The 67,567-nt window shown below is 40.0% G+C and overlaps 2 protein-coding genes across 5 annotated transcripts in view; one reads left to right on the top strand and one right to left on the bottom strand.

The window, feature by feature from the left end:
- Zdhhc15 (zDHHC palmitoyltransferase 15) overlaps nt 1-14,597 on the top strand; it is a 136,705-nt gene extending 122,108 nt beyond the window's left edge. The window contains exons 11-13 of one of the 2 annotated variants that reach the window (XR_015646288.1): nt 493-567; nt 11,219-11,606; nt 14,161-14,597. Coding sequence is in view for 1 of the 2 variants with exons in the window: in NM_001039101.1 (NP_001034190.1) it covers nt 493-539 (47 nt within the window). In the remaining variant the exon portion in view is untranslated. Of the gene's footprint in view, nt 1-492; nt 568-3,886; nt 5,526-11,218; nt 11,607-14,160 lie in introns of those variants that run through there. The other variant, NM_001039101.1, reaches the window with a different exon arrangement.
- Nucleotides 14,598-32,852: 18,255 nt separating this feature from the next.
- On the bottom strand, nt 32,853-62,960 carry Uprt (uracil phosphoribosyltransferase homolog). 3 transcript variants are annotated; one of them, NM_001432983.1, is made up of 8 exons: nt 62,934-62,960; nt 62,410-62,832; nt 50,395-50,437; nt 46,135-46,204; nt 45,029-45,091; nt 42,567-42,728; nt 40,431-40,529; nt 32,853-38,694 (listed from the first exon to the last, which is right to left on the bottom strand). In NM_001432983.1, the coding sequence occupies exons 2-8, from the start codon at nt 62,793-62,795 to the stop codon at nt 38,588-38,590; spliced, it is 930 nt and encodes a 309-aa protein (NP_001419912.1). In that variant the 5' UTR covers nt 62,796-62,832; nt 62,934-62,960; the 3' UTR covers nt 32,853-38,587. The 3 variants fall into 3 exon arrangements, with proteins under 3 accessions (NP_001419912.1, NP_001419914.1, NP_001419913.1); NM_001432985.1 differs by having other exon boundaries at nt 62,749-62,832; NM_001432984.1 differs by having other exon boundaries at nt 62,410-62,960.
- Nucleotides 62,961-67,567: the final 4,607 nt, after the last annotated feature.

Raw genomic sequence — 67,567 nt, 5'->3', positions numbered from 1 at the left:
ACACACTCAGAGAGAGAGCGAGACATACACACATGCACACACACATACACAGAGACACACACAGACACATACACACACACACTCAGAGAGAGAGCGAGACATACACACATGCACACACACATACACAGAGAGACACACACAGATACAGACACATACACACACACTCAGAGAGCGAGACATACACAGATGCACACACATATACACAGAGAGACACACAGATACACACACACACACACACACACACCTCTATTACAGCTTGGTGCATCATGAGAAAGAGAAATGGCTGCAGAAAAGGCTACAAGAATTCTCCTCAAATAAGTACTACACTGTTGCCTTCTGAAGCTAGAACTCCCATTGACTGAAGTACGTTCTACTAGACCCCATTTCTGAAAGTTTCTTCCACGACATGCTACCACACAGGAGACCAACATCACAAACCTCCGAGGGACACACTGAGTGCATAGCACTCACCTGTACTTTTCAATCTTACAGATTATCCAGAAGGCTTGTCGTCACTTGCTGTGGAGTCAGAAACATAGCAGGCTTCGCATTTTCTGTGTCTCACAGGTGAGTGTTAAAGAGGCACATTCAATGCCTCCTGGACTAAGAAGCAGTCTTGAGAGCCGAACTAGAAAAAGAGAATGTTCTCACTGTGGTGAGCAAGGTGTTAAATTCTTCACTCTCATTGCACACAGAAGGAGAAGCTCTATGCATAATTTCCCTGTGCAATGTACTGAGAAAAATGCCTTTATTCCTGACAAACTCACATGTACTTCACTTGTGCTAAAAGACCCCAGGGGATCCAAAAACAGCCAAATATCTCGTGCAGGTTATTTACTTTCATACTGTGAATTATAAACCTTGTCACAGTGCATTCCAGGTCCCTGAAATGATACAGATTACAAAGAAGTTCTTTTTGCCTGACTCCATTATGTCTGCCAATAATCTATTGTTACCTACTAACGGCAAAGACCAGCTTCCCTATACTCCAACCCTCCTAACATGCTACTAATTTGTTATCAGTGGCAGGCAGCTTTTTGCACAGGATTCTCCTTGACCTGTTGGAAAGCCTTCTCTTTGCAACACTTACAAGTAAATAAGACCAGTGTGATTCCATATTAGAAGGAGAGTTTTAGTTATAGAAATATCATGGCATTCAAAGCTCTGAACTACTAACACATCACTTCTTTTCCCGTGAAAATGCTAACAGTTACTCAGAAGCCTCTCAATCTGTGGGTTCTCCTGTCTTCAGTCATTTCCCTCTGCTTTGGACTGATACAAGTACCATACAAGACTTTGTATATGCGAGCTAGTTTGCTAAGTACTTCCGTCAGCTCTGCAAGGTGACTGTTATAATTCATATTTTCTTATGAGAAAACTGAAATACAGCAAAACCATTTAACTAAGGTTATACAGCTGTCAAACATCGAACCTAAAATTGCAACCCAGGGCTGTATGATTTCTGGTCATACATGTCCCGTATGATGCTGCATTTAAAGGCCTGATGGGCTCTTAGCTATGCAGTTTCACTTATAACAAAAGGTTAGAGTGCAGAACAGTTAAGTCTGTTTTCTTACTTAAAAACAGACTTAACTTTTGATGAAATGTTTGAAATTATGATAAGAGAGCTTATAATATCTATATTTCCATTATCTAGGATGCTTTGTCTCTATTTTACACATATATAACATAGTCTGAAATGCTAGTGATTTTTTATTTTTTTATAAAAACGTGTCAATAGAGGGTAACATGTAAGCATACTTAGTGTAGAAATTCTTGGGATTTTCAATATGCTAACAAGTTTGTGACTCACTAGGCAGCAGTTGTAGTCACTCTCTGAATTTATTTGACTATCATATCACTTCTTGTCATCTCCTATTCAAGTCATGGAACCTTGCCCTTGTAGCAGTAGATATTAGAATTTTTAATAGGCTAGGGGATATTGTGAACCCCCCAAAGTGGAGTAAGATATTTCTCAAACTTATATGACCATGCAATTCTCCGTTCTAACCTTTCATAAATATCTCAAATGGATATTCATCCATGAAATACATTTCTTCTACTTCCCAGGGAAGCATTATTGCCATTAAGGACACCTTTTCTAGGGAACACTACCCAAATTAGTTAGGCGATTGGTTTTACAGGAACAACAAAGTCATGTTCTCAGTATAATTAAAGATAGTTTGAGGGAACAATGAGAGAAATATTTGAAAACTTGTCAAGAAGCTGGGTATAACAGTGTACATCTTTAATCCAAGCACTCAGAAGGCTGAGGCAGGTGTATCTCTGAGTTTTATCTCTGGTATACATAGTAAATTCCAGGACACATAGAACTGTGAAGACTTTAAGTTATATATAGAGAGTGACTACAGTGATATTTGCAAAATATACAAACTGAGCTCAACCTAAATATCTATTCATAGAATAGTTGAATAATATATATACAAAATTATAGATTTATATATTTTTTCTTTATTTTAGTTTGAAGAGGTTTTTTTAATTAAAGAAAAAATAAGGACAAAATGAATACCCCATATTCGTACCTTAGAATTAACAAACACTAGGGATGGAGAGGGGGTTCAGTAATTAAGAGCAGTGGCTTCCTATCCAGAGGACCCAGATTTGGTTCCCAGGAATCATATCGTGGCTAATAAGCAACTCTTACTCCATTTCCAGGAGATCTAGCCTCTATTTGCACTGTATGCACACAGGGCACAGACATACCTGCAGGAAAAACACATACTCATGTGCCTAAAATAAAAGTAAAATCTCGAAAACAACTTAACAAACATGAACTTTTTATTTTGTTGCAATTTTTATAAATAAATTATTTTCATAATCTTTACACAAAGACTCACTGATTCCACATAATTCATTCAAACCAAAACCATTTGCAAAATATGCAGCATACAAAATTAACATCTTTAATTGAATTCTTTCTTGTAAACCATTAAGCAAAGAAAACCACAACAGTTAAAGATGAGCAAAAGATAATAAATAAGAATATCATTTTGCTGTAAAATCAAGTGTAAGTTAATATAATGTAATTATCAGGTTTTGTCTACTAAATCAGCTAGGCTTTACGAATTATATAGCATCTAATGTTGGCAAAGACAGTGAGACAAATATTCATACTCATTGCGGGTATGTTAAAATTCATAAACCGTCCATTTGTGTGAAGACAAGTTGGTGACACATATAAAAGCCTTGACATGTTCATAATACTTTATCTGATAACTAACTGCACCTTAGGGGTGTGTTTCAGTGAATTAGCCAGAGTTCTCTACAGTTATTTATCAATTTATTATAAAGTCAGAATTGTTAAAATAGAACTAAGTATCTAGAAATTGACTGATGAAACAGACTGCTCTTCCATTATAATAAAATATTCAGTTAATAAGATTATATGAAAATGCTATATGAAGTTATATGTCTGTGGTGTGTGTATGTGTATGTATGTGTGAATCTAACTTTAAGGTTTTATCCATCTTTTCATTATGAGGAATAAGTGTATGAATGCTGTCCTTGAAAAGAAAGCAATAGGAACCATGTCCGTAGAACAAAATCCAGAAGCAAACTTACTAATGCTGATATATTTTCTTTTTTAAATGTTTAATTACCACTTGTTTGTTTGGGGGTGGAGCTCACGTATGCCACAAGCAAAGAGGTGAGTGTCAGAGGAGTTGGTTTTCTCTGTTCACCATGTGGGTTCTGGGGGTTGAACTCACATCATTGGACTCAGTAGCAAGTGCCTTACCCTCTAAGCCCTCTTTTTCTTTTTTTCAACATATTTTCATAAAATGATTTTAATGTTTACAAATTATTATCAACTAAGTGTCACTTTTGTTGTTCAACTCACCTGTAAAATTCTGCTTTTTATCATCAGGAACTGTCATCTCCCACGAGGCTTACAGACTTCAATATTGAGAGCCACTCTAATCCTCAAACTAAGGCACCGCTTTGGATTGATAGCTGCACAGTCTGAGGGTTCCGTCGCACACCTGTTGTGCAGATCTTTCCGGACTTTGCAAATTCACTTTGCTGAATGAACTCAGATTGGAAACAGTTGCTGCAAGCCAGTTTTTCTTTTTTATCCTCCCCCAACCCGTGAAAGCCTAAGTGTAAAATATATATATAACTTTATATTCATCTAGTCTGGTACAAAGGGAATTCAGAAGCTTGCCTTGGAGTCTAATTCCCCCATGAAAGACTATTAATCACATCTCACTGCAGGCTCTCTCTGGTATTGAGGGAAGTCAGCATGTATTTACAGCTTATGGTCAGGGGCATATATAAACATGTGTATGTGCAATATACCAATACAGAATTCTGCCAAAAATTAAGGTTTAAAAAACTGGGGCTTGTATTTAATCGTGCTGTTCACCTAAATAGCAAGTTAAATATTTGATGGGCTCTAAACAAACCCCATATCATGTATCTGAAATTTAAGGAGATCGAATAGAGCGTGACCAAGGTCCTGTTGAGAATTGAACAAGACAAAGCCTGTCCTGTCACAGAAGTTTCTGAAAGCAGCACAAGTGATGCAGAGGAACAGATCAGACCTGCACTTTATGAGCATAACAGTTAGCATTTGAAGACCAGGCGTGAGAGTGCATGCCCATCATCCCAGCTCTTGGGAGGCAGAGGAGGGGGCTGCGGCAAGACCAGCCTGCTTGTTCTCCGTGTGAGTTCCAGGCCTGCTTGGATTACATTGGAAAACAAGAACAAAAAGGAATTCCTTTCTTAAAAACTTTTAATGCCAGGCTGTGGTCAAAATCTCTATTTTATTCATTTCTCTGTTATATAACTTGTTTTAGCCTTTGTAAATTACTTTTATAATGGTCGAAATATTATAAGCCTAGGTGATGAACCATCCATTTCGTAAAATGGATTTAAGGATGATTTTCAGGTATAATTAAAATTCCGTCAAAGAAGATAACATTTCAGATATGACACTAGCCTGAGGATTAGCTAAAGGTCTGTGTTTTCACAGCAGGAGTTAATGTACAGAGTTAACTGAACAGTGATATTCCGGTCCTCTTTCTTAAGCTTCGGTGGCAGCTCAGCCATTAAGAGAGTTTACATCCATTTCCCCACTTCTTTATAACCAGCCTTCCTTTCAGTCCTAGTGCCTGGATCAATGAGATGGACACTAATGCTGCTCCTTTATAATAATAGTACCTAAGAGTATTGATGGCTTTCATTTGTCAACCAGCACTCTAATGCACAGCTGCTGACGATAAAAGGCCAACTCTTACCAGAGATCAGTGGGAGTCACGGGCATCTGTTACCAAGGAATTGGACTCCTTAAGAGATGGTTGGGTTGACTAAATTATTCTCTGTAAAATGTCTCTGAGTGAAAAAGAGTTGCCTGGCACAAACAAATCTGCGTTGGGACTCCAGTGCAACCGAGAAGGAAAACAATCCAGCTATTGAAAGTTAACAACCAAATGGTTCCATTTGGTCCCCCTGAGTCATTTTAATGAAGGTGAGACAGTTAGCATCAAATAAAAAGATTGGAGTCAGCATTTCATTTGAGAGAATACAAGAAATGAATAAATCCATTAGAGCTAGGGCCTGGAGACTGCTTCTCAAACTCACAAATTGAGGAGTGACACAGGAGACTGTGCATGCTGGATTTCGTGATGAAAGTTTATACTTTCACATAGAAAGAACTTTGCCTTTCCGTTGCTCCTTCTGAAGCATTTCTCATGTCTAGGTTTGCCTTGGAAGCATATTTAGCCATCTATGTGGCTTTATGATCCACAGGCCTTCCTTCTAGTCCTGTACAAATGTACCTTTCTATAATGGGTGCAAGCAGTATTCACAAGAAATCCACAACAGAGCAACCTTCCCTGACCCCGCTGGTCTTCCGCTGACGTACAGTACAGAAGCTGCGCTCTGTGCTTTGAAGTCCGGAAAGCATCAGGAACTTCTTCTCTGTGGAGTATGTGAGCATTCAGCCCTGGTAGGCATCGTGTCACAAAAGACAGTGTTGGTAAAGTACAGGGAAGCAAGCTGATTGTTCAGTGTCTTAAGACTTAGGCTGTCTTCAAAAGGCCAAATAAACCAGGGTTTTCTCTGGCTGCTTGGAGAAAGAAGAAACCCAATTTTTGTTTTAGTATCTTGAGCTCATTAGTTGATACACGTTGATAGTACCCCTATGCATAGATTCTTTGTGTATTGATTACTGTATATAGACATCTAAGTGGTTAGTTCTTGATCAAGAAGACAGGTTTGTGCCATAATTAGCACACCCTGACCTCACTCATTTGCTTTCTTTTCCTTGGAACCCTGCCCAGTAACTTCTGTGGGATCTCATTCCCCAATCTTTGGGACTCTGCTTCCACAGTTGGAAAGTAGAACTACTTGCTGTTAAATATCCCACAGCTAAAAGGTGCTATGTAACGCTATAGTGCTCTTATGTACTTTTATTTGCAGGACTAGAATGAAAAGTTTAAACATTACAGTATTTCTGAGCAAACAAATGTGCTCCATTCTTCTCCTCCATGCTTAGTGCACAATGTTTCCTTGCAGAGCCTAGAGTACTTTGTTAATGTTCTTCCATTTGTTCCAACAATGTCCTTGGGAAAAGATAGAATGGAAATTATTTTTCCAAAAATTAAACATAAAGGAGATAAAGTGCCATCCAAAAGCACATAGATACTATTAGAGAGACTTTACTTTCTAGTGCCGGAATAACCATGGAGCAAAGAGAACAGAACCACATTCCAAGTGTCCCTCTTTCTCCGACATCTTGAAGTTTGCAATTTAGACAACTCTTTATTTTCTAATGCAATATGTGCCTCTTGCCCTCACTGAAACTTTAAGACATATGTATTTCGCACTACATGGCATCAGCCATTGCCATAGTCTCCTGTGGCACCTAGACAGCCCAATCTCAGGGTTTGTTTTTCCAGGGAAAAATAAATGTGCTTCCTCATGTTCCTGCCAAATTGCACAAAGTATAGGCATTTGTGTTAATGGGGCTTAAGCACAGTCGTAGAAGGCGTTTTAAGAATACTGTGTAGTATACATTATTGCAATATACACCTGAGATTTAACAAGGCCCCAAATGACAGGAATGTAATAATCATTCATAGTCTATCTCTTTCAACTCTCATCCTTGATATCTAGCTACATGTGTGCACATGGACATGAATGCACACCCTTCTTTAAAGGCAGATTGCTAGGTCATTAGAACAAATGTTTCACAGGGATGATTCTGTTCTTTAATGAAGTCCAAAATCAAAAGAAGTGAAGAACATTTCATTTATCTATTCTGAAATGTCTGCTGTCAGAGTGTCAGTTTGGCTGAAAGACATGTTCTGTGCAGAGGCACAGAGGACATCTAACAAGATCATCAGACCCTAATGCAAGTTCCATGTTCACAGAAAATTCATGCACTCTGTGCAAACAGGATGAAATGGCTGACAGTGTGTGCTACATTTGCATTTATTTAACCATACCTATAAAATACCATATTATACTGTAGCCTTTGCATGTAAGTATTATGTAATAAAGCAAGAAATGGGTGGCTTTTAACTAGCATGCAACCCTTAACTTGTTTATTACCCCCAAAAGGGCTAAGGCTTGTCCAGCACAGTATGTAAAATCATTAAATGTGTTCTTTGGAGAAACCTGGTTAATATCCATCAGCAGAATGAGTTAGAACACAATCTGTCTATTATGATGTTTGGGTTTGGTAGGGAATGGTTAAAAAGAAAAGAACAATAAAATAAAATGCATTCAAAGAGTAATTGCTTTCAGCCTGCTGTCTAAATCAGCAAAGGAACACAGCGGGAAAGAGAGGTCTGGGTCTAGGTAATATATGGAATGTATTGGAGAGCTAGAAAAGGAAAGACACTGGGGGACTTCAACAGTTAAGCTCAAGTTGCCAATTTGCTATAAATCCCTTTTGCCATCAGTCTGCTTACAGTGATAAATATAGTGTTCTTAAAACGATGTGCAGAAATACTGAAAAAAAAATGCCGGTCAGCTTTCTATCTTCCTATGTTCTTTATTAAAACTATATGCATAAATTTGTTGTGTCTTCTGTATCATAATTTTCAAAAACAATAGTGGTAAAGGCTGGAGCCTCATGCCACTGTGGTGGCAGGTTCTGCACATCTCATCTTCCTGGAAAACAATAGAGTTTACTCACTCCTGGCTGGCTTGGTAGGTGTGGCATATAGATCCCTGTGTAACATCTCATCTTGTGAACACCCCCCTCCTACTCGTTCAGTGTTTTTCTTTTACTTGAGTAGAGCTGAGAAATTAATGGTAATGGCTTTTTGATAGAACACTGACCAGGCTAATGGCACTTAATCGTGTTCAGTCTCTGCTTAGCCTCACACGCCTTCTGTCGTTTACTTTGCCATTATGATAAGTAAAAGAAAAAAGAAAAAAAAGTCTTGCTTTATGTGTCTAAGCATGCACTCAAGTCTGGTGTGCTCGTTCTCATACTGAGAACTGTGTTTAGTGATCTCCAGGAGTATATCACCGGAAGAAAGAGTGCAATTGTCCAGAGAGAAAAATGGAGTAGTAGCTCACTTGCTCCTAAACCACATATCGTACACTTAGAGGACTATTTGAAAACAGCATCAAGTGAGCGTCCAGAAATTTTTCCTTCAGGGCTGACAAGGTAAAGCTTCTTTCAGGGCTCACTTGCTACAGGGCCAAAAAGGAGGAGGAGCCGAGTTCAGATGCCCAGCACCCATACAGAAAGCCAGGTGGAGTGGTGGTGCGTGCCTATAATGCCAGCACTCGGGAAGGAGAGCCTTTCTGTCAGCCAGCCTGAGGGAAACATTGAACTCCAGTTTCAGCGAGAGATCCTGGAACTGGAGTTCTCTGATTTCCACACTCACACTTAAATAAGAGTTCCATTAATAGATGCATCATTTGCACAAAGTCCTTGACAGAAAAAAATTTCGGAAGCCCTCTCCCCTCCAATTAGCCAACAAAGAAGGCAGAAATCACGGAAATGGAGAGCGCAGCCAGCTGAAGTTTGGTGACTTTCTGACTAAATAATAACAGAGAACTGGAACCACTTGGGAATGGCCCAACCTGTATGGGTCAGGCTCAACAGAAAACCCCAAAATGAGTCTTGTATTTAGATTTAGTCTTTAAAAATGTAATTACTTCGTTCTAGGTAAAGACCTTAAATATCTTTGCTGAGAATGCCATTTGATATATTACAATGCAGCAGCTACAACAGCTTTAATTTGCATCACAATGTACTAGAAACAAAAGAAAACAAATTTCTTTGTAGATTACAAAAGAAGACGTAAAGGAAGCCTCTGTATAAGAATGTCATTTGAGTTAAGGTTGTTACCAAGGAAATTCAAGGCCTAGACATTCAAAAAGAAACTTTACAGATATAAATAAAGATGTAAATATATAGAATGCTTTATATAGGAACATGTAAACATCAGTATGCATTTTCTTCGTGATATAAGCAACAGAATTTTTCAAATCTAATTTTCTCGCCATATGCAGTGACATTGAAAAACTAGTCGGTTTCTCTTCGAATATTAAAATACTGATTCTTATACCATAGCATAATTTGGTGGTTACATTACCAACTCTAGGGGATTCGGAAATTTAACAACGACAACAGTACATCTTAAGCAAACGTTTTTGAAAATATTTGAATAGATTTATGGTTTGGAAAGGAATTTTTTCATAAATCTTCACAGAAATACTCAAGTCAACTTTAACAAGTAGTACAATCTTATACCCAAACGATGACAATGTTAGCAACCTCTAACAAAAACAACTATAGCATATAAAAATTTCTGTGATGATAAAACACAATTCAATATACAAGGAAAGCAAATTTTGCTGTTAGAACATCACAAAATGTAGATGACTAATTAGTCAAAATGTTATTAAATTATACTTAGCAATCCACCATGGTACTTTGCATGAAATGCTTTGAACAATTAGCACTTACTGGAGTAATGTGTTTCAGAGAGACCCAATAAATGCAAACCCGAAGTTGCTTTTGGATCACCAAGAGTCTGCATGTAGTGGGGCTACAGGAGAGTAGAGTATTCTATAAAATATAAAACCATTCAGATAAAACACAAGACAAGCCAAAATGAAATAGGACCAAATAGACAGAAATCATTGAAATGGACAATGCAACCCTCTGAAGTTTGGTGACTATCCATTTCATTTTTAACCCCTTTCTGCCAACTATTATTTCAAAGCTATTTCCTAGGTATATATGTTTTTCAAGAGGCTTGATGAACCAGAGTAGGGGATTTACGGGGAAGAGCTTCCCTCTCAGATGTGCAGGGGACAGGCAGGGGGAGGAACTCTGTGAGGAGGACCAGGGAGCAGCATTTGGGGTATTAATAAATAAGTAATGGTTTTATTCATGACAGTTTTTGAGTGGTGGTGGTGGAACACCCTTTTAATACCATCATTCGGGAAGCAGAAGTAGGTGGATCTCTGAGTTCGAGGCCAGCCTGGTCCAGGATAGCCAGGGCTACATAGAGAACCTCTGTCACCAAAAAGAAAACTAAATAACAGTTTTAAGGCAAGCTAGCGTTGCTCAAGCCTATAATCACGGGCTAAGCAATCGAGTGCAAGTACAAGGCCTGGCTGAACTAGAGAGTAAATTCACGGCTAGCTCATAATCTAGGCAGAAGAGCTCAAAAATAAATATAAGTAAATATGTGTGTAAAGAGCTAGGGATATAGTACAGTTGTAGAATGCCAAGATGCCCTAAGGTTAATCTCCAGCATAAAGAAGCAGGGCAAAATGGAAGATGAGTACAGTTGACTACAGTTCTTGCTGGTTTGGTGGTTCTGAGCACTCAAAAAGCTGAGGCAGGTAGGAGAATTGCCAGTTCAAGGCCAGCCTGGGCTACTTGGGGTGACTCTATGTCAAAACATGTTTAGAATTTTGGGAGGAAAAGGTTGCCACCAAGCCTGACCATCTGACTTCAATCTCCAGAACCTACATGGTGAAGAAAAAAAACTCACTTTCTAAAGTTGTCTTCTGAACTCCATATTTAACTGTGTGTATGTGTGCATGTGTGTGCATATGTGTGTATGTGAATAAATAAATAAAAGTTGTAAATAAATAAACCTTTAACAGAGTGACCTGGAGACAACTTCGGATTTGCAATCTGTAACTCTACGCCATGTTGGTGCAATTATCTTAACAGACGCACCTATCTCTTGTATTTCTGCATTTTGTCTTTCAGAAGGAGTCTTGGGGTCTCACTGTATTGCCCAAGCTGCTTTCTAACACCCGAGCTCAAGAGATCCTCCCATTTCAGAATGCTGCAGCTGAATATGGCACATGCCTTTAATACTAGTCAATTGTTTTTTAAAATATTTTATTGGTCACAAGCTTGTGAAGTTTTCTGCTTTTTATTTACCTAAGAGATTTAGACAGCTGGAACCATCTGAAACAAGTTCATTTCATGAGCCTTTTTAAAGATTACGTTTTTAAAAAGGTATTTATTCCATGGAGTCTTTCTACTGTGATCCAACATACTGAATCTATGTCTTCGGAATAATTTTCACTACCAAGAGTCATCATTTTTGGCTAAAACTGTTGACAAGATAAAAAAGGAGACTAAAAGAAAGGTAAAAGGGTGAAAGGATTGAAATCATATGAGGGTGTGTGTGTGTGTGTGTGTGTGTGTGTGTGTGTGTGTGTGTGTGTCCATACATAGCTTTTTATCATATGAATGAGTTCTGGGGGCAGAACTCAGGTATACATGCTTACACGACAAGCAGTTTATCGATAAAGCTATCTCCTCAGCTCAGTTATTTTTAAACCTTAGCATTGGTTATTTTAACGAATTGATGATATTATTTTAAACCTTAGCACTGTGGTGCACAGCATGAATTCAAGGTCATCCTTGGCAATATACAGAGTCCAGGATATATAACAACAAGTCTTAGAAATAAAAATAACCAAAATGCAATAACTAAGGTTGCACTGAAGAACTAAGGACAGTTAGTGAGTACTGGGGAGAGGTGTGATTTTCCTTAAAGGTATTGTGATTGATAAGTTGTCCATACTCCAGTACAGAGCCCCTCTACTCATGCAATCAATCATAATTAAACTTACTGGCTCAAAAAAGAAGATCAAAGTAGGAACAAACTTGCTGAGAAGAAGGTTTTCAATGGGAAGAAGTGAGAAAAACTCTTAGTTTGGTGATACACAATTTTTTGAATCTGGAAAAAGCTACCAAAACTCTTCACAAAATATATGTACATGAAAGTACACACAACTTTACAATTTTATAAGCTTCCAAATGACTCTGAAGTATATTTGTATGATAGTTTAAACTCCTACCTTGGGTCTGGGCGTCTTAGGTGTTGGATTACTAGTAAAACATGATCATCATGAGTAAAGTCCTGGGCTCCATCTCAGCAACACACACACACACACACACACACACACACACACACACACAATTTCTACATTAAACTGTGTTTTATCTTCACATAAGCATGAAATCAAGTAAGTGTTCTTAAATATGACTATACTATCGAACTGAGCCACCAGGTACCAATTAGTGTGAACCTAATGCTGATTTTACTCTATTTTTCCAAACTTGCTATTTCCATAATCCTGCACGCCCATTACCTGAGGCTCTGAAGCATTTGGATGAGTAGCAGCATGGTGGTTTCTAAGGATATCAGAGAGATGGGCTGTGCACACAGCAGGTACTATATACTGTCCTCTCTTCCAACAACAGGGGACCAAATGTTTCTCATCAAATTAAAGGAATCTTAAGATGACAGCTCTTGAAATACTTAGCACATGTCAGTGTTATTTTTAGTGACACTAACAATGGTTTTTAAATGTCAGAAATGCTTTCTTAAAGAAAAAGCTTTATAGACATTGTACTCATTTTTACTCAACAACTCCTTGTCACTTACTGGATTATGGAAGTCATAGACCAGAAATTTTCATGGCTTTTAAACTAGTACATGGATTAATGCTACATGATCATGATTTTTCAAACTAGAAACCCCAAACAAATGAAGCAGGGAAAACAATCTCTGGATCTGTGTTGGCCCAGAAACAATTCATTTCGCCACCAGTTAAAGTGGGAAAAAGTCTAACACACATAAAGTAAATAGGTGGAAATATGCATAAGGGTGCTCTGGATCTGCCTAGCAAACCTTAACAATTATTCATAAGAAATTTTATTTTCTCCCAGGACAAATTTCAAGATTATTAATGGTAATAAAAAACAACTAGCACCTTGCCTAGTTGAATTCACATCTGTCACATAAGAACAACTATTAGATCTTCAAAGGAGCCACAAAAATACACCTAATAAAGGAAAATTCATCTGTTTGTAGAAAAGCATTAATGTTATTATATATGCTGTAGATGGAAGAAGAAAATACAAGCATGTTAAGGAGAAACATGAAAAATTAAAAAAAAAACTGAACTTCCCAAGTTCAAACATCACAGAGATAAACCATGCTAGTTGAGTAGAGTTGCTTAAAGATGTTTAGTGACCTTTATTACCTAGGAAGTGCTAGTTTTAAACCCATACAATGAGGGCTAGAGAGATGGCTCGAGGATTAAGAGTACTGGCTGCTCTTCCAGAGGACCCAGGTTCAGTTCCCAGCATTCACATAGTGGCTCACATCTGTCTGTAGCTCCAGTTCCAGGGGATCTGACATCCTCACACAGGCAGGCAAAACACCAATGCACATAAAATAAACCCATACAATGTTAAAAAAAACTTAGCTATGTGATATCTTCAAGTTCCTTACTAGAATATACCATGTATTTAAGACACAGAGCTCAGAGGCTCCTCAGCTAGAATTGGCCCAAAAGGTACGATGCAAGTTTTCCAAGAAGGGAATGAACCAACAGTCCTACCCAATGATGATGTCTGTGAACTAACTATAACAACCAGTATGGTACCATAACCCCAAAGGTGAAATTGTGGCACAAATGTCTGGGTAATAACCAACAGCTCTATAATTGGACTTAAGATCTGTTCAACAAGAAGGAAATAATGCCTTCTTTCCTAGTACTAGAAATCTAGTCAAGAACTCAGAATGAATGAAGTCATGGATTGTGGAGGAGGGTATACAACTAGCATTTTACTAAGCCATCATGATCCCCTAACTATGTTCTAAATATTCACCCTTTAATCCATAGATAATTGTAGTCACCCCACATCAAGAAAACTTCTCTTTGCAACAGACAAGATCATTAAAGAAAATCACAACAAATCAAAATGCCAAGCTGTAATGTACAGTCCCACTGACAAATCTACAAAACAATTCCCACACCCAAGGCTCAGAAAACATTATGGAAGAGGGGTTGGAAAACTCTAAGAGCCAGAGGAGCAGGGAGTTTGCTGTGAAACTCTGTTTCGTGTAAAGTCTCACCATCATGGCTGCCTAAACATGAATTGAACAAGGAGGACACCAATAGACATATTTAACATGGAAGAGGGGAAAACTCATGAGGATTCAACCCTAGACAAAGAACTACAGGCAACTAAGAAATGCTGAGAATGGGAGAAATAAAATGAACTGTAGATCAGAGAAAAGTGGGGAAAGAAACAGTAAAGAAAACCCTTCCTGAGGTAGAAACAAAACAAAACCAAAAAAAAAAAAAGAATCCCATGGCTAAAAGTATAGCGCAGTAGTAGAGCATATGCATGATGCCCAGGGTTCAATCGCCAGCAATATCAACCATGCCACCAAGTGCACCAAAGACTCCTATTCCGAAATAACCAAATTGAATAAATAAGGTTTCAGCAATCAAGACACCAATTAGTAAAGGTTAAACTGCTGGATGTAATACAGAGTTAGAGACCTTAACAACGATATGAGGCAAAGTGACAGTAAAAAAGAGATCTGTTAAAAGTATATCATCCAGTGTGGACCGTGTGCATACCCAAGGCTGTATCCTTTGAAGAATGACATCATGTGTTTTAAATTGCATTAGAAATAGATTTCACTAAAATAGTTTAGCTGAGTTTTTAAACTACAAAATGAGTTTGTTTTCTGTTTGTTTTTTAAAAAAAATTCCCTAATGTAGGGAGTTGCCATAATATATTATATGAAATACCTAGTGTTCAACATAAAAATATTAAGCAGATAAGGATGCAGGAAAGTGTGAACAATCCAGGGCCAGGTAGGGTCAGGTAACAAAAATGGTCTGTGAACAGGACTAGAGGTCTGACCTTCCAGGCATCTGTAATAAATATATTTGAAAAATTAAACAAAACTATGCTTCAAGTAATGAGTGAGCATGATAAAATAAACCAATAGAAATCAGAAAGCAAAATCAATAGGAAATAGAAATAAAAACTAAAAAAATGAAAACCCATATTGAAAAGTATAAAAAATGAAATGAAAGCTTCCCAGAGAGTTTTCATCATCAGTCTGAGCCCAGAGATGAAAGACTCAACAGAGTTGCTGCCAGAGATTATGCAATTGAAAGATCAGAGAGGGGAACGAATGCGGGAACATGAGTATCCCCATGAGTGCAGGGATCATTGAGCACATTAACTTACACCAGGGGAGGAAAGAAGCAAAGCAGAAATACTGTGCAAACAATGGGTGCAAAGTCCCTAAATTTAACTCAAAGCTTGAAGCTACAAGCAGAACAATGCTTACTCACAATTAGACCATATACATCTGCTTTAACTTTTTCTGTAGGATTTCTAGAAGGTGGTCCAAGTTTCAGACAAACTAGACCTCAGGTAGGAAATGTGCTAGAGATTGTTATTGAATACCACAAGGAAGAGGAATAGGGCAAAACATAGTTTAGACAGCAAACTTCCGGAACCCTGGGCAGAAACTGGAGGAAATGGTTTGGAAAATTAAAATATCCAAAAGCCCTCATCAGAAATCTGTGTATGTCCATGACAAGATGAACACAACAGAAAAGATGCAAAAGGAACTAAACTTATATGTAGGCTTAGTGTAAGTCTGATAGATATTAAAGAGCTATCCTGACCCGTACCTAATGTGCAAAGACTAGAAGAGCTGTTAGAGTTAGTTTGAGTTTTGCTTGTAGGCTTCTTTTGTTTTCCATTTTGGGTTAAGTTCCTTACATTCAAGAAAATCTTTGTCAAAATGGACTAAAAAAAAAAAAAAACTCAATGACGTCACTCATCATAGGCAACAAGGAACATACAAAAAATAGTTCGTGAAAGTCACTAAATAAAAGGCCTTTAATCCCAGCATTTGGGAGGCCAAGACAGGTGAATCTTTGTGAATTTGAGGCCAGCCTAGTCTACAATGCTACTTCCAGGACAGCCAGGACTACACAAAGAAGCTCTTTCCTGAAAAACCAAAGAACAAAACCAACCAAGCAACCGTCCAAACAAAAGGGCTACCTCAAGACAGAAAAACTAATGTTATGAACTGAAACATGTTCTCTCCAATTCATATGCTGAAGAGCTAAACATTCAATGACACTATATTTAGAGATAATCCCTTTAAATAGTGAGTAAGGGGACTAAAGCATGACTCAGCACTTACCTACCATGAAGAAGGCAGTGTGTTTAGTCTCTAGAATTGTAAAAGAAAAAGAAAGTAATTAAGGTCAAATAGGGTCAGGAGAGTGGAGTCCTAATCCAATAGAACAATTGTGTTTGTGTACAATGGAAGATTGATATGTCTGTTGTTGCAGGCCTATAATCCCAACTACTTGAGAGACAAACAATGGGTCCAAGTTCAAGTCAGGCTGGGCTCCTTTGAGTATCTTAAAGGGCATCTTGAGGAATTTATGGAAAACAAATTTCAAAATAAAAACTTAAAAGGAGACTAGGGAGGAAGCTCACTGGCTGAGTACTTGCTTGCATGTGCAAGGCTCTGGCTCCAATCCCCAGTAGCAGGGTTGCTAGTGTGGGGTATGAGGTTTGGAAGTAGAAGACAAACCTCAACAAAAAACCAACCACTCCAGAACACAAGAAACTCAAGAAGGATGACCAAAATATGAATGCTTCACTCCTTCTTTAGAAGGGGAACAAGAATACCCTTGGCAGGGAATAGGGAGGCAAAGTTTAGAACAGAGGCAGAAGGAACACCCATTCAGAGCCTGCCCCACATGTGGCCCATACATATACAGCCACCAAACTAGATAAGATGGATGAAGCAAAGAAGTGCAGTCTGACAGGAACCAGATGTAGATCTCTCCTGAGAGACACAGCCAGAATACAGCAAATACATAGGCGAATGCCAGCAGCAAACCACTGAACTGAGATCAGGACCCCTGTTGAAGGAATCAGAAAAAGAACTGGAAGAGCTTGAAGGGGCTCGAGACCCCATATGAACCACAATGCCAACCAACCAGAGCTTCCAGGGACTAAGCCACTACCCAAAGACTATACATGGACTGACCCTGGGCTCCAACCTCATAGGTAGCAATGAATAGCCTAGTAAGAGCACCAGTGGAAGGGGAAGCCCTTGGTCCTGCCAAGACTGAACTCTCAGTGAACGTGATTGCTGTGGGGAGGTCGGTAATGGGGGAGGATGAGGAGGGAACACCCATAGAGAAGGGGAGGGGGAGGGATTAGGGGGATGTTGGTCTGGAAACCGGGAAAGGGAATAACAATCGAAATAAATAAGAAATACACAAGTTAATAAAGATGAAAAAAAAAAGCCCAACCACTCCATGGTATTCTGTCATGGTAACCCAGGAAATCTATTGAAGACACACCACAAATCAATAAGAAAAAGCCCAAAATTTATTAATTATTTGGGAATTATACATTATATTATTAAACAGAAATGGGCCAAACAAGAAATCATGAGGAAAATTAGATATTATTTTAACCATAATAGAAAATATGATAGAGAAGAAGTGAAACAATTTTTATTCACAGATAAGAGTCTCTGTATAGAAAACCCCAAAGAATACAAAAGAAAGCTAAAGATTAATATATGATTTCAGCAAAATTACAAGGGGGAACTATTTTTGTTTCTATAAATCAGAAATTAGCAATCTGAAAGGCAAATAACTAAATAATTCTGTTTACAATATCACCTAAAAGAATAAATATCTTGAAATTAATTTATCTAAGGAGGTGACTCACACACAGAAAAGTAGTATGCAAGGAAATCAACACAAATACCCAGTACTGGTAGATAGAGAGACTTAGCACTGCTAGGATGGTGTTAGCCCCCAGAGCACTCCACAGATGAAATTGATTCTATAAATATTCCAACACGCTTTTCTACAATTACTGGTAAACTGATGCTCAGATTCATCTGGGACTATAAAGGGACCAAGTGGCCAATATAATCATTTTTGTTTGAATGTCTGACAATCTATACTGAAAGAATAAAAAATGCAGCTAAGAAGTCAGAAGTTTAAAAAGGCCCCAAATACCTCAAATTCCAGACCTTGCCCTCTACCTGTACTAGCTGACCATAAAGTTAGATTAAAATCTTAGAGAATAATCTTGAGAAACAGGAAACTCCTCCCAGGAACTGATGGACCATAAAGTTTAACAATCTTGAGAAACAGGAAGCTCCTCCTTGTGATTTTTCATTAGTATTCTCGACACTTTCCAATGACACCATCCCTGCCCCCTCAGGTTGTGGTTTCTCCCTTTAAATACCCTTTCTCTCAGCCTTTCAGGGTCGAACTCCACTGCCCCTGCGTGGGATATGAGTCTCAACCCCAGTGCACTGGTTCCTATCAATAAACCTCATGTTTATTACAGCAAGGACGGTCTCACGTGAGTTCTTGGGGGGTCGCATCATCCCGAGACTTGAGTGAGGGTCTCCCCGCTCCCGGGGGTCTTTCATTTGGGGGCTCGTCCGGGATCAGCAACTACCCTCGTCTCCGAAGACCCACTTGGAGGTGAGATAGCATGTTTTGTACCGGCTAAACTCTGGGTCTGTATTTGCTACTCTGGGTCTGTATTTGCTACTCTGGGTCTATATTTGCTACTCTGGGTCTGTATTTGCTACTCTGGGTCTGTATTTGCTCGCGAGTTCTGGAGTTCTGGTTTTGCAGTCGCTCCCGTCTCGGGCTGAGGGGGGAGGCTCGTGTCTCAGGGGAGACTCGAGTGTGAGCGGTAGACGTGCCAAGGGCTCACCGATTGTGCTGCCCTGGGAGACGTCCCAGGAGGTCTGGGGGAACCCCAGGGACGCCTGGGAGATTCCCGTCTGGGTGCTGGTGAGGATTCGGTGATTCTCCTGGACTGGAGAAGAGACCCGTCCTCCCAGCTGTCTGTATTTCTAGAGTAGTCTTTGTCTGTGTGTTTTAGGTCTTTGTTTTGTGTTACTTGTGACTTTGATGATGGGACTCCTGAGTTTGACTTTAGACCACTGGACTGCTAGAGCACACAATTTGTACTGCGGCAGACTTTTTGCTCCTTGGAGTGGCCAGTGTTTGATATTGGCTGGCCTCCAGAAGTCACCTTTGACTTAACCATTATTTTTGATCTGCTGTCATTCATCTGTCTGTGGTTGAGAAGGAAGAGTGATATGGAATCCGCTCTCCTTCATCTGTTGTTTTAAGCTCCCTTCTAAATTAGTTCAGTTTTGTGGTGATCTCGCAGCTGCCGCTTGTTTTTTGTTTTTGTGCGCACTTCTTTTTTTTTTTTTTATTAACTTGAGTATTTCTTATATACATTTCGAGTGTTATTCCCTTTCCCGGTTTCCAGGCAAACATCCCCCTCCCCCCTCCCCTTCCTTATGGGTGTTCCCCTCCCAACCCTCCCCCCATTGCCGCCCTCCCCCCATAGACTAGTTCACTGGGGGTTCAGTCTTAGCAGGACCCAGGGCTTCCCCTTCCACTGGTGCTCTTACTAGGATATTCATTGCTACCTATGGGGTCAGAGTCCAGGGTCAGTCCATGTATAGTCTTTAGGTAGTGGCTTAGTCCCTGGAAGCTCTGGTTGCTTGGCATTGTTGTACTTTTGGGGTCTCGAGCCCCTTCAAGCTCTTCCAGTTCTTTCTCTGATTCCTTCAACAGGGGACCTATTCTCAGTTCAGTGGTTTGCTGCTGGCATTCGCCTCTGTATTTGCTGTATTCTGGCTGTGTCTCTCAGGAGCGATCTACATCCGGCTCCTGTCTGCCTGCACTTCTTTGCTTCATCCATCTTGTCTAATTGGGTGGCTGTATATGTATGGGCCACATGTGGGGCAGGCTCTGAATGGGTGTTCCTTCAGTCTCTGTTTTAATCTTTGCCTCTCCCTTCCCTGCCAAGGGTATTCTTTTTCCTCATTTAAAGAAGGAGTGAAGCATTCACATTTTGATCATCCGTCTTGAGTTTCGTTTGTTCTAGGGATCTAGGGTAATTCAAGCATTTGGGCTAATAGCCACTTATCAATGAGTGCATACCATGTATGTCTTTCTGTGATTGGGTTAGCTCACTCAGGATGATATTTTCCAGTTCCAACCATTTGCCTGAGGATCCAGCTATACCTCTCTTGGGCATATACCCAAAAGATGCCTCAACATATAAAAGAGACACGTGCTCCACTATGTTCATCGCAGCCTTATTTATAATAGCCAGAAGCTGGAAAGAAGCCAGATGCCCTTCAACAGAGGAATGGATACAGAAAATGTGGTACATCTACACAATGGAATATTACTCAGCTATCAAAAACAACGAGTTTATGAAATTCGTAGGCAAATGGTTGTGCGCACTTCTATTTTTTGTCTGTTAATCTTTTGATTGTCTTTCTGTGTGACTGAATGCTATTTGTCCTGTTTGGCGGACCTCTATTTTCTGGACTCTTGTTTTCTCGCCATCCCACTTGAGATGCTTGTTAGTAGCTGTTACAGGAAATACAGAATCCTACTAGAGGCCAGAAAAAATGTTCCAGACACGGATGGAAGGCCCTCACTTCTGCCTGTCGACTTCAATATGCCTGAAGGTAGGGAGTGCCAGGTCTACCGTCAGACTCCAATGGTGGGTCTCTGAGGGGCTGAAAAAATGCCCCACCAATTTGGCTAAAGTAAGGAAAAGATATGAAGAAAAAGTTGCAGAAACTTGAAGGGTTAAGCTAAGTCGCTGAAAGAGTTATTGTAAGTTGCAGAGAAAATAAGGTTGATGTGTGGTTCAGGGTCTGTGCACAAAAGTGGACAGCACCTAATAGCTGTAGAAGAAGATGCAGACAGAGACACTGAAAAAAGAAAGAAAGAAAGAAAGAAAGAAAGAAAGAAAGAAAGAAAGAAAGAAAGAAAAGAAAGAAAGAAAGAAAGAAAGAAAGGAAGGAAGGAAGAAAGAGAGAGAGAGAAAGAAAGAGAGAAAGAAAGAAAGAAAGAGGACAAAAAAGCAGAAAGTTAGGGAAGAAAAGAGACAAAAAGAAGAGGAAGCTAGAGAGCTAAAGAGAGATAAAAGACAAGAGAGGAACATATACTGGCCACCGTAGTTAGGGAACCTAGGAAGACAGTACCTGGCAACAGAAGAGAATTCCTGGCTAAAGATCAGTGTACGTAATGCAAAGAAAAAGGACACTGGGTCAGAGACTGCCCCAGAAAGAACAAGAGGGGCCACTGGAGAGCCTCTCAGTCCTAGAGTGCTGGCTATGCACAGAGATAGAAGGGAAGCCCGCCCAGTTATTTTGTGGATACAGGGACCCAACACTCTGTGCTCCTATGCCCCAGTGGGCCAGTATCCAAAGACCTTGGGTACAGGGGGCTACTGGCAACAAACAATACTTATGGACTACCCGAAGAACAGTGGACCTTGGCGTGGGACAGGTAACCCACTAGTTCATGGTCATCCCTGACTGCCCCTATCCCTTGCTCATGAGAAATTTGCTCTCCAAAATGGCTTGTGTGGGCTTAAATGGCTGGGTGAGGCCATGTGTATGCATATCTGCAGACTGTGTATGTGGAGCTTAAGACCTGTCTCAGTGCACCAGTACCTGATGCTGGGAGATGTATGGCTTAGTGCTGTTCTGCCTGGAACACATCACTCCTGCCAGCTGGGCACTAACAATTACCACCCAATCCAGGACTTAAACTGTGATAGAGTGGCTGATGTTTTGCCTTTGAATAGAACGTCCCAAAAGATGGGACCAATGGTCAGCTGCCATGGACTAGATTCTCCACCGTTTGGGGGCAATCTGGTCACCTTGCTGCCCAATCCTGACTTGGAGCCACCATAGCACGAGTGTCAAGTACTGGCAGAAGCCCACATGGGTGGAGGAAAGACCTCTGCGACTGGCTGATTGACCCCTGCTGAAAGTCAAGGTTACCTTGTCTACAGACGGGAACAGTTCTCTTCATGAAGGTCAGAGATAAGTGGGTGCTGCCATGGTGGACAACACAATGTCATCTGGAATGGCTGAATCCCAACCCCCCCAGCACATCAGTGCCGCAGATGTCTTTGCCATCTCTTGGATGCCCTGATGAAGCCAGCAACTGTGAGTATTATTCATTGCCCAGGACATCAGGAAGGAAGAGATTAAGTGGCATGGGGCAGATAAAGTGGCTCAGGAAATGGCTATGCAGGAGCCTATCCTGGTTACAGGCCTGCAAGAGACAGCCACTGGGAACTGGGATTGGACTAAGGGATGGCCTCACTTAGAATGTACAACAGGAGAAAAGGCCCAAATTGCTTAAACGATAAAAAGACAATGGCACACTTGAAGGAAAGCTATATTCCTCAGAGAACAAACAAAAGACTCACTTTGCCAAATACAGAAATGGACTCACTTAGATAAGAAGCTTGTCCAAGTAGTTAAGGTGTATGTAATAGACTTTAAGATTCTAGCCAGAGAGGCAGTAAAAAATATAAGGTATGTCAGTAAGTGAATGCTTAGCAAGCAAACAGGGCAAAGAGAACTAGAGAGTTTAGTGAAAAGTCGAAGTGAACTTCACTGAGATAAAACCAGGAAAATATGATCACAAGTATCTCCTAGTGCTTGTAGCTACCTTTCCAGGAATAGATAGAAGCTTTCCTCACCAAGCAAGAGACGGCCTCGGTAGTCATCAAGAAGATACTGGAAGAAATCTTCCTCAGGTCTGGAGTGCCCAAGGTAATCTGGTCAGACAATGGCCCTACTTTCGTTGCCAAGGTAAGCCAGGATGTGGTCAAGTATTTAGAGGTTGATTGGAAATTACGTTGTATTTACAGACCTCAAAGTTCAGGACTGGTAGAGTAAATAAATAAAACTCTAAAAGAGACCCTGACCAAATTGACCATGGAGACCGGCACAGACTGGGTGGTACTCCTTCCCTCTTGCTCTCTTCAGAGCAAGAAATACCCCTTCCAGATTCAGCATTACCCCCTTTGAGATCTTATATGGGGCCTCAGCTCCTCTGACTGTATTAGATGATGTTACTGAACCAACATGTCATAGTAATAATGATTTGTATGCCAGGCTAAAAGACCTACAGGTGATACAGAAAGAAATCTGCTCACAGCTGGCAGCAGCCTATGCCCCAGGGACCCCCCAAGACATCTCATCAGTTCCAGGTCGGAGACTGCAGATACATACAACGACACGGAGCCCAGACACTCGAGACTCGCTGGAAAGGACCGTACCTGGTGCTGCTGACCACCTTGACAGCCATCAAGTCTCAGCCCTCACCAGCTGAGTACTAGCTGTTGGGACTGAGAGCTGGGACCTAGAGGGACACTCAGATCTTCAAAAAGCTCCCTAGACTTGCACATCAGATAAGTGGATACATCAGAGACGTGACTGGGAGGTTGCTATAATGCTCACTTAAGGAGTGTGCTTTAGAAACAAGAATTTCATGTTTGCCCTGGGTTCCCTCTGGATAGGTGTGGGGATAGGTTTGATTTCTATTGCAAATGATGTAACCTTGCATATGTTATTACTCCTAACACTTCTTGGGACTGTGCCTCAGGGATCATAAGTTTAGAAGTTCTAAGATAGTCATGACCTTGGTGTGTAGGTTTAGATAGTGTCCGGATTGGAATCCTGATGCTAAAGACTTAGTAAGACAGAAATAAAGGAGTTGATAATTACTTAGGGCTATCTTAAGAGTTGAGAATTACTTAAGGTTATCTAGGTGCTGCAAGGGCAGCACAAGGACATCTGCTGTTGCCCTGCAATGCAAGGCTTATAGAGAATTCAGAACTGCCATTGACTCAGATATAAAAAGAGTGAAAAAGACTTTTTAGCTGACCTCCAAGAATACCTAACCTCCCTCTCAGAGGTAGTCCTTCAGAATAGGAGATTAGATCTGATATTCCTTAAAGAAGGAGTCTGTGTGCTACACTGAAAGAAGAATGTTGCTTCTATGTAGACCATTCAGGAGTAATTAAAGACTCCATGAATAAACTTAGAGAAAGGTTAGACAAAAGACAGAGAGACAGAGAAGCGCATCAGGGATGGTTCAAGAGCTGGTTTAGTAGATCTCCCTGGATGACTACTCTGATATCTTCCCTTATGGGACCCTTAGTTTTGCTTCTGCTTCTGATTATAGGTCCATGTGTGTTAAAGAAACTAGTTGCTTTCATTAGAGAAAGAGTGAGTACAGTTCAGATTTTGATGTTATGCCAACAGTATCATGCTTTAGGAGGACAAAAAAAGTCAATATTATAAAGATACTAAAATTTAGTTCTATGATTAGAGCTAGCCACTAGAAGAAGTAGGGAATGAAAGAATAAAAAATGCAGCTAAGAAGTCAGAAGTTTAAAAAGGCCCCAAATACCTCAAATTCCAGACCCTGCCCTCTACCTGTACTAGCTGACCATAAAGTTAGATTAAAATCTTAGAGGATAATCTTGAGAAACAGGAAGCTCCTCCCAGGAACTGATGGACCATAAAGTTTAACAATCTTGAGAAACAGGAAGCTCCTCCTTGTGATTTTTCATTAGTATTCTCGACACTTTCCAATGACACCATCCCTGCCCCCTCGGGTTGTGGTTTCTCCCTTTAAATACCCTTTCTCTCAGCCTTTCGGGGTCGAACTCCACTGCCCCTGCGTGGGATATGAGTCTCAACCCCAGTGCACTGGTTCCTATCAATAAACCTCATGTTTATTACAGCAAGGACGGTCTCATGTGAGTTCTTGGGGGGTCGCATCATCCTGAGACTTGAGTGAGGGTCTCCCCGTTCCAGGGGTCTTTCAATACCAGGACCTTGAATATGGCTAAAAATAAAAATACAATCTACCACTGAGTCATACCTATAGTCTCTTTAAAAATAATCTCAATATTACAGCAGCATTCACAGAGCCAGACAGGGTCTCATTGTGGGGCAGGTGAAGTGGACGTGTGCTCCCAGCCCTAACCAACAACCTCTCTACAGTTGACACCCATTTGAAAAAGAAAACATAGTTTTTCCAATGGAGTCTGACTGTATTAGCTACACTTAAGGGTAGGCCCCATGGCCAGCCACAGATAGCTAACACAAAATGAACTCACTTTGTAGACTTTTGTCTCATATTGTTTTGTTTGGGCATATTTTTGTCTTGTTGGTCTTCTACTTGTATATTATGGTTTCCAATCTGTGAAAGATTTCCAGTTTTCAACAGTAGAGCTTATTAGCAAACTACAGGACTCAAACAGTATACTACAGGTTCATAGACCACATGGACAATTCAACAAAAAGCTAGGTCCCCAAATAAGCCTGTTGACTTTAGACAAGGTTGGGAAATCTATCAGTGAGAGAAAATAGTCTACAGAATTTCTACATACACAAGAATGAAGTCAGACATGTACATTATACATTATATAAAACTAACTCAAAATGTATCAAAGATCATAAATATAAAGCCATAAAACTTTTAGAAGACACATTCGTCTAATTCATACTTGAAGTTGGATATTTAATAAAAAGAAGTTTATTTCACTCATGGTATTAGAGGGTCAAGGGCACAATTTTGCCATCATTTCAGCTCTGGTGAGGATGGAATCACAATGAAGGGAGGTGGTACCAGAGGGGGACACGATATGGCAAGGTAGGAGGGACCAGCATTAATTCATATGGTAGGATCTTGAACAACCCTTGAAGGCTCATGTGTTGTAGGCTTGGTTCCAAGCTGATGACACTGTGGATAAGTGGTAGACCCTTTAGTTAGTGCCTAATGGAGAAAATTAGGCTTTTGAAGGCATACCTTTAAAGGATCTCTCTCTCTCTTTCTCTCTCTCTCTCTCTCTCTCTCTCTCTCTCTCTCTCTCTCTCTCTCTCTCTCTCCCCTCTTCCCCTTCCCCTTCCTCTTCCTCTTTCCCTCTCTCCCCATCACTTCTTCTCTCCTTCTGATCCTTCTCCCTTTCTGTTTCCTCTCCTCTCCTCACTGTCTTCCTCCTCTTCCTCTCCTTCTGTTCCTCCTTTTCATAGTCTTTCCCCCTTTCCGGTAAGTAAACAGCTTTGTGCCACTCCACTTCCTGCCATGATGTTCTGCTTCGCACCAGGCCCCAAAACAATGAGGCCAAATGACCATGAAACCCTGAGCTGAAATCAATCTTTCTTCTGTTTATTTCCTCACTTTGTCACAGCAATGGAAAATCTGACAAATTCTGCAAATTCATACGTGTTCTTTCCTTAATCGGAAATTTATAAAACTCAGCTGACTGTACAAAATACTTGGTTAGCATACTGAAACCTTCAGCACCAGTAAAAATCACAGTAATAATGGAAACATAAAGTTATATTAAGAATAGTTGTAGGGTAAGTGTGGTAGCGTGCGCGCACACGCGCGCGCACACACACACACACACACACACACACACACACACACACACCTTTAATTCCAGTATTGGGAAGCAGACAAGAGGGTCTTTGTGAGTTCAAGGTCAGCCTGGTCTACATTGTGAATTCCAGGACTAATAGGCCTAGATAGAGAGACCATGTCTCAAAAAAAATGTTGCAAACAATATGTTAGTGTTTAATAGAGAGGGACACAACACCAATGCAAAAATGGAAAAGGGAAGATAGAGCTCCCAACAAAGACACAGCATTCCTATATGCTGTTGGAATTGAGTTGGTATAGATTTGTGGTACTGTGATTTAATAAGAAAAAATACAAATGTGCCCTCTCATCCTGGCTCCTGGCACAATGCTCCTAAAGCCCTTAAAGTCTCTTAAGTTGTGACCTTTGTATGTTAATAAGATGAGTGATGGCTGAGGGATCCTGGGATTCCCTTATGATGGGAGCCGATTGCTTGGGAAATCAACCTCATTATTAGAATAGTGAAAATTTCAATCCCTCTCTCCCTCAATGACCTCTCTTGGGAGAGAATGGCTAAAGGTTGAGGTGATGATATAATGAGCCGTTTCTATGTACTGAAGCCTCTATAAACTCTCAGACAGGCAGGATCCGGGCACTTCAAGACTGCTGAACTAGTGAGTCCCCTGAAGCAAGAAGGCCTAGAAAAGAAAGTCACAGAAGTTGTACAGTTCATAAACACACGCTCCATGCATCTCTCCCATCCGGCCGTTCTCTGCATCCTTGACTTTATAATAAAACAGTAAATAAGCATTTATCCCAGGAATGAGCTATGTGGCAACTTAATCAAGCCTAAGGAGGTGAACGTAGGAGCTCTCAATTTCAAGCTGGTTGGTCAGAAATGGGTAAAACAGTCTGGAGACTGAAACTGGCATCGCAAAGTGGTAATGGTGGTCAGTGATGGAGAACGAAACACTTGACCTGTGGGATCAAACGCTATTTTCAGGTACAACAGGTCAGAATTGAATCAAATCAGACACTCACCTGGCACTCACACTCTGGAAAATTGGTTGCTTGCTGTGTGAGGAGAAATCCCACATATCTGATATCAAAAGTGTTGTGGGGAGTGTGTGAGCAGGAAAAACACTTTGGGTTTTTTTTTTCCTTATCAAGTAGGGTATAAAGTAGATTCTGGCAAGTGGAAATATGTGGATGATTCCCAACTTCTGATGACTTGACTTAGAATTTTTGAATTAACAATGATGAAAAAGTGATATGCATTCAGTGGAAACCGAATCTTCAATTTTTATCTTTTCCTGGGATAGCAATATGCAATGTAATATCCCCTCGCTATGTTGGGCAGTGGCAATGAGCCACAGCTGCCGTTAACCACATGATCATGAAAGCGAATAACCTACACTCTGCAGTTCACTGTGTTGTTAAGCTACGGTGTTTGGTAGCTTAGATACATGAAATTTACTTTCAATTTATGACATTTACAACTGATCGTGAATTTTATTACTTAAGGAACACAAACGTATGAAAGTAACTAAAAGAGTAATAAAAATAATTGAAGTAACTAAACTGTAATATTAGATAGTGGTCCTTTAAGGCAGTGGTTCTCAAGCTGTGGGTTGCGACCCTTTAAAGGTCTAAAGACTCTTTCACAGGTGTTTTAAGACCATCAGAAAACTGAGATATTTTGCATTATGATTCATAAGAGTATATAAAAATGTATACACTTTATAAATACAGTTATATAAATTATATAGAGACTTAAAGATGAAAGGAGTTTGAAAGATAAATAAACCATGGGTGAAACATATTTTTTAAATGTTGAGGGGCTGGAGATACGGCTCAGTGGTTCAGAGCACTCGGGACTCTTGTAGAGGAATTGGGTTTAGTTCCCAGTAGCCAAAAGGCAGCCCATAACCATCTCTAACTCCACTTCTAGAAGATCTGATACCTTCTTCTGGCCTCCCTGCACACTGGGAATGCACATGGTACACATACACACATGCAGGTAAGACTCATTCATGTAAAAAAATATTTTTATTTGTTTGGTTTTTTCGAGACAGGGTTTATCTGTGGAGCCCTGGCTGTTCTGGAACTCTGTAGACCAAGCTGACCTCAAACTCAGATATTCACCTGCCTTTGCTTCCCAAGTGCTGGGATTAAAGGTGTGTGTCACTACAACCCAGCAAAAATTAATATGTTTAAAAAATAAAAATAAGTGTTAATTGAGATAAAGAGGTAAATTTTATAATTATACCCAATGGTGGTCATTCAAAATTATTTTCCCTAAGACTATTCCAATAAATAATCTTGCTTTCACCACTTTCATTCAACATGGGCATGAAGTTCCAGCCACTTGGAGAAAGAAGAATCATTCAAACCAGAAAGGAAGAGAAAATGGTCCCTGTGTGTTGATGACATGACCTTATATACGGAAGGATCCTAATGAACAGACACCAAGAAGTAAAATTAGTAAATGTATTCAGCAAAGTTGCAGAATATAAGATCAACACACAATACTGGCGTTTTTACACTCTAGCAATTAACAAACTCAAAAGGAAATTAAGAAAAAAATACATTTATAGTACCATAAAATGATTGCAATGTTTAGAAATAAATTTAACCAAAGAGATAAAAAGTCTATAGCCTGGAAATCATGAAACATTACTATAAAGAAGGTAAAGGAGACGTAAATGGAAAGACATTCCATGTTCATAAATTAGAAAACTTCATAGTAAGAGGTCACTATTACCCAAAGTGACCTATGGTTTCATTGTAATCTCTATCAAAATCCCAATGCCTCATTTTACTCCTAAGATTCATAACCTACTACAAGGGACTCCAAATAGACAAACAATGAAGAAAAAGAATAGCAAAGAATTCACTTTCTGATACCAGGATGTCCTTCAAAGCCTCGGGAATCAAAAGGAGCATAATGACAGACATAGCGTAATGAAGCAAAATTGAGAGTCCATAGACCAACTGTTTTCTTTGTTCTGGACTATGAGCCAGTGGTAAATAGCTTGCCTAGAACACACAGGACACTGTGTTCGATCCTTACCGCCACGCACATAGATACAAAGAAAAGAAGAATTGAAATGTACAGTTATGAATAGAGTGAAAAACGCACGCTGTTTTGCTCTGCCCTTTCCAGATGTGAATCCTTGCTGTGTTCAGTGCTTCCATACTTCATATACTATCCACCCATTTAGTCACTTAGTGTTGCTCCCATGATCACATCAACTATTTCTGTTTCATAGTGTTCAGTTATGATTAACCCTCATTTTTACTTACTCACAGTCCTCAGGTACTACAGTAGTGATACTTTCAGTTTGGATATGCCAAAGAAAGTGATAAAGTGCTTTAAGTGAAAAGGTGAGAGTTCTGGACTTAACAAAACAACAAGGAAGTATTTCAAAGCTGTTCTAAGAATGAATCTCCACCCAGGAAATTGCAAAGAGGGAAAAAAGAAACTCGTGTTAGTTTTGCTGTCACATCTGAAGCTACAAAAACTATGGGAGCTGCATGACAAGTGCTTGGCTAAAACAGAAAGGAGGAATTGAATTTGTGGTTTGGTATTATCCTAGTTTTCCAAAGTTCACAGTAGCCTTACAATTCATCCCTCTGGAATGCAGGAGGAACTACTGTGCCTACATCATTAAAAATTTATGCCTGAATTTATAAGGGCTTAACGAGATAAGTTGTAATTTCAGTCTATCTTGTAAAGTTTGAATTAATCAAAAATGCTAGCCCACTGAGTTTATGCAACTTTACACAGGTGAGTATTGACTGAAAGGAAACCTCTTGCTAGACTCTGGCTGCTACTACTGCCTCAGCAATGAATTGATGTTCCTTCCTAAGGCAAGGATATAGAGGTTATAATCAACCGAGGGCTGAAACACCAGCTTGGTGCTTCATCACTAGCCCACTCTGTAGCAAGGCTCTGGATTCAGTCCCCAGTAGTCCACTGTGATAAAGAAGATATGGTAGAATTCATGGCTGTGGGAGTATGATATAGAGGTCTCTCACACCACAGCAGATCAGAAAAACAGAAAGCACCTGCGACTAGGAGCCAACCTATATATAATCTTGAAAGGCCTGCCCCTAGCAACTTATTACTACTAGGTAGACTCCCCTTTCTAAAGTTTCAGTTGCCCCTCAAAGGAGCACCATCACCTAGTGAACAAGTTTCAAAACACAAGCATGTAAACGCATGTTTATGATAGGAAAGTGGAGATGTGTAATGGGTGGATGGTGGGCGAAGGGATGAGGGACATGGGTGGGTATATATCCTCAACACATAGCACTTACTTGCATGAAAACTTTAAAAATAAATTAATTTTTAAATTGACCTTACAAAAGACATTTCAAATTCAAACTATAACAGCTGTGATGGAGCCCTAGAAATAAACCGGCGTGTTTTTATTCTTAAAATACAGGTTACAAGGATAGGGCTCTAACTCGGTAGGTTACTAACCTACCATGTCATGAGGCCCTAAGCTTTAAACTTTATACTTGGGCACCTCCAACACTTTTTCCCCTGGGTTCATCTAGTACAATGGTTATCATTTGGGAATAAACTTCCAGGAATTATTCCGTCTGGTCATCAAACTATGCAATATACAATGGATAGACTGAAGACTGGGCAACTATCAACTCTGATCACCACTTAGACAGATGGTTAACTATTATGAATATAGTCACTGCCTGTGATGATAAAGTATTGTGTGTATAAATGCAAATCACCGTTGTTTCTGAAAATGCAAAGTTATTGAAACAAAGTTGGGGACTAAAGAGATGGCTCAGTGAATAAGAGCATGGTCTGTTCTTGAAGGAGACCCAAGTTCAGTACCCAGAACCAACACTGGACAGCTCACATCTGCCTCCTGCCAGCTCCAGAGATCTTCTGAACTCTGAACCTTCTTCTGAACTCCATGAGCACACACATTCATGTGCACATACCCACACAAAAAGGCCACACATATGCATAATTAAAAATACAATAAATCCTTAAAAAGACAGAGACAATGTGTTCATGATGGGACTAAGTAAAAGGTCTTAAGCTCAAATTCACATGGGGACTGACTATCTGGAGACAAGAAAGGTTAGGCGAGGTCTTTACAGCTTATACAGAATAATGATTTCTTTTTGTTTTGACTGGATGTGAGACGTACTACTGAACATGATTTGTGTCGTATAGGAGAGCACTGTGGAAGTCCCTAGGTGTGCAGGTCCTACCACCTGTCCAGGGGACCTGGACTGTGAATATATTTGACCTCACAGCCTCAGGAATGAGCCACTTCTCAGCTATATCTTTAAACCCATCTGCATTAAGTTTAGTGAAGGCTCACTTCTTTGAGATGTAGAACTTCTAGATCCAGAGAACTTGAGCTTACACTACACACAGCCTGAATCTTATATCCCTTATTTTTCAGTTTAATGCAGATGGACCTGATGACTTGGCCAATGTGTCCTGGAGCTTCCCTGGGGCCTAAGCCTACCTATATGGAGCCTGTCAGGCTCAGGACATCTTGTTGATGCAGATGACAAGGAAAAGGTAGAGCTTCATTTGGCTATGAAAGCCACTCTTGCCACAACTCTTTACTCTGTACTTGTTGACATAAGTACTGGTGGCCTTTCAGGCCTTCGGAGGAGAGTTGCTCCTATTTATCTTACACCATGTGGACACAAAGTGAGATTTCAACCACTTGTGCCTTCCTCTGTCCAAAGTCAAAGATGCAGATCTTGGCATCAGGGATGGCTTGGCAGAAGCAAGACTCTAAGTATTGCTAATTCCTACAATACTGTTAGCACCAGGCTGGGAACGGGTAGTCCATGATGACAAGATCTTGGGTGGTGTATCAAAAGGAAAAGAAAGAACACATTATTTCTAAGCATGACTAACATCCACATAGTCTTAGTAGAAAGACCCAATATCTTTGGTACAAAGCACGTTTGCTAACTGTGCCAAAGCAATTACAATGGCAGCAACATGCCTGGTGAGTTAAACATTGGTCCACAGGACAAAAGAGAGCTGTGTGGGAAATAAGTAGCAGTTTAGGCATCGAAAGACAAAGAGTCAGGTGTGGTGGCTCTGTCAGCCTAGGCTATATAGTGACTACAAGGACAGCCTGGTCTTCAGAGTAGGACCTTTCCTCAAATAAAGAAACAAAGAAACACAGAAATTTGCAAAAAAGAAATTAATTTTCAAAAAAGAAAGAAAAGATAGAAAGAAACAAAAGCAAAAATAAACTCAACTATTATTTTTCATTTATTTAAATTTATTTTAAGTGATCCATAAAAAGAAAATTTGTACATATTAATTAGATATATTTCAGTACATGTATACACTGTATAATATTTAAATCATGTGCATTTCTTTCCTCATCACTTCTTCATAATAAAAACGTCAAATATTTTCTTCTAATTTTCATGTATCGTACATTAATGATGATCTACAGACACGTAACTATGTAATAGTACAACAGAACTTTCTTCTAAGTAACTACAACTTAGTGACCCTTGTTTGACCTTTCCCCATTCGAGTATCTCTCCCAAGATTTTGATAACAACTTGTATGAGATCATTTTTCACTGGATTCCACACGAACAGAAATCATGCAGTGTTAATGTGTGACTGGCTTGTTTCACTCGCTTAACAAATCTTTTGTTCCATCTGACTGTGTCACAGATGACAGGATTTCATTCCTTTGTATGGCTGAATAGTAATCTATCATATAAATGCACCATACTCTTTATACATTTATCATGTGATGTACACTTTGGCTGTTTCTAGTTTTTAATTATTGAGAATACTGCTTCAATGAACGCATGAGTGCAGATGTCTCCTCAGCCTGGTGATTTCATTCTCTCTGCTTACATACTCAGTAGTGTGACTGCTAGAGCAAAAGGAATTTGCGTTTAATGAATGGCATTCAGAAAAAAATGGTAAGTAGATTGGATCAGTAGAAGGATCACTCTTCCAGAAGACAGGAAGCAGCCTAGAAAGGCTTTAGCAACCTGGGACAGGCAGATTCCTTGACTAAAGCTGGACAGTGTTAGTACTCACAGTTGGGCAAAGGCATGAACGAATAGGGTCTTTAGATCAGTTTAAAACACTTGGAGCCTGACCCAGATATGAATCAACAGCCCTTCATGATAGACAATGGCACAGCAACACTTGCAGAATTCCTATAAACTTCCAAGTTCTCTGAAGGCAAAACCAACTTACATTAATATGCACTGCCTGCCCTCACCACAAGAACAGCACATAGGAAGTTGTACTTGATTTTACAGCAGAAGTAGAAATAATTCTAAACTACACCCTTAGATTTGCCATAAGAAGCCAGCCCTGCCAGGAGTGGTGGTCCATACCTTTAATCCAGCACCCAGGAGGTAGAGGCGGGCAGATCTCTCTGAGTTCGAGGGCAGCCTGGTCTACAAAACCAGTTCTTGGACAGCCAGGATGGTTACACAGAGAAACTCTGTCATGAAAAAAACAAAAAACCCACCAAGTCTGGTATTTTTTTACAGCAGCTCAAATAAACTAAAATATTGATTGGGAACATAAACAAATCTTGCTCAACAATGACATCACCTTTCCCTAACAATATCTGGCACTTGGTCAAGAGCCAATTATTTGGGAGAAAGCATAATGTATAATGGTTATCTGAGTGACTGTAGAATAAAGTAACTATGCTATCTCTGTGTGCTATGGTGGGAGGTGAACAATGCTGGTGAAGTTCAAGTATATTAAACAGCTCACAGAATGCACTGATAATTATGTGTGCTGAACAACTTAATTTAAGCATCTTCAAGATGTGATATCAATGGAAAATGACTAATATGAGAAGCTAAGTGACATTTACAAATTAATATGATAAGCAGTTTCATATAAGCTTACCACAATGTTCAAATAATGGTAGACAAAGGGAAAATAATCAGATTAATATAAAAATATTGAGATGTATATAATGGCTTTATAAATGGAATAACTGCTTCAAGTCTATATTTTGCATAGAATCCTCCAAATGTTGGATATACTCATGCTATTATTTTTATAAATTGTTTGCTCTACAACTGCTATATTAAATGTAAATCTTCAGAAAAATACAGCAGTCTTCCTTTAAGGGAGACTACGCTGGCCAAGTGTGGTGGTACATGCCTTTAGTCCGGACACTATGAGTTCAAGGACAGCCTAGTCCACACAGTAAGTTTCAGGACAGCTAGAGCTACATAATAGAGAAAGGGGATGGGTTTGGGCCAAGGTCCTGGAGGGTGGACTTAGTGGAGAAGCTTACACAAACGTCATGAAGACATAAAATAGAATTATATATAATAATCAAAAAGGTAGAAATGAAGAAAAAGTAAGGTTAGAAGGAAATAGCCAGATGGTAGATCTAAAAGTAATCATGTCAATAATTACACGACACGAAAACTATCTAAACACTGCAACAAACGGCAGACACTGTCAAAATGGATTTTTACAAAGCAAGATGCATCTCTAAACAGATCTATCATAAATTCACATGAAAACTGAAGCGTGTTAAAGTAAATCTAGTCAAAGGAAATCTGCAATTGCAGCACAGAGTATTAACAGATAGAAAATGGAACATTTCAGGGTGGTTAAAGGGTCACAGCATCAAGAGACTACAACCATCCTAAGAGTCTACACAGCGAACAAGAGCACTTCAAAATACACAAAGCGAAACCTTCATAGAATTCAAAGAAGAAAGAAATACAACACTTCTAGTCTGAGCTTTCAACATCCTTCTCCTAATAATCAATAGAACAGGTAGAAAGAATGAGGGAAGTGGAATATTTGAACAGCTTTATCAACCAACTTAACCTGAAATTCATAGCAAACAACACAGAATATGCATACATTCCAAGTAATCATGTTGGTAGGAAGTAGACTTACCAACTAACAATAGTTTATGGACAAGATCCTATGTCTAAACAATCTCCCAAATTGAAAGAATTCAAATGCTAACAATTATATTCTCTGACCACCATGGAATTAAACTTGGAAGCAATATCGAAGAGAAATATGGAAAATGGTACGAATATATTTGCAACTGGTTGATGCTTCTAAATGACCCTGGGTTGAAGAAATAAAAAAGAAAATATTTTTACCTGAATTAAAATGAAAACATATCAAAAATCAGCTTAATCTTTACCGGAAGCTTTATATCATTAAATGCCTATGTTATAAAAAGAAGCAATGTTGAAAATCAAGGCATTGACTCAGAAACTGTAGAGGTGGGCTCCAGCAATCTGTAGCCCTCTAAATAATTATGATGCGCGCTGTACTTTGAGAATAACAGCTTTGTGCTATTTGCAGATCATTTAACTCGAGCTTGTATTTTTCAATAAAGAACTTGCACAATTTATACTGCTCTGAAGTTCACGCCACTAAAGTCAATCTTACTTTTAGTAGTCTGTTAATCTTCTGTTGACTTTAGAAAATAGAGTCCTGCAAGTGATTAGCCCTGCAAGTACGAATTTGTTTGCTAAAACATTCCAAAATTCAGAGATCAGAGTTATATCTGCAGGAGTGTAGGGCACAAACATCAGAGGAGAATATGACCTTATTGAATTATTCCTACTGTTTATACTACGCTTCCTCGTGGGACTCAAATGTAGTTAACTTTTAATCATGTTTCTTGCTGAAAAGCAACAGACATTTGAATCTAAATGGTTAATCGTAGAAAAAGAATTTGTTTTAAATGGCATTCAAGTGGTAAGCCTTTCATCCCAGAAGTCAGTGGAGGCAGTGAGAACAGGAGTTCAAAGTCAGAACTGACTACACAGCAAGTTCAAAGCTGGCCTATGTACAAAAGACATGATTCAAAATAAAAAAAAAAAGAATTTGCTTAAAATATGGTTTTATCCCTACAGAGTAGTTTGAAATTATCTCATATTCAAAGAAAATACTGCAACCAAGAAAAGCACCAATTCAATTGAGTCGCAGCAATTCTTAGGTTAATGGGCAAAACAAGAATTTTTTGAGACAAGATCTGACTCAGTTACTTATGCAGGTCTCAAAGTTGAAATCCTCCTAGCACACCCAGGTTAGTGAGCATTGTCTTTCCAACTGATTCAGTGCAGTAACAACATCAACAGATCTGGTCTATCTGAATTTGTACTCACATAACACCTAATAACAAATATAAATGTAACTTTTAGCACACTTTTAATCCCAGGACTCAAGAGGCAAGAGAATGTCTGTGTGTGTTCCAGGCTAGCCAGAGATACACAATAAGACCCTATCTCAAAAAAGAGGGGGTGGGGGAGAGTTCAGGAAGAACTTGAAAGGCAGCATTCTGCTCTGGAAGAACTGTTAGATGGATGTTACTTTTCGTACATAATAGTCTTCAAAAAGAAAGTAGGTGGGCATGGTAGCATACACTTTTAATCCCAGTACTTGGGAAGCAGAGACTGGTGGATCTCTGAGTTGGAAGCTAGCCTGGTCTTCAGAGCATGTTCCAGGATAGCCAGGGCTACACAGAGAAGCTCTGTCTCAAAGAAACAAGAACAACAACAAAAGTAAAAGTACAGTGGAGCTTAGCAGGCTAAAACCATAAGGTAAAATCCATTCCATGTACCCCAGGTTGCTTTCCTTCCTCTTCAGCTTCAGTCTAAGAGACTCCCTTGTACTTTTTCTTATACTTTCGAACATAGTCTCACAACAGCTGTCTATTGGGCCATGAGCCATGTAAACTAATCAAGTAATCACCCAGCCACCACAGTATCAGTGTAAAATCGGAATCTGGGTTTTATAAGTTCATTTCAAAAGTGCAAAGTCTGATTCAAAGTTTGTTTCGTCTCCCTTTCAGAAGCTTAAATATGAACAGATACAAATCATATATTTTAAAAGAACATACGTATTCTCTACTTTAATACAGTTATAGTCATAAAACATGCAAAATAACTAAGTTCCAAATCAAAGGCAACTAGTAGAAACAACTAAATTAAAAGAACCGTATTGCATATTGGGTGGTGCTGCCTGCCTTTAATCCTAGTACCTGGGAAGCAGAGGCAGCTGGATCGCCATGAGTTAGAGGCCAGCCTGGTCTACAGAGTGAGTTCCAGAACAGCCAGAGGAACACAGAGAAACCCTGTCTTGAAAAACAACAGCCGAGAACCGTGCTGATTTACTTATTGGCCATGAAATGCAAAGCCTCCACTTCCCTCACACCTTAGAAAGATCTCCATCCACTAACTTCTTTGTAGAGGGCTGATTGAGCCCTCTTGGGTCAATATCAGGCATCCGCGGTTTAGTCTCTGTAGACTCCTGTTACAGATTCAGTTACTAAAAAGGCCCTTCGTCTTTTTCCCTGTGTTCCAGCTTGGCAAACACCTTCCCTCAATCCCCACTTGGGGAAATGAGCCATGAGGAACACAACGGCTTAGTTGACAAGTTAAGAGACATCCTGAGCCTTCAAATTAAGCGAGGACATAAATGGCAACATAAAATTCCAGGATATATTCTCGTTCTCTCCTCTCCAGGGTACCTGCATATATAAAGTATATAGAGTCCGGAGGGTGACAAGACCCACATACAGGAAAACAGTCTAGAGCTAAAGCACAGTAAGGAAAATGTAAACTGCAGTGTGTCACAGAACTAACTCTCATTTGGGTTTTCTTTGCAGCTGCAACAACTTCCAAACCAAGAAAGGGGGAGGGGGTGTTTCACAAGTTCTACAGTTTCCATGTACTAAGGATTCAGTGACTTCTATGAACATACAATTAACGTTTCCATCTTTTCTAAGCACTATGGTTGTGCTTCACTACTGAATTTGGTACCACATGTAAAGAAATAACCAAATCAAATAAATAAACTTCCAATATTTCTTGTTGCTACACCTACTTCCAATGTTAAAAAGGCATTCCTAACATATTTCCTCCATTATTCCTCAAACAAATCAGTATAAACAGATATGAAATCCATTTACAACCATATTATTATGCAAGGTATTTCATTTTCGTTGAATAACTTAGTCTGTTCCAAAGTATTTCTGTCCAAAATGTGTAGGTGCGACAGGATGAACTTCAGTAGTTAAAATTGTGATCTCTGGAAATTCTTGAATGATTGATTTGGCACCTTCAAAAAATAAAAAAAAATAATTATTCTTACTGCAAACATTTTGGTAATGCTAGTTAGAATTCATAAGTTGCATAATCACTGTCTTATACTGACAGAAAACAGGAAACAATCATCTTGGATACTGAGTTAGGCATGCATAATGTCTGTATATAATATGTGGAATCTGAAAAGCTTTGTTAGTAGTTCAGACCACTCCTGCCCACTCAGTAATATGGTCTTAAAATCAAATTATTCAGTTATACCAGCATCAGCTAGAATCAAGTAATATGGAACTTCCTCACAGGGAAATCACAGAAAATGAGAGTTTCCCAAGTGCAGCAATGGGAAAAAAGCGTGAAGGCATCTTTGGTGTGTAAGAGAATGCTGGCTGTTCAGACAGAGGGAGTCTAGCTTTAGGTGATTGGGCCAAGCAGGGAGTTTAGACTGCCTGGGACCCAAACCCAAAAGCCGCCTTGAAAAACTGCTAAACAATATGGATTTTTTAGTTTGAATGCTAAACAATGGTACACTGTTCCAATTAATGCAGTTTCAACTAGAGAGATTATTTTTCTTTTGCCAAAGGTGGATAATTACTGGATTACCTTAATGTTTTCCACATCACCAGTGCTACATACAATGGACAATCAAGCAAATCACCCTTTGTCACCACTAGTATTTAAATTACAGGTACATTTAGGTTACAAAAGAACAAAGTAACCCAATAGGCCACAATTACAGTGCAGTAGCCTACTGAGAATAGCCTTTCTCATGCACATGCTGCGGCTTCTCCGGCTTTGCTTGAAGCCTGGGATATTGGAAATGAGGCAACAGCCTAATTTAAGAAGCCATCTATTTCTCTTTCAATTATGAAAAAAAATGAATCTATTGAAGAAAGCTTAAAAATGTTCCCCCAAAAAAGCTTAAAAATGAAAATCATTTAGAATTATGCCCTAAAATAACCAATATTAATACTGTGTGTGCATTTCGAAACCAAAATTGAGATACCATTGTATATCTTCCTTGTCACTCACAGTGAGGTCAAATTCATTTGGTTTTAAGTTGAAGCCAAGTCTGCTTTGGGTAGTCAGTGTTATAATTTATATTAGTCATCTCTAAACTTACTGATAACATTTCACAATGTTGCTTTATATTTGGATTAGTTCATTGATAATTTCATACAATAGATTTTGATCCTACTCATACTTCCTCTCCACACTCTACCCACCCAACTTCATGTGTGTTGTCCTTTCCGGGGTCAAGCCATTCAAAGCCTGACTCTCTCCTACCAGCTATTAAATGCCAGTAGCTCCTCACCTGGAGGTGGAACTCCATGTCCACTTTTCTTTCCTCCTTGCTGGGACTGAGCCTGCATCTCTGTCGCATGCTGTCACATCCTCTGTGACTTTAGTATTATCACCAAGTTTAGAGATAACCAACACAAGTCTTAAGTACCAAAACTAGATTTAATATGGGCATACAACTAGATTTTTCCGTGGGATGACCGCCTAGAGAGATACACATTGACCCATCTCATGACCATCTGGAGTCCAAGTTATAACTACAGATTAAACTCACCATGGGATGCCAGGTGGGTGGTGCACATCTTTAATCCCAGCACTCAGGAGGCAGAGGCAGGTGGAGCTCTGTGACTTCCAGGCTAGGCTGATCTACAGAGCATATTCCAGGACAGCCAGGACAGTTAACACAGAGAAACCCTTTCTCAATGAGCAAGCAAACAAACAAACTGAACTCACCATGCGGGGTGGAGAACAGACTGAGTAGGATAATAACACTGGGTTGAACTCCATGTTCTATGAGAACCTTTACAGCTTCGATTACTGTATTTCCAGTACCTAAAGGAAAAAGGTAGCCAAACCTATTAGCAATGTTGACAGCTATACTGAAATATTCTTGAATTAAGGACAATACAGTAATTTTAACATAAGATCTGACTAGTGAAAGCCTCACTTGAAAGTGTTTGGGTTTTGTCAGTGTTATATGGGTTTTTTTTGCATTTAATTTAATTTTTTACTTATTCACTTTACATCCCACTCACTGCCCTCCATCCCAGTTACCCCTCCCCTAATCCTTTCCCCATCTCCCCTCCCCTTCTCCTCTGAGCTGGTGGAGGGGACCCCTGGGGATCCCCACAACCCTGGCACTTCAAGTGTCTCTGAGGTTAAGCACTTCTTCTCCCACTGAGGCCAGACAAGGCAGCCCAGCTGGAAGAACATATCCTACGGTCAGCCAACAGCTGTAGGGATAGCCCCCCCCCAGTTGTTTGGGACCCACACAAAGGTCAAGCTGCACATCTGCTACATATGAGTGGGGAGGCTTAAGTCTACCCCATATATGTTCTTTGATGGTTCAGACTCTGAGAGCACCAATGGTCCAGGTTAGTGGATTCTGTTGGTCTTCTTGTGGAGGACCTATCCCCTTAGAGGTTACAATCTTTCCTCCTAATATCTCACAAAGATGCTTGCTCAACTATGTGCATAGCACCTTTATTCATAATCTCCAGAAACTGAAAACAACCTAGATGTCCCTCAACTGAAGAATAGATAAAGAAAACGTGGCACATCTACACAATGGAATATTTATTATTCAGCTCTTAAAAACCAAGACATCATGAATTTTGCAGGGAAATGGATGGAACTTGAGAATATCATCCTGAGTATGATAACCCCGTCCCAAAAGGACATACATGATATGTACTCATTTATCAGTGGGTATTAGTCATAAAATACAGGATAACCATGCTACACTCCACAGACCCAAAGAAGCTAAACAAGAGGGAACACATAAGTGAAGATGCTTGAATCTCACTTAGCAGGGGGAATAAAACAGTGAGAAGAGGCAGATGGAGGGAGGGAACTGGGAGGGTGAAGGGGAAGGGAATAAGAGGTTTAAGGATCAGGTGTGGGGAGGGACAGGAAAAATGGCTAGATGGCCATGAGAATGAGTGAAAATCTACAACTGATGAGGGGGAGGATGGGGCAGGCATCTCTAGGACAAGAGAGAGGCCTGGGATAAGGGAGGCACCCAAGACTCAATGGCGGTGACCTTAGCTGTAACTCACTTCATTGGGGATATGAAAGGTAAAGAGACCACTTCCTATTGCCAGGCAGGAACCCCAGTGGAGCAACAGAGACACCGACTCACCCACAAAACTTTCAACCCAAAATTCATCCTGTCTACAAGAAATGCGGGCACTGGGGATGGAGCAGAGACTGAGGGAATGGCCAACTAATAAGCCGGCCCAACTTGAGGCCCATCCCATGGGCAAGCACCAATCCCTGACACTATTAATGATGCTCTGTTTTGCTTGCAGACAGGATCATGCTGTCCTCTGAGAGGCTCCACCCTGCAGCTGTCAATGTTATTTTTAATGATGGACACAGCATAAACATGCATCAAATGTACAACAGGCCTTAAAGTCATTTATTGCTTGAGATACCAAATTTAAAACCACCATCACCCCTGCTTACCTCCCTCAGAGACCATGATAGAAAAAAGAACAGAATACCAGAAAAATATTCCTGTGGAGATGTTAAAACTTTGAGAAAATCACTGCCACGCTCACTAAGGTAGAAACAGGTCATGATCGAATATGTTTTCTGTGTTCTATATATTTTGCCTCATTAGGTCCTTTGTTTCAATGTGTTTGTTTCAAGAAAGATGTTCTTTGGAGCTAACAAAGTTTGACTAATGTGTATTCCCTTATTATACAATAAAAATTTCCCAGTGAACTGCCCAGGGCAACTCCAAATCCAACAGAGAAAACACATTTAGAAGCAGTTTTTGCCTTTTATATAAGGGTGTGTAGGAGGTAGGCACCAAATGAATTTAAACTCTAACGAAAAATTACAAATGCAACTCAAGCCACTCACTGAGAATTGGATACATCAGAAGGACTTTTCTGCGATGAATGTCCGGGGGGAACTTGGCATAATATACTTTGGCCCTTTGTGTCTCCTCATCGCTCTGAATCAGGATCTTCCCAATCCGTATGGATCGACAGCAATCTCGCAAACCTTGTTCCATTGCCTCACCTTGAAGAAGGAAAGGAAAAGGACAACAGGGTTGTGGCAGAGAGAGTGCAAATGCAAGAACAGACCAAAGCAGAGGTTTTCACTGCTATTGATACAAAAAGAGCACCACAGAGGCAGAAGCGTCCTTTTTCTTCTACTATGCTCATATCCTAGTCTCAGTAGGATCTCAATGAAAGCAGACAAAAGGCTGCTCAATGAAACCACAATACGCTATGCTTCTTGCTTGCTTATAAGCTATGGAGCTGTCATGCTTCTATGATTACGGAAATAAAAGCTTGACTGGGTTGTTCTTTGAGCTTCTTCTACATCAGGGATACTTTCCCTGTTATTTTTAAGGATTTTTAAGCCACCTAAATTTGTTACTTTCATTTGAGAAAAATATAAAAAATTCCTGAAAGTGTGGGGGCTGCAGGCCAAAGGATTTATTTCCCTTTGCACAAAGGTGGCGCCAGGATTCATCACTCAGTTCAACAATGACTTCGCTGGCATAAGTTTCACTGCTAATAGTGAAAGAGTAGCATGTTCTTCTCCCTTCCCCTGAGATCCAACCTGAGCCCCATTCCATTGGTTTTTAAACACATGCTACATTTTTGGATGTGTCTATGTGCGTGATGTGTGTAGAAATGTTTGCATGTGTATGGGCACACATGTGTATGCAGGTGCACATGCTGTGAGCACGCAAGTGGAAGCTCAAGGTTGACTTCAAAAGTCTTCCTCAACCACTCTCCATCTGATTCTTTGAGCCAAGATTTCTCAGTTAAACGAAGGGCTTCCTGATGTGACTAATCTGGCTAGCCACCTTGCTCGAGGGATCCCCCCGACTGTGCCTTCTGAGTACTGGAATTACAGGCAGTCTGTCACGCATACTAAACTTCAGTCTTCACACATGTTTGACAGGTGGTTTAACCACCGAGACATCTCCCCAGCCCATAAATCCAGGGCTATTTCTGAGTCTGAATTCCTTTGAAGAAGTATTTCCCAAAAGTCAATGGTTCGCCTGCAATCTTCAAGATTTTACATGACATTGAAATTCTATTAGTACTGATATTTACTTAATAATTTCTTAAATTAACTTTTCATTTAAGTTTATGAGGAAATGGTACAGCATTAGTGTAAACATATAACTAGTTCTAAAAAAATTTTTTACAAAACAAAACAGGTGGCTTTTAAGAGTAAAAACAACTATGTAAAAGCTGTGGATGGAGTTTGATGGTAATGGTGTGTGTGTGCTATACACATGTTGTATACAAGATTCTGGATTCAAACCATAGTAGCAAAACACAAAACATCAAAAGACAAAACAAAAATTCCCTCTCAAGTTGGCCTTTACCTCCCTGAATCATCTGGCACACAATAGAGGTGAAAGAACCAAACGGGTTCTTCTCAGAGAAGGAGCTGAGAAGAAACCATACCCATATGTTCGATAACCTCAAATGTTGAACGACACTATCCTGAGAATGTTGTCATTGCTTAAGAGCCATCTTCCTTTAAAGCAGAGCCTAAAATTCCTTTAGTAATTGAAGTGTTCAATTGTTCACAAACCCAACCAGAGCTAGAGAAAAATCAATGTTTATATGTTTTAAAAAATCCATCTGTTTCCAACACAAACAAGTGGGCCTTCCAGCTCTTGTGCAAAAAAAAAGTTCAGTTGCCGAAGAGAAAACATTCCTGTGTAACGGGTACACGTTCTTATCATAGGCAGGCCACTTTGCTGCACAAACGATGTTAGTTAGGATGTTCAGTTGGACTCAAAGCACCAATACAAAATGTAGACAAGCTGAAGTGGAAATAGCACTAAAGACAGCTAGGTGCTTTTGCCTATGCAGTCACACATTCATAGGATATAAAATGTAAAATATTAAATAAGTCATTCAGTCCAGCTTTTGGCAGAGTTCCCTGCAACACGGATTAAAAACAGAGGAGAAATTTTCTCCTGCCAGGTATCCAAATGTTCTTCTTCAGAAAGAACTTAATTTATGCCACATTCCTTCAGTCTGCAAACCGTTCTCCCCAAGACAGCAGCATCCTGTCCTCCCATCCTCCCACCTCCCTCTGAGTCTTTTAAAAAGCTGGCTTGCTCGTGGGAGCAGGCCACTAGGGAAGATGCCTGCAATTACAATTAGCCCAACTTAGCAGCACATAGGCCATGACTCCAAGGCACCATGAGGATAGGCAACACAGGTGGTGAGATTGAAGCGAAGGCAGGTTGCAATTATGACAAGCCTGCCCTCCTCTCTCCCAGAAAACAGCAACCGTTTCCATGCACGCAAAGAAACAAAATCACACCCATGCACACCTACCGCTTCTCATTATGCTGACCCCACAATTTCCTTTCTCAAATTTCACTCCTTCATACTTGTGCCCTGTTGAGAATTAAAATGAAAAAATAGATGCTTTATCATTGGAGCAGTGCATATTCTAGCAGGGTTCAGAGCAGATGAGTACAAAGCTACCCTTGTCCAGACACATTCTATAACACCTTGGGTTTCCTGGGAAAGTAATGGGTCATGATTTTTCATAGTTATTTCTTAATGCCTCAGAAGGAACCTGTGAGAATAATTGGGAGAGGAGGATTTCGTCAAGTGGGAATAGGACTTATTAGAGCACAAGATTCACATACACATCCTCCAAATTGAATTCAAAGGAGAATCACTGGAGTCCATGAATACTAGATACCCCATCAATTCACACCGGGGTCCCACTGAGAGCCACAGCAGAAAGTCTCTCCACTCCAACCCTTCTTATGAGCCTCCATTCAGCCTTAAAAGCAGAAGGCTGAAATAATTATCAAAACATCTTATCCTGAATTGTGTCAATTAGGATGCAACGAACCAAGCCCTCAATTGTTCATAGTCAACCCTTTGAATAGAAGAGTTTTCCATCATTTATGGGGGGGAAAAAGCAAATCCGAATTTCAAATCTCTGGAAGGGGGACTGCATTCTATTTTTATTAGAAGAAAGCACCTTTGCCAAATCTTATCATTTTTAGTTCTCCTTTTCTGTTTCACATCTCATCTTTTTCTTAACCTGCAGTTTCAAAGCTGAACCAGCCTCCTGCATTTGTTAGCACCAGCAGCTTCCCCACAGAGGTGAAGATAAGCTGCCAGCAATTCTTAACTCTGGTCCCCATGGGCTGCCATCAGAAGCAACACCTGCATGCTGAAGAGGATGTAATAACCTTTAACTTGAATTGACAAGCAAGCCATTAACAAAAAATCACCTACATGGATTTCTTAACTAAAAGTCTCTTAGTTTTTAAAGACGTTTAAAAAAAAACAGTTATGCATAAACTCCTCATTTTTCACACCAATTTTACACAGAATGCCTTCCTTCCATTTTTCTCCCCCAACTCCAGGCTGGCTGAGAATTTTTATGAGGAAAATTTGAGAGTCCAAGCTCTGGTTACCTGTCGGAGTGGTCACCATGCATTCTTTATACGGCAGCTGATTCAATCCCTCTTCTACAACAAGTCTGATCTAGAAGGTCAAAGAAAGAAGTTCAGAGCTGGTAGAGATGCTCCTGCTGTCAGGTTAGCCTCAGGATCTCAGGGCTTAGGTTAGGGAGGTAGGAAAGCCCCCCCCAACATGTACTGACTTACAGGGACAGATCTAAATGCCAGGTTGCTTGTTGCTAAGTATCCAACCTCCATTTGATATATGACTGTCACCAAAGGGCACCAATGTGCCTTCTGATTCAGTCAAGACTATGAAAGGTACATAACTTCAACTAGAGTTGTGGTAAAAAATACCATTAGTGGTAATAAAATTATAGCTTGCTGTGGAGAGTTTACTGTGTCCATCTGGGCTTTCTCTACCTTGCTTAGTCCCTTTGAAGTCTTTGAAATTTAAAAATGAATTTGGATTCATTAACAAAGTCCACCTTAATGCAAATAAAACCTAAAAGCACTTGTGAAAAAAATGAAGAAGTAGATGGGCCGGCTGAAGCAATTTACGAGGTGTGAAGGAGGAACCAGTAGAATATCTTGGCACTTCTCAGCTATAGAAAACCACTCTGAAGACCAAGTAGATAAGCACATACAAGAACAGAACTGCCTCTCAAAATGTTGTACTATGATTTTCACATGTATCCACAATGGTATGTGCGGGTGTGTGCACACACACACATCCATGCACACACAAGCAAATAAATAAATATTTTCTACAAAATTTAAAACAAAGTTTTATGAGTCTCATAGAAATTATAATATGTGGTAGAAAGAAAAGCATCACTAAAAAACTCCTGGAACCAGATTCTCACAGTGAGATCTGAGCAGCCAGAGCCCACTTATAACAAAGACCGCGCTGAGCCTGTAGTGCACATTTTCTCCAATCAATATTACATTAATGATTGAGAATCAGGAACAGCAGGGAGAAGTACGATGCTTCATTCTGTGTTATCACAACACATCACCCTGCTGCCATTAGAAGGATCAATCGGAAATGGCCCATCACTTTGTCTGCCTGCAGGATCAGAGAATGGGCCCAGAAACCTTTTGAATAGCATATGCAAGAACACACTCACGGTTAGCTACCACCTTCCTTGGCTATTTATGTTTATTTAAGAGACAATAATAGGGAATAGTTGTTTTTTCAAAGGCCCGTATCTCCTTCCTCTAGTGACATGCCTCAAAAGAGCCTTCTTTCCTGCCCCATCCTCTAAACCCGGACAGAAATTATGTCTGTAAGAGCAGAGTGGGAGGTTAAAGAGGACTGCTGTGAAATATTGCAGTCACAAGCTCACAGCAGCTGTGTTTGCTTGGCCAAGACAGGCATAGCATCAAGCCAGTCAACACACCCCATAGAGGTGGGAGGAGCTCTTAAGGCCCTGCCCCTACTTGAGAAGTTATTGCCAGTTTCTTAGAGGTATTCGTTTTCTTTAGTGGTGTGGCCCTCTGAAAGGTTGACCATACCTCAGAGGATGGCTTCACACCCAGGTGCCTCTGGGCAACATATATTACATTTAGTAGGCTATGGGAAAAAAGAGAATATGAAGTTGGATGGAAGAGTGTGAGAGGAGTTGGAGGGGGCTGAGGGGTGGATATAATCGGAATATATTGTAAAATTCATATATAAATGCATATATAACATTTCAAGAATAAATGAAAATATATAAACTCAGAAAATTAGTGTGTCTTTTAGAGGAGGGCATAAAACTAGAAAAATAACTAAAATCCCTTTAAGGGGTTGGGTGTAGCTCAATGGTAAAGCATGTGCCCAGTACACTCAAGGCCCTCTGCACAATCTTTACCCTTCTCCCCCAAATTAATTAAAATATAAAGAACTGTAGGAAGCAACTCCTGACAAGCTCAGGATAACATCAATTGTCCACAGTTGTGAGAGCCTTGTGTTGAGGAGACGGTATACTAGAGATCTTCAACAGTAAAAATATAAATGGTTGTTCACAACAGATCCCCAAACCCCACCCCAAAAGTGGCCCTTCAAAGCCAACTGCAAAGAGTGGAGAAGCCCAAATTGCTGTATCCTTCCATGAAGTGTACCACACATCTCATTTGGCTAGGATATAATGTCTGTTATCTCAGAGACACATTTTAAAGCATCCATGAACTTGACCGATCCCTACTTTCTATAACAAAAAGAAGAAACACAAGCGTCTGCCACTAGGCTTGTCATCACAGCTACTTGGGAATCTGAGGCAGAAGGAATGCTTGAGCCCAGAATTTTTGAGGCCATTCTGTGGAAGAGAGAGAGAGACAGAGACAGAGACAGAGAGACAGAAAGAGAGAGACAGAGACAGAGAGAAAGAAAGAGAGAGACAGAGAGACAAAGAGACAACAGAGAGAGAGACAGAGAGAGAGATTGAGAGATTGTCTCCAAAGGGGAAAGAAAGAAGAAAACAAAAGATGAACATTTTACACAGGAGAACAGAGACCTTTGCCGTTAAAGTAGAAGTTCCTAACTCCTCAAACATTGTTTTGGTTTTGTTGTTGTTACTGTTGTTTTGTAGGTTTTGCTGAAAACATAAAGAAGGCTGAATTGAATCTCTAAAACCCACATAAAAAGCCGAATGGTAGCATAAGCTTTATAGCCCTAGTGACAGGACAGTCCCTGGAGGGCCAGCCTGTCCTCACTGGTGAGCCCCCGATCCCAGGATGAGGCTTTATCTGAAGAAAAAACAGAGGAGGTAGCTGACTCCTGAGAAGCAACCAAGACTGACCTCTGGCCTCCACACTCAAGGTTGACCTCTGGTTTCTACATGCAAGCACACACATATGCACCTCCACATACATACACATATACACATACATACACAGAAGAAAATATGAAAGGTGTGGCCACTGCCTCAGGAATGTCAACCTATTTCTTCTGCTGTTACTAACAGTTATTACTATCCATGAAAACCAAACTAAGTTTAAATAGAATTGGGTCTCTCAACCAAGAATATTTAAATCCAAAAGCAGAAGAGGAGTTGTCTACAGACCTTTAGAATATATGCTCCAGGGAAAATCATAATTAAAAGTGCCTTCTTTTCATATTTCCTTTTATAACGATTTTCTATGATCTGATTATGCCTACTAAGTTAATAAGCCACATTTCTTTCTTAAAATAAGTACTGACAACAGTGTTAAGTTTGTAAATTCCACAAGATCAAGGACCAGATCTATATTCTTAGCTACTTTAACTCTTTTCTCCCAAAATAGTCTAGCACAGAGTCTAAAATATGTCCAGTGTTTATTTGCATTAGTCATAGCAACTAATTTATCAATTTCATTCCAAGAATGGGGCACACTTACATATCAACACAAGAGTGAAAAGCTGTTTCAAAGCAATTCAGCCTGAGAGCATCTAAGACGACACTGACTATAGAATGACTGGGTTTGCTCAGGACTTGCTAGGATGCCCTTGAAGGAAGGGTAGATAGTCCAACCTAGAATTTAATATTGTGACTATACCACAGGATAGAAGCAAAACAAATGCAACTCATATGGTAAAACATACACACACACACACACACACACACACACACACACACTCACACACACACACACTCACACACACACATACACACTCACACACATACACACATACTCACACACACACATACACACACTCACACATACATACACATACATACACACACTCACACATACATACACATACATACACACACTCACACATACACACATTCACATACACCCTCATACACACTCACATACACACACACACTCTCTCACACACACATACACACTCACACACATACACACATACTCACACATACACACACATACATACACACTCACACATACACACATTCACATATACACACACATACACACATACACACACACACACTGCACTAGTTTTTGTACAAGGGTTTTGTATTAGTTTTGTACAAGGTTGAATGCTAGGTCTCAGAACATATGTAGTTTTCTTCTAATGTGTTTCAATTCATTGCCCTAAGATAAGACATTTTATGAGTTGCTGAGATCCATCTAAGAACAACAAAGAATGGGTTCATAGGCAACACTTTGGAGTAAAAGGGGGGAAGGCAGCGCTTTAATGCTGTAGTGGAAAGAACACTTCAGAATCTCAGCAAGATGACTGGTTACTCAGTACAACCTCTCTCAACCCTAGAACGCTCTACAACAAAAAAGCCCCCAGGCCTAGCAGGATTATATCATGGCATGAAATGGAAAACCTCCACCTACCAAACGATCCGCAGAAAACATGAAGTCCCCTCTACTGGCTGTCCTACAAGAAAAAAAAATAGTTCAAGTTTTAGTCTACATTCGAGCTCCACATGGTACACACTTCATACACATAGCAACACTGATATTAAGACCTATTACATACTGCAAGCTGAAATCCTTACGTGTAAAGACTATTACTGAGGCAATATGTTTTTACTAGGAGACACACAATAAAATGAGATGACTTCATAAGTATTATTGGAAATGTTTATTTGATTACTTGGTATCAACACTCAAGACAGGACTTGAAAAGATTATGCAGTTCCCACTGAGCTGTCAAAGAGCAAAGATTCCTCTGAAAGATGACAGCAAGGTTTCTAGCTCAAATTGAGAAGTAATTTTTAGAGTGAGAAAACTAGCTTCTCCCACTCTCCCTCCAGTTCACCTTGCTTTCTAAGCACACAGTAGGGATAAATAATTCATCTACTTTGTCTCTAGTCCTTTTTTGAATTACAAGAGTTAAAATAAGTTCCCCGCTTTTGTCATTGCTTTCAAGAACGTATAACTTAATTTCTAAGCCCTCTTTCCCAAACCATTTTTGACTTATTCTTTTCATTCCCTAGATTTTTTTTTGGTGTCATTTTCTCATGCATTCCCTTCTGGTTAATACCACCCTACCCTGAGATACTCAGGTAATAATAATGCGATCTTGCACATGCCCACAAGCTGTTAACCCACACCCCCCACAGCAAAATGTTAAGAGACTGATGGTTTTTCTATATGTAAAATTCTAATATTATTCCTTTCTTCTTTCACGTAAGTTAAACATTTTGATAGAATGAATTAGTTCACAGCTTATGTACTTAAAATTCCCTACCTGCCTATCCAAAATACACTAAAATATCCCTCATGAGAGCATCAAAAGGGCAAATGCAAGTGCTTATTAGCTCGGCAGATAATTCATCACTTTTTTTTTTCATGGGCACTCGCTTTTCTAACAGAAGAAAGCAATAAAATATACCAGACACAAATAGCATTGCATTTCTTACAGTAACCACAGTTCTATCACACTGTACCTGTTAACTCCCTAAACTATGAGCATAATTAGGCAATAGCAAGACGATGTGTTTGCAGTCTTAACATTCTATTCTCTAGACTCAAAAAATCCTACACTCGTACATACATGTGAGCGCCTATATACATGAGAAGCCATTTAAAACAGTCTCTGTTATGTGTACTGCTGTTTTCAAATGAGACCAGTGTCTTCATTTCTATGATTCATTTTCAAAACACACCTATCATGGAAGTGAGAAGCGGAGAGTTATCAAAGAAAAAAAAATAGTGCTGTCACTGGTAGACCCATGCAAACTTGTCTTAGCAGCCAAAACACACCTTTTCATCAGGGAAGAAACCTCTGAAGTTTTCAGGTTATTTTAGAAGCTTAATGTATTCTTTTAAATTTTCTATAGTTATTTTGTTTTATGCATATGCATGTATGTATATCCATGCCCCCTGTACATGCTTGATGCCTGTGGAGAAGAGAAGGGAACAGCCGATGCTCTGGAATTAGAATCACAGATGACTCTGAGCTGCCATGTGGATCCTGGATCAGAGGAGGTTCCTCTGCAAGAGCAGAGTCCTCTTAACCACTGAGCCAGCCATCAAGTCTGAAGTTTTCTTAAAGAAATATCCTATGATGTATTTCGAGAACATGTCTTTTCTTTACACTTCTCACCAGTTACACAAGTTATTACACAGAGAAATTGTATCAGGCAAAGTGATGAGAGATATCACCCTCTGTTATTTTTACTTTCAGTACCTTTCATACCCTCTCTCTCCCCCAAATCAGCTTTAGCTGATAACCTTTGCATAATAAGCACTTTATCTACATCCTACAAAAGATACACACCGAGACTATAATAGGAAATGTCTTCTCCTGACAGTTATTTGACCTACGAATGAAATCATCCACTGTTCCAAGTTACTCCACTATAAACAGTAATTATTATCTTGCCTTTTGTTATTTTAGACAAACTTCAACTCATACTATTTACTTTAAATCAACTTAGAAATTAAAGTAAAGCTAGAATACAAGAAGGTGATTCCATTTTTTAAAATTCCACAGTTGCCTTAACCCTGCTGAGAACAGTTTCATAAAAAAACCCAGAATTTTCTTATCAGATAGATTATGCCATTTAAATTTTCTGAATTCTTCCTTTAGGCACAATACTGGCCTGAATCATTTGCTTTAAAATGTGTTTTAATGGAAACTAGACTTCAGGTATTACTCACGCTTTGTTTCAAATGATAATTATTCAAATTGTTCCAAAACCATTAAGAAAATTTTGTCCCACAGAAACCAAGCTTTGTAAAATACCAACTATCTTCTAATAACAAGCTAAAATAATGTGATGTAAAACTACCATAAAGGAAAAAAATCACATATCTCTAGAGTATTGTCTTTTCTTCATCCTGGATGTATGTAGCCCTGGCTGTCCTGGAACTTCCTACTTAGGCCAGGCTGGCATCAAACTCACAGAGATCACCTGCGTCTGCCTTCAAGCGCTGGGATTAAAGGTGTGCACAATCATACCCACCTCCTAGAATAGTCTAAAATCCATTTAAGTAACCAAATACCACATATTTAAGTAAACGGCAACATCAAGGCAATCAGAATCCAGAGAATAGAACTGTAATTAATATTAAGCTGAGATGCTTGAAATTATACAAATTCCAAACACATCCAAGGATGGAGGCATAACTATGGGTAAGAACATTTACTTGTCTAAACATTGTCCCCTCGAATACACGTGCCACATACTGTAGCAAGATGATGAAATACAAAGGCAGTCATGTAAAAATGCAATTTTCACATGGAAACAACAGTCATATCAGAAACCAAATTTTCATTTTAACAGGGAGTATCTAGATACCAATCTTCTCTATTTGTTAAGTAAGACTCTCTAGACAGCATTTTAAAATCTCTAGAGAGCCAGGTATCCTACATAGTATATACCTGCAGTCCCAGCACTCAGAAGACTGAAACAGGAGGATCAAAAATTTGAGTTCATCTTGAGCTACATAGTAAGTTTGAGGTAGGCTGTACTACATGAGGAAATCCTATCTCAAAAAAAAATCTGGCTGCCAGTTGTTTTAGCTACTGTTCTACTGCAATGAAGAGACTCCATGAACAAGGTAATTTATAAAAGAAGGTGTTTAGCTGGAAGCTTGCTTGTGATTTCATAGGGTGAGCCCATGACCATAATGTCTGGGAACATAGAGCAAAGCAGGCAAGCATGGTGTTGGAGAAGTGGCTGAGAGTTTATCCAAAAGGAGCAGGCAGAGTGATTCTGGGCCTGGAATGGGATTTTGAGGGGTTGGGGATTTAGCTCAGTGGTAGAGCACTTGCGTAGCAAGTGCAAGGCCCTGGGTTCGGTCCCCAGCTCCGAAAAAAAGAAAAAAAATGTTAAAGCCCACCTCCTCCAACAAGGCCTAAGCACCTCCAACCCCACCTCACCTCCTGATCCTTCCTAAACAGTCCACCAACTGAGAACCATTCAAATATATAAACATAGGAGAGCCATTCTCATTGAAGCCACCACAGAAAGGTGACACATGCCTGTAAATCTAACCACTGGGAAGAATCAGGAAGGAGGGTGTGTTGTAGCAGTTTCCTCTGAAATTAAAACCTTCCATTTTGGAAGAAACCTTGTTTAAAACATAAGATGTAAAAGGGATAGTGAAACAACAGTATGTTATTAAGGGAAATGAAATTTTTCATCCTGCAGAGAAGATGGTTAAACAACTCAATAGCTTCAGGAAATCCCTGAAATTGCTCAGATAAACTCGCTCCTCCCTCTCCAAGCATATATAAGCTATAAAGACAGCTAAGACTCACACTGGACCAGCTTGGCTGCCTAGAAGAGGCTTAGAGAAATTCAACTACTCAGAAAGCGCATCCCCCAACCTTTATTGAGCTGCCTGCAGGCTGTGCAATGTGCTCCATTTTGTAACCTGTCACCCATGCTGGTGTGGGTTTTGGTGATGCAGCTGTCTTCCAGTCGTCTGGGTTCTTCCATGTAATGCCAATAAAACTTATCGACTCACCAAGATGGGCTTTGGTAATTTTCTTGGGCTCCCTATCTAGGGCGAGTAGATGTTTGTTCACCCAAGAATACTGTTACAGCACAAGAGGATCAGTTAAACCCAGGAGTTTCAGGCCAGCCCAGGCTACATAGAAAGACCCTATCTCAAAAGAAAATCCAAAGAGCAAATCAATAAAATGTTCTTCTGAACAGGCAGATGATTTTATGATACGGCTTATAAAGAGTAAGCCACCAAGGTTACCACATGCAACCCTCCCTTTGCTGGGTGTGGTGGTGCAAACCTGTGATACCAGCACTCAGGGGGACGAAGTCAGTAGATGACCAAGTTCAAAGACAGCCTCATATCCCTAACAAGTTTAAGGCCAGCATGGGCTACAAGGCATAACTCCTTTATGAAAAAAAAATACATCCTTTCCAAAAGCAATTAAAAGCAAATTCTCCTAAGGCATAACTCAGAAAAATTTAACAAAAATCACATCCTAGGAACACTGAACTGGATGTCCTTTCCAAAACTTAAATATCTCACTCTTCTTCTTCCTGGAAGATTTTACAGGTTGTTTGTGACATTTAGAGAAGGAAAATTGAGGTGAGCATTCAGCAAATAAAAATACAGGCTATACAATTAAGTTTGAACTTCAGAAATCCCATGCAATATTTTAAATTACACTTATATATAAAAAAAGGTCATTGTTTACTTGAATTCAAATGTAACTGGGTATCATGTGTTTTACCTGGTAAGAACAGAAACAATTTAATGGACTTTAAATGTAAGAATACGAAAATTAAGAGTGTGAGGACCCAGATTTAATATTTTGTTTGTTAAACCAATGGGTGGAAGAAAAGTGAACCCTAATAGCAGTTCTGTCAGGTTCAATCAAAAGGTAGGTTTCACTTCAAGCTACAGTTTAGTGCAACTCTCAGACTATAATTTCTACCTCTACAATTTTGTGATCACTAAAATCAAGAACAGCCCCAAGGTTTGCTATAGCATACTGATGGTTTACAACTCATTTTATTCTTCCCGTTACCTTCAAAAAGCAAACCCCTAACAACATACTCAGCACCAATCTAACTCAATGGAAATTTTAAAAAATAGCTTTTTCTACCTGCCAGGTGCAAGTCAGCAAAGTCACAGCTTGTTAGCACCTCTTAATAAGCTCATAGAGTTTCACTCATTGTCTACTTGAATCCCAAGCAGAGTTCAAAACAAATGCCAAAAAGCAGGTAGAAAAACAAGAGGTATCATTTTCACCTGCTTGAGCCCAAAGTAACTGGTGAGACACACTAGGATACTGGCAACAGACTCTGATAGACCCAAAACATAGTTCATCAGAAACTTGTGCTACTTAAGGATGGGGCTTCCTACTGTACTAAAGCCAGTTTATGGGGGAAAAAAGCCAGTTTATGGGAAATGTACAAAAACAAAAAACATGTCTATGTCTTAAACAATTTGCAAATTTTATTTTCCCCATGGTAAGCATTCTAGTTTCGTATAAATTGAAATGACAAATTCTGAGATTCTTCTAGTCTTACAATGGTACCAGAACAAGCCCTTTAAGGTCCTACTGCTTCCCTCTGAGTCACTCTATCCTCCAAGTAGGAAGTCAAGTCACTTACCACACTGGGAGCCTGGGCATTTTCCCAGAGGCAGTGGTCTCACCTGAGCACAGTATGTGACCATGTGTGGTGTTTGTAATACTGCAAATAGGTTCCACCCAACACTGCCCAAGCAACCTCTAAGAATGGGAGCCAGGAAGATGGGTTTCTTTAAGCCTTCACTATCCATTCTAATGCACAGCTTGGGGTAAGGACATTACATTACTAGATGAGTCACCATCATATTAGGCAACGCTCATACTAGGGTTACACAGGACTTTCATCCAGCCTGAGGTTAAATGTCTCCTCTCCAGATGAGTCACAACTAGTCACAAGGCTAGTTCTTTGGTACCATTTTATGGACTGAAAAACTCTTAGGATAATTGTTCAGCTTCTATCTAAACAGCCTATAGAAGCCATGCCAAAGCTTCTCCTAGGACAAGCATATGGACAGAATATATTCAACTACTCTTAATACAGCCTGACTGTAATATTTCAGGAGACAAAAATGTCCCGCTGACCTCCCCCCTCCTCTCTCTGTCTCTGTCTCTGTCTCTCTCTCTCTGTCTCTCTCTCTCTGTCTCTCTCTCTGTCTCTCTCTCTCTCTCTCTCACACACACACACACACACACACACACACACACACACACACACACACCTGGGAACCGGATGATGATTTTTAAAATTCACTTCATTGCCTTACACATGAGGTCATGAACCATATTCACCGGGGAAAATACACTACACTCAGAGTCTACTGGATTTATTTTCAGGAAAAGGGGGATGTATGGTTTAATCCATTTCAACAGCAACAAAAAAAGGCACAAGAAAATGAAGGAGTCATTTCTTTTTTGTCATTTGCCAGTGACCCATGTATATGTAGCTGAGTAAATTACCCATTCCATTCGGTGTTTAGATTACTGCTCTCTCAAAGAGAGAAAATCATTTCCTTGAAATTCAATAATACAGCCAACATATTACGTTTCAAACATTGTACACTTCAAAAATAAAGTCATTTCAAATCAGTACGATGGTCTCAATCCTGCTTGCTTTATAGATATACAGCAACTTACAGCCCTGTTTGATCACCCCATTTCTCCATGCCAGAGTCAATTCATAAAGCAATCCCTTTACTAGATAGATTCTAAGAACCAGGAACAATAACAGAAACAATATGTATCCCAGACGCTTCTATTATCAGAGACCTCTGTAATATATGTACATGCTGTCCTATCAAAACAGAGAAAAGCATATGCCTCAAAGAGGACAAACTATGATACCAAGTTGCACCCTCCATAACTAGCCCTACATGAGTGTAACTGCTTACAACAGACACTCTTGTCAGCCCTTGTCAGTACCTGAACCGGGCCTTGTTTGCATAAATGTAAGGCAGTGAAGGAAGCAAAGAAGAAAGGAAGGAAGGAAGGAAGGAAGAAAGGAAGGAAGGAAGGAAGGAAGGAAGGAAGGAAGGAAGGAAAGAAGGAAGACTTCTGTTAACAAAACTATGCTGCTTAAGGAAAACAAAACTAAAAACAGGAAAAAAAAGCAAAAGAAATATTATTTCCATCCTGAATAAGCGTCACCTCATTAGGAAAAATTACAGTAGGTCTTTCTGTACTGTGTCAAAGCCGGATACAAATTATGTAGGCTCTCTCAGTATTTTTATTTGTTTTGAGAGGTTTTGCCAGGTAGTTCTGGCTGGCCCTTTCTTTCCACACTAACCACCACAGACTAACCTCAAACTCCCAGCCATCCTTCTCACTCAGCCTCCTGAATACTGTATTAGCAGCAGGAGCCACAAGAGCTGGCTTTGGTATTGATTTTCAAATTAAGAATTTGAATTCTCCGTGCAAGCAAATTCCTGATACTGCTGTCAGTAAAAAGCATACGTAATTTCCAACGTGAAGAATTTAAATGCTGTAAATATACAAAGCACTTCACAGTTTATAACAGTGTTCATGGATATAATCTTGTTTTAGCCTCAGGAAAGAGCTCCATGAGGCTGTACCAACATCTTCATTTTATAAATTATAAAGCAGAAAGGCAAAGATGTTAAATATCTTGTCTAAGATCCCTTCACGGGATTTTGCCGTCCCTTCCTTCAAACAGGAAAAAAAAAATTACAAAGGCTTCTACTTACTCTCACGTTGCTATATAACCCAAGCTTTTCTGAATAATGAAATCTAATCAAGTCATGCAGCAACTATCATATATAAATCCTAAATGTCACAGTCTCTCCAAACTCTGTATTAGTGTTTTTTAACCTTTACATAATGATCCTTTATGAAATCTAATGATGACTGAAGATCTTCACCCCTGCACAAAGGCAGATACGCAAGTGTTCACAGCAACCTTCTTCATGATACTAAAGAGCAAAAACACCACGCAAATGTTCATTAGCCATTGGCTGTACTAATAAACTGTAGCAAATTTCTACAATAAAGTACCATTCAGCCACACAAAGGAGTGAACCCTGAAGCGATCACACTAAAAGAAACTGGCCATAGACGCATAGTGGAATGCTCGCCTCCTCTCCTTTGAACCATCTCAAAACAGCAACAACTGCACGGTCTCATTCATCTGGGAAGTCCTGAAAAGTTGATCTCAGGGTTTGGCAGGAAAAGAGATTTAACCCTAGGCTGGGGAGTAGAGGGGAAGAGAAGGAGGTAGAACGGATGGTTGATCAGTGAGTACTTAGGAGCAGGAAGCTTTGGTGTACTACTGCATGCTAGGTTAACTACAGATAATAATAACGTACAGCACATTTCAAAAGGAGAGAAGAAAGTATTTAGACTTTACCATAAAGACTTGACAAGTGCTTGGAGAAAGAAATATATTGAACCCGATTTAATCAATATGTGATACTCCCCTGATAAGCAAAGTTTTGATGTTTTTCTAGTAGTTAAATACATTTAAGAGCTAGGGAGATGGCTCAGTTAGTGAAGTGCTTGCATGCAGGCATAAGGGCTTGAGTTCAGGTCCCCCAGCACCCATGTAAAAGGCTGGGTTGATGCACACTTTTTCTACAACCTAGGGAGACAAAAAAATGGAAAGATGCTTGGAGCTCGCTGGCCAATTAGTCATACTGAATTGGTTTGCTCTAGGTTCGGTAAGATATCCTGTCTCAAAAAAGATGGTGCATAGTGATGACAGAAGATCCCAGATGTCTACTTCTCTCTACACTCTACACACATATGTACATGCATGAATACTTACACCCACACAAACATGAACACACGCATTTCATACACACAAAGAAAAAAATCTCCAGAATAGGCAAATTAACGGAAATGTAAACTAATTTTTGCCTAGGGCTTGGGGGATGCTAGGTAAATGTGGACTGACTACCTGTGAAGTCTCTTGTTGAGGGTATGACTATGTTCTAAAAGTGACTGAGGGAGAGAAAGAACTGGAAGAGCTTGAAGGGGCTCGAGACCCCATATGTACAACAATGCCAAGCAACCAGAGCTTCCAGGGACTAAGCCACTACCTAAAGACTATACATGGACTGACCCTGGACTCTGACCCCATAGGTAGCAATGAATATCCTAGTAAGAGCACCAGTGGAAGGGGAAGCCCTTGGTCCTGCTAAGACTGAACCCCAGTGAACTAGACTATGGGGGGAGGGCGGCAATGGGGGGAGGGTTGGGAGGGGAACACCCATAAGGAAGGGGAGGGGGGAGGGGGATGTTTGCCCGGAAACCGGGAAAGGGAATAACACTCGAAATGTATATAAGAAATACTCAAGTTAATAAAAAAAAAAAACTGAGTTGTATCTGACTAATTCACATTCATTTAATGAATCCCATGGGAACTTGAAACTATAGTATTTTTTTAAAACATTTCCCCATTTAAATCCTTTGGAGAAGTAATCTCAAAAACAGCAAATTTAAAATGTAATTGAATAAAATAATGTTTAAATGAAAAAAAAGTGACTGAGGGAGGTGAAGAACACACAGAAAAACCACTAAATTGTAAACTTTAAAATGTTTCAATTGTATTGTATATGAAACTTGTATCTCAATAAAGATGTTCTTTTATTTGCAGTGCTTGGAATCAAATCCAAAGTCTTATGTCTGTAATGCAAGAATTCTATCACTGAGTGATATTACAGACCTTCAAAAAAGATATTTTTTAAATAACCATTACAGTGGACAAGTAAAATTTATTGGAAATGTCCTGAGCCTCAAAAATTCCATCTGCAAGTGTAATAGGGTCCAAGAACCAAAGTTAGTCAATTCCAAGAATTATTAAAATTTCATTCCACAGATGTTTTACTTCAGTTGTCTCAACAACTACCAAAACTATGCCTCATCTTTTTAAGACCTCTAAGCCATTAGATCCTGTGATCATAGTTTTCAATAGTGATTCTTTATAAACAAGTAGTACAGTTTCATAAATATGGTTAAGAGCTAGGTCCAGGGTTAGAGAGATGGCTCAGTGTTTAAGAGCACTGACTACTCCCCCTTTTAAGAAGGAGTGAAGTATCCGAATTTTGGTCATCCTTCTTCTGGATGGGGGCGGGGACATCCTTCTCGGGGAGAGGGAAGGGATAGGGGGCTTATGGACAGGAAACCGGGAAAGGGAATAACATTTGAAATGTAAATAAAGAAATATATCCAATAAAAAATTATTACAAAAAAAAAGCACTGACTGCTCTTCCAGAGGTCCTGAGTTCAATTCCCAGCAACCACATGGTGGCTCACAACCATCTGTAATGGGATCTGATGTCCTCTTCCAGAGTGTCTGGAGACAGCTACAGTGTACTCACATACATGAAATAAATAAATCTTTTTTAAAAAGAAGAAGAAAAGAGCTAGGTCCAGGCATAGCAGTGCAACCCCCATAACTCAAGCATTCAGGAAGCTGAGGCAGGAGGATCAAACAGTTCAAGCCAGACTGGGCTATAAAACTCTCATCTCCACAAAAGGTAGAAAAAATCCTTAATGATTACTTGCAAGGCATAGCTGTAATTAAAAATGTAAAAAGATTTTTGTCATAAAACCTAATAAGCAAGGCCCATATACAAGTAATAATAGTTAAAATAGAAGGGAAACCTTGTATTTAAAAAAGGTCAGGGAAAATCGGCCAGGAAGCATGCGTTTAGCCTTGAAAAATAGAAGTTGAGCATTAATATAAAAAGGAATATGGGGAATTCTAAAGGAAAGCAGAAACAGGGAATGAACGGGGCCACGCATGCCCAACTTTGATAGGTTCTGATAAGCCAAAGAAGGCTGCTGAGATGGCAGTTATCAAATCAGAGCTGCTATGTTCAAAAGGCAGCTATAGAGGCACGCATGTGGATCAGGAAACGGCAGGAAGGATGCACAGGAGCCTACCACAAGAGTATGAAGAAAAGTTTGCCGAATCTGATTATCTTAGGGCATTTTTTAAATGTCAAGGCATGCTGGAAAGACAGTGACCTTGAATGAGTCGTAGCTGCCCATTTAAAGCCAAGTATGGCCTCTGGTCCAGTAGTTCCGCCTATTTGGGAGGTTGACTTGTGCCTTGGAGTTTGAGGCCAGAGTTTGAACAGCAATTTGGGAAATTTTCCCTGTCTGCTAAAAAGGAGAAAAGAAGAGACGAGAGAAGGGAAGGAAAGGAAAAGGAAAAGAAAGAAAAAAGGAAGGATGGCAGCTGTATTTCACTGTGGTACATGTTTAACCAAGAAAACTCATATTTCAAAATATTTTCACTTCAAGTTCTTGCTATCCTGATTTGTGGGATTATGAGGATCCAATTTGTTCTTAGGCAGAATGCAGTTAACTACATTCTGTAAGTTTTCAGTAAAATGGTCTCGACAAGAGTGGAATCAGAAACTCTCTGGCAACCAGGTAAAGCTGAACTCCCAAACAATAAACAAAATGGCCCACTGCAGGAGCAAGTGCTGTGAGTCACAGGGCCAGCGGGGCACGACATCATTTCCCTTGAAATTGCTTTACTTCTATGAGCCTGGACTGTCGGGTGGTAATAACCACAGGCAGTAACCATTTCTGGGTTATACATTTACCACGTGGTCAGGAACTGAACAGATGGCATAGGGGTGTGTACCTGCCTGGCACAGTTGAGGATTGGTCATGCTTAAGAGAGACAAAGAGGCCGGAAGAGGCTGAAGGCTACCTAAAAGGTTTCCTTCTTACACAGAGCAGTGTTAACCACAGGAACTAAGAGAGGGTCACAGAAGAGTCTCATTGACTCCCTCCCTACTCACAGGCCAAAGACAGAGGCCTGGCTCTAATCCCCAAACATCAGAGTGCCAAATCCAAATGCAGGCTTTTTACTTTCACCCTGCAGCCCTCCACTCCCTTTCCCCCTTCCGCTCTAGGCTTACTTGTCCCGGATGATAGTCTGCAGCTCCCGGATCTGATCATTCATAGGCAGCAACTTAAGCTGAGCCCCAATCTGTGGGTAGAGTTCACAGTCCCCTAGCAGGGAGTCGCCGACAGGTGCTTCGTAGTTGCCACTGTCACTACTGTCACTGTGGTTCTCACAGTGAAGATTAGTGCTGCAGCAGGCCGGAGAGTCCCGCTCTGAAAGCACGCTAGAATGGGCGTGCCCAGGGAGGAGAGTCAGCTTAGCCATAGCAGCGTTATTTTCTTCTGCATGATCCAGGACCGGGTCCTCGGCTAACAGGCGCTCGGGACTTGGGCTAGAAGTAGAGTTTACTTGCCGGTTGTGACAGGGCATGGAGTCCGGACGCTGTAACTCCGTGGCCATACACGGGGCCCCGGGCTATCCCCGCTGCTATCAAGCCCTAGGGATAAAAGGATAAAGGGCAGGAAGAAAGGGATACGGACACGTGCTTCCCAGTGGCCCCCGCCTCCTCCTAATCTCTAACCCTGGTTGCCCTCTCACCCCTAGGCCTCCGCGGTCCTTTCGCACGCTTTGTCCCATACCCGCCCACACCAGACGCACTGCCGGCTTAGACACCTTATTGGCCTATCTCTCTGCCAGTCTACGGCATGCTGGTTTGTTAACTCTTTTGATTCTTCGCTGATTGAGAGAGTCTCACACGTAGCTTGGCAGAAGTGGCTAAGCCAGAGATTCCTGGTTGCTGAGTCCTTGAAAAACCCCTAGGATTTCTGGCACTCAGAATTCTGGTAGAGCCAAGAGAAGATACGGGTGGATTATACACGCAAGGCACATGTTTTCCAACTTTCTGACGTGGCAAAGAAACCGTCTGTTGCTAGTTGGTTGCATCTTCAAGCTAATGGCTTCTCTGTGTAACAGAAGAGGGAAGTAAGAACAGCTAGCGGACAGCTGAAGAACCTGGCCTTCCTAGGCTGGTCTACAAGAGGCAATTTCTTAAGAATGCTTGACCACTAAAATGTTTCCTACTGATATTGCTTGGGCACTGTATTGCTCATGTTACCATGGAGATTATGGTATGATTTTCATTACACTGCCACTTTGTTCTTCCAAACAATACTTGGAAGGATGGCTTTTAAAAACACATAGGTACCCACTCAGAAAGTCTAGGATAGTAATTTTCAAATGTCCATGTGTATCAGAACAATTGTAGAGCTATTGCAGAGTTCTGACCTGACATGAAGGCACACTCATCTGTAATCCCTACACTTCAAAGGCTGACAGGAAGGATCAAGGATTCAAAGCCAGCCTGAGTTATTAAGTAAGCCCGAGTCTTAAAAACAAAAGCAATATTTGTGTGTCTGCACATCACTGCCTATCATTATAATGTAGACAATTTAAATTTCACCGCATGATAAAATTACAATCCCCACACTTAGGGAAGGTTGTATGTCTTTTCACCTAGCACATAATGCAAATGAAAGGGTTTCTGGGTTTAAAACCTGCATCTGATAACCTGAAGAAGGTCAGAACAAATGTCTGTTTTGTCAATGAATACTCTCTGGGACTTCACTGAAGCCTGGTATTGTATCATGACCAAAGACATCCCGGCTCCAACACTGCATGAGAGTCTGTTCATTGTTTCATCATCCTGTGACCCTGTTTTCAATGTCATAGAAAAATGAATTAAAACAGTACAAGTGTCAGTCTGTCTTCTGCTTTCACTTTCATATTAAACACACATGTACACTTGCTTATATTAACCAATAAGCATTAGCAGGTCTATATTTGAGGTTCTGGAAAGATAAAAATCTACTAATGCTAATAATAACAGCACAGTAAGTGTTGTGCTCTATAATTTAAGAAAGTTGTTACAAAGCATTCATATGCATTCTCTTACGTCAAAACTCAAGGGGGAAAAAAGCCAGGCATGGTGGCATTTGCCTATAATCCCATCGCTCAGGGTGTTGTGGAGGAAGATCACCAATTCAAGGTCAGCTTGGAATACACATGCACACACGCACTCACAGCTACGTGCGTGTGCGCGAGCGCGCGCATGCGCGCGCGCACACACACACACACACACGCACGCTGGAATATCAAGGAAAGGGCAGGGAGAGAACGCATAAACCCTGTCCCACAAAATCAAAATCAAATAATTGTCCAAGATAAATTGTACATCCCAAAAGGAATAAAGCTAACACAGAAACTGCAGTCTAAACTCTAAATTGAACCTTTACCCACACCTTGAGATCCATGAAGTCATTCAGTTAATGAAACACGGATTTCATCTTTACTATTTGCCAGGCAGTTACCGGGTGTCAAAACAGACACAAAGTAAAATAAGCGAAATGTCTAGAAATTCTCAAATGGTGGTTGACAGCCTGGATCCTTGGAAAGCAGGGATAATGTTACTCAGCACCCAAACCTTTGCATAGATGAAAACAGAAGCATTATCTCATCTCAGCCCAGCTTTCTTGTTTATCGCTTTCTAATATAGGTAGAAAGCCATATTAAATAAAAACTGGAAGATTCCCTATAGTAATTGATATGGTTTCACTGTGGGTAGTTCGTTGTTTGATTTTAAATCAGTCTATTTTCTGTTTATTGCAAGGATATATTAAAGAGATAAGACATTTTTAAAAGCCAATGATATGAGAGTAAATTCTTACTTGTGATGGATTGAAGTCCAGGCACTAACTTAGACTATCACATGCAGAGGGTCAAGCTCTGAACTTAAAATGATTCTTAAAAGTAAAAGTTTTGAGAAACTGAAAACCATTCATATGTACTAACAGGAGTCCTTCACACACAGCAGTATAGTGAGTGACTCTTCAGAACGCTTTCTTATCTCATTTGATATGGTAAAGCAGTTAGGCCAAGTATAACTCTTGTTTTACAGGTAAGAAAATTCAGACGTAGGAGCCTACTTTACATTGACAACCAAGTAATAGTAAAGTTGGGAGAAATCAAAACTCTATTTTCTATTCTTTAAGTATCTCACATAAACTTCCTAATGCCTTAAGATATGGTCCATCTTTTTATATTCATTTTACAAGAAAATGAAGGTATAGATTAAATCACTTGGCAATGTCATGTAGGCTATTCATGCAGAAGCAAGCATTGAAAAGAAAATTTGAGAAACAATGTGTTTCTGCAAACCATGTTCTCATATTACTCCTGGTTATAGTTTTCTACTGTGGACTGCACTGTATATTTTACAAGACAGTATCTCATCTGTAATACTACACACACACACACACACACACACACACACACACACACATAAATTTGTATTATGTAACTGAGTTAAGTGATCTGGATAGAATCTTGTATTACTACTTATGCCTAGCTGACCATAGTGGTACATAGCTGTAGTCCTAGTACTTGGTGGATAGAGATGAGAGTTCTAGAGTTCAAGGCCAGCCTGAGTTATAATAAATAAATAAATAAATAAATAAATAATCCTCTCCTGAGCCCTTTGGTTATTTCTTTACATTGACTTCAGTGGTATTTAAGCCTTTTCATTATAATTTTAATTTGTTATAAACAAAAATATATATTTTAAGTAGAAAGCCAGTGAATAGGCACTGTGATATGTTTTTCTCCAAATGACTATCTGTGCCATCATTTATGCATATTCCTTACCTTGGTTTTGTTCCGTTTCATTTTATTTTATTTTATTTTATTGTAACGATGTCTTGCCATGTAGCCCTCTGGAGGTTGGCGCAAGAGGATAGAGTGTTTGAGACCAGCCTGGGTACTAAGTGAGTTCTAGCCTAGCCTGCACTATGTAACAAGACCCTGCCTTGACTCTTCTACATCCTAAAAGGATGTACTCTGTCACAAGGCTATATCAAGGATACAGTATAATATGAACAACGTTCACCGTGCTGCACACTAGATCCCAGAAACCATTCATTTTCTATCTAAAAATTTGTACCCTTGTCCTAGTTTATGTTCTATTGCTGTGATTAAACGCTGCGGCTGAAAGCAATTTAGGAAGGAAAAGGTTTATTTGGCTTACTCATCCTAATCACAGTACATTATGAAGGGAAGTCAAAGCAGAAGCTCCAGAAGGAACCTGAATTCAGGGACTGAAGCACAGACTATGGAGAAATGCTGCTTCCTAGCTTGCTGTTTCTGCTAAACTTGCTTTAAAAACAACAACAAAACGCTTTTTTTAAAGGAGGATTTTTTTTTCATTTTATTTTATGTGTGAGTGTTTTGCCTACCTGTTTGTAGATGAAACATGTACGTGCTTGGTGCCCATGGAGGTGAAGAGAAGCCACTGGATCCCCTGGAACTGGATGGTTGGGAATCACTTTGTAGTTGCTGGTAATGGAACCAAGGTCTTCTATAAAAGCAATAAACACCTCATGGCTGAGCCATCTCCTTAGCTACCACTCCCACCTCTTGTTTTTTAATACAATGTCACCTTACCTGCTCAGAGGTGGCACTGCCCAGAGTGGGTTGGACCATCTCACATGAATCATTAGTCAAGAAAATGCCTCAAAGAATTACTCATGACATTGAAGAAACACTAAATATTAATCTTTCCTATCAAACACTGTAAAACTTGTGTTTATGAGAAAGAATTCAAATCTTTCAATCTCCTACCATGTTAGACTTTCATGCAAATGTTTTTTTTGTTTTTTTGTTTTATTATTAACTTCAGTATTTCTTATTTACATTTCGAATGTTATTCCCTTTCCCGGTTTCTGGGCCAACATCCCCCTAGCCCCTCCCTCTCCCGTTCTATATCGGTGCTCCCCTCCCCATCCTCCCCCCATTGCCGCCCTCCCCCATCAATCACATTCACTGGGGGTTCAGTCTTAGCAGGACCCAGGGCTTCCCCTTCCACTGGTGCTCTTACTAGGCTATTCATTGCTACCTATGAGGTCAGAGTCCAGGGTCAGTCCATGTATAGTCTTTAGGTAGTGGCTTAGTCCCTGGAAGCTCTGGTTGCTTGGCATTGTTGTTCATAAGGGGTCTCGAGCCCCTTCAGTTCTTTCAGTTCTTTCTCCGATTCCTTCAACGGGGGTCCATGCAAATGTTTTAATCCAACTGCAGTTGGTGAACCCTTTGTTTGCACAGAGGTACTACTGCATTCCAGGGACTGATGACTCTGAGCAGGAATTCCTTTCCCTTTTCCTTCATTTCCTTTGTGCACTCTTAAA

This window comes from Rattus norvegicus, chromosome X (assembly GCF_021556685.1).
Source record: "Rattus norvegicus strain SHRSP/BbbUtx chromosome X, alternate assembly SHRSP_T2T, whole genome shotgun sequence".
Classification (NCBI taxonomy): Eukaryota; Metazoa; Chordata; class Mammalia; order Rodentia; family Muridae; genus Rattus; species Rattus norvegicus.
The sequence above is the reverse complement of the archived record's forward strand: the minus strand, read 5'-3'. Positions and strand labels throughout refer to the sequence as shown.

Bases quoted from the DNA above. Each gene is read 5' to 3' on its own strand.
- Uprt (NM_001432984.1), bottom strand. From the start codon at position 62,795: ATGGCCACGGAGTTACAGCGTCCGGACTCCATGCCCTGTCACAACCGG. The intron at 50,438-62,409 runs GTAAGCCTAGAG...TTTTTCTTGTAG, and splicing joins CAGACTATCATCCGGGACAA to GACAGCCAGTAGAGGGGACT. The intron at 45,092-46,134 runs GTAACCAGAGCT...AATTCTCAACAG, and splicing joins CATGGTGACCACTCCGACAG to GGCACAAGTATGAAGGAGTG.